Here is a 66957-nt window from a genome sequence, read left to right on the forward strand (position 1 = left end):
GAATATACAAAAGCGCCCATCCCAGGCCAACCAATGAAAAACATGTTACATCTTTTTTTCTTAAAGGTTACAACCTGCATCCTTCCTTTCTACTTTTGTTATTTAAGAGTTGCCAGAGTGAGAAAAACATGGACTTTTGTCTTAATAAAAAAGATTTATCTTACATTTTACCGAAGTAAGAGCATTTATTGGGTTTTAAACATGTTACTCTATATATATATATATATTGATTTCTATATATATTGATTTCTATGTATTTTTCTATATATATTGATTTCTACTTGATATATTGTATTTTTTCTCGCACTTGAAATATCAAACACCGAAAATCTTATTGTGCCTGTATAACCTTATTTTTTGAGTTTTTATTAAAAATAGTCAAAATTTACCCTTACTTCTATAAATGTCAATTTTTATAAAAACTTCCAAAAATAGCAAAAAACTCACCTAAAAATACTCAAAACTAAAACAGATAAAAACCTAAAAAAGCAAAACATGGAAACATACAATCTTTGTTTTCATTTGATTTCAAACATAAAAACTCCCCTATGTTAGTATCTGTTATCTCTGTCACTTGGCTCGAAGCTTTGGTAGTATCTGTTGTCGTCAGCCATGTTGATGCTATCACCATTGGAGGCCACACACAACTCTTTGTCAGCCATATATGGACTTCAAAGTTGCTAATTAGATTCCAATATGAACTTCTACATTCGGAGATGGATCAATAACTCTACGAGTGCCTTGTTAAATATATAATACAAATATAAGACTTATTAGAGATAATTAAGTAATTAGATAATGGAGATGAAGGAGATCATAGAACAAAAGCTTTGCTTCAACTAAATGTTGGGTGGATGCAGTACTCGTAGTACACTAGAACTCAATGCCACTTATAAATAATAATAGAGGCACTAGATAGGTATAACTCCTCCAATGATATAACATGGGATCGAACCTTTGTTTTTATGTTTAAAATCAAATTGAAAATAGAAATTGCATATTTTCTTTTTAGATTTTTGTGGGTTTTTACTTTTGAGGGCGTTTGAATATTTTAGGTGAATTTTTTGCTATTTTTGAAAGTTTTTATAAAAACTAACATTTATGAAAGTATGGAGCTAATTTTGATAAAAACTCCTATTTTTTCAAGTAAGGAGCTTATAACTCGTAACTAAAAGCAATTACATTTGCTACCGAGGGTTTTGGGCCAATTTGGCATTGTTGTGCTGTGAAAATAATCGTTGTCAGATTTGTTGTGAGAGAAAGTAGTTTGGTGTTTGATAAACTTTTTTTTAAAAGTACTGTTGGTACTGATTCTCGCATAATCAGAAAATGATTGTCGTATAATCATTAAATTCAGTGCCTTTTCAAAACTGATTCTTGCATAATCAAAAAATGAAAGCACCTCATTAGCTACTTTCCCTTATAGTTTTCTCTCAAAGTAATTTTTAACAATAATAAGTGATTTTTTTAAAAAAATTGGGAAGCCCAGCCCGTTTGGTAAACTATGAGAAAATCATTTATTGTTAAAAATTGATGTGAGAGAAAACTATAAGGGAAAGTAGCTAATGAGGTGTTTTTATTTTTTGATTATGCATGAATCAATTTCGAAGAGGCGCTAGATTTAATGATTATGCTGCAATCATTTTTTGATTATGCGGGAATTAGTACCAACAACACTTTTAACAAAAATTTTATCAAACGCCAAACTGTTTTCTCTCACAAAATCTGACAGCGATTATTTTCACAGCACAGCAATGCCAAACTGGCCCTAAGTGATTTTCTCATAGTTTACCAAACGGGTTGGGCTTCTCAAAATTTTTTTTAAAATTATTTATCACCCCAAATATGTGAGATCCCACATCGACCAAACGGAGAGGGGGTGATGTGCCTTATATGGCACACATCGCATCCTCATAGCATGAGGCCTTTTGGGAGCTCACTGGCTTCGGATTCGTAGGAACTCCGAAGTTAAGCGAGTTGGAGGCTGGAGCAATCCCAGGATGGGTGACCACCCTAGGAAGTTGCTTCGTGAGCTCCCAGAAACAAAACCGTGCGGGCTGGTGAGAATGTAGCCAAGCCCAAAGCGGACAATATCATGCTACGGCAGAGCCGGTCCGGGGTGTGACAGTTTGGTATCAGAGCCACTCTGCCGTGGGGTGCGAGTGTGCCGACGAGGACGTCGGATCCCTTAAGGGGGTGGATTGTGAGATCCCACATCGACCAAACGGAGAGGGGGTGATGTGCCTTATATGGCACACCTCGCATCCTCATAGCATGAGGCCTTTTGGGAGCTCACTGGCTTCGGAGTTGTAAGAACTCCAAAGTTAAGCGAGTTGGAGGCTAGAGCAATCCCAGGATGGGTGACCACCCTGGGAAGGTGCTCTGTGAGCTCCCAGGAACAAAACCGTGCGGGCTGGTGAGAATGTAGCCAGGCCCAAAGCGGACAATATCATGCTACGGCGGAGCCGATCCGGGGTGTGACAAAATAAGCAATACCAAACTGTCACTTTGTGTTTGAATTCTTACTCTCCCAATCTGAAAATGGAAAACATGCAAGGATGGATTGTTAAGGAAATACCAAAAAAGAAAAGAAAAAAGGAACGACCCATATTGTAAATTGGGGAAATGGAAATTGGCAGCATGGCCCGTCCTTCATATATGGGCCCTGTGAAGAGCGTGGCCAATCCTTCGTATTGAGCTCATCCACAAGGTCCTGACCGTCGAAATTGATAGGCCCACAAATCTACACAAATACCCCTACTATATATCTCTCGGTCAAACTCGGGATTTCATTTTATTTATTTTTCTTCCAAAAAAGAAAAAACAATACACGAGGTCAAACTCGTAATTACAGTATTAATAATTTGCCCCATACATAAAAAAAGGAAAATTGCCAGTACTGAATAGAAAGAAAAGAGAGTAAAAAAATCTCAGAAGAACAAAAACCCGTTGCCAAAATCCCAAGGCTTCCCAAATCGGTACGTTCCACTGTCCTTGGAAACCCTAGTTTATGTAGATGGTAAATGAAATGAAATCCAGTAGCTTTGGAAGCAAATAAAGATGGAAATTTGTATGTTGTTTGTTGTTGTAGACCAAGCGAAAGATGGATGGTGTGATATCAGCCAATGACCAGCAGGGCCTGGTCACTTCGTTTTTGGAGATCGCTGTGGGGCAGACTGCCGACACCGCCAGACAGTTTTTGCAGGTTACTATGAATCTCACAATTAGTATCCAAAACGCATCGCATTGATCTCCTTCTTTGTTTTTGTATTTTTTGCTCTTTGGGTAAAGAAAAGTAGTTGTATTAGTAGATTCAGGTGTTCATTGGATTGCAAGGTGCTTACTTGAGTCTAGTATAATGTATGGATATTGAAAATTCCAATTTTTTACATAAACAGGCCACGGGCTGGCAGCTCGAGGAGGCAATTCAGCTGTTTTATGTGGGTAATGAAGCAGGGTCAATAGCTGCGGCGCAGCCTCCGACTGAAAATATTGAAAATTTGGCGGATCAAACTTCTGGGTATTTCATATTGTTCAGTTCTGCTTTTCTTTGTCGGCATTTTTTTTTTCTTTTTTGACATTGGGTTTGTAACAGTGCAAATGAGAATGTGGTACATCATGGTATAAATGAGAATGTTGGACAACTTGGTGAAGATGAGGTGCGCCCTCCTATGCCTGTTATAAGGGACGTTCTTTATGATGATGCTGCGCTCTATGGGTATGTTTTATCACTTCATCTTTAGCTTTGTCCGTGGACTAGAAAGCTTTGTATTCTATTTCGGTATGTTGTAAAAAAAATTTCTTTCTTTTTTCCCCTGTTTCTTCTTAAGTATATGATGTACTTAACTTTATCATGGAAATGTTTTCTTCTTCCTTCGAGTTAAGATCTTCTGAATTGGGTTTTCCGTTTACATAACAATGGCATTAGTATTGTAGGATAGTGATAGGTCTGTAGAATTGCATTTTGAGAATTGGGAAATCACATGGTATTTCGTTGTTATTCCTTCATTCTTTCCTATAGCGATTGGCATGCCTCGTGTAAAATACTAATGGAGTTTGATAATTGGAATGTTGTAAAGTTTCAAAAAGTCTCCTTTCTATTTCTTTGATAAAAGTAATATAGGTGGTGTAATATATCTGTTTTCCTTTGTTATTAATATTCATGCTTCATGTCAGATGGTGGATTTTTATTGCACACAAGACTACATGGTGTGATTTTTATTAGTTAGTTGATTTCATTTTATATGCACAGTATTTACTTTGGTCTTGTGCAATCTTAATACTTAAACCCACCCTAACATGTAGTTGCAAGCCAATATGCATGTCATTTTTTTCTTTTCACAAGTCATTTTATATGGTGTATTTGGCCTCTTTACTCATCGTATTTTAATAAATGGAGGTTTCTTTTATGCCAATTTCATCTAGTTCACCAAGGGCAAGATTTTCACAACATGAATCGGGTTCTGTAATTGCATTCCGTAACTTTGAAGAGGAAATGAAGCATCCTGGGGTATGGGAATCAGGCCAAGGTGCTACATCCTCAGCAGAAACGGCCCGAGATAATCTTGCTTCCTTATATCGTCCTCCCTTTAAGCTACTGTTCCAGGGTTCCTTTGAAAAGGTATGGTCATTTGTTATCTTCCAGGCTTCATAGTTTGTGTAATGTAGAATTTGAAGGGTTATAATCAGTATTATTTGTGTTATGGGTTGCCAGGAAGGGCTTTGTGGAGGTACCCCTCATGTTTTGGGCCTTTATTCTTTGTCGGAGAAATTACATATATCAGATCTGATCATGAATCTTGCAGCTGTGACTATCATATAAAACCTTTCTGGTTTGTTATACTAGATCAATCATATAGATTCAAAATATATGAGATGCGGAAATCAAAGAATACTAGTTGATCAAGGGACATGTAGAGTGATACAGTCATTGTTTAGTTATTCATACTCATTGAGCAAATAAAATTGAATATTTTTTAATACTAATGCAGGCAAAAGGCGCTGCTTCTGTCCAGGACAAATGGCTCCTGGTGAACTTGCAATCCACTAAAGAGTTCAGCTCTCATATGGTAGGCATTTTCTCTGCGTCCTATTTCATTTTTGGTTTCTTTGTTTTTCTACATGTAGACTTATGTGTGTATAAATACATTTCTTTGTGAAGCTTAATCGAGACACCTGGGCCAATGAAGCTGTCTCTCAAACCATTATTACTAATTTTGTATTCTGGCAGGTCAGTACCATGTTTAAGTGACAATTTATTATGTATTTATGCTTGCTATTTCTTTCTATTAAATTAAATCAGCTGTGCTATTTTATTAGTTATACAAGTGCAGGCTGTTGATGGGGTTTATTTGTTGATAAATTCCTTTTACATGTTATTGGCTTATCCTCCCTTACGTACTTTATTGTTTGGTATTGTGTGATGCTTGTGATATGCATGTGCACATTTGTTCTCTAGATGTACATACTTCGAGATAAATGATACGTAATTGGGTTGGTGTTATTACATATGCATTATCATTTTCCCTTGGTAGGAGTGTAATAGCCTATAAATCTTATCCAAGGCCGCCATAGATGGGTTTTATTTGTTGATAAATTCCTTTTACATGTTATTGGCCTATCCTCCCTTACGTACTTTATTGTTTGGTATTGTGTGAAGCTTGATATGTATGTGCACATTTGCTCACTAGATATACATACTCCGAGATAAATAAGACGTAATTGGGTTGGTGTTATTACATATGCATTATCATTTTCCATTCGTAGAAGTGTAATAGCAAGTAAATCTTATCCAAGGCTGCCATAGATGGTTTGACGTTTTGTTAGGAGTATAGTATATGCTAATCTATGAACCAAACGTTTGTAAAAGGTTGAGATTTTTTTTATCCAAGGCTGCCAAGATTCTTAGAATCTCTTTTTGGTATTCAGAATTGTGAAGATTATGTTTGTTTGTGTTAATCTTTGTGTGGATTTTGCTTCCTAATTTTTATGACAGCATATGTGGACATGAATCTTTTGGATCACCTTTATGCTTCTGATTTAACCAACTGTTTTTGTTTGTGCTTCATCTGTTTGATGTTGGTCCGCAAATATAGACATATGATGATACAACTGAAGGCAGGAAGGTTTGCACATACTACAAGTTGGAATCTATGCCTGTAGTTCTCATTATTGACCCCATTACTGGGCAAAGAATGCGTTCATGGAATGGAATGGTTCAGCCAGAATGTTTGCTAGAGGTAAATGCCATGGCGTACATTGTATCTTCACAGTTGAGTATAAAGTTTTCACTAGTTAGAGAGCTTAAGAAACCTTTTCCTACAATGATCAAACTTTTACTTTGAAGTTCAATTTTGGCATGAAAACATCCTTGCCACTGTAGGATCTATTACCCTTCTTGGATAGTGGCCCCAGGGACCATCATGTAACTTTGTCCCATAAACGCCCAAGAGAAAGTTCTCTGCCTCAGCCACAGAAAACTAAAGGTATGCGTGGGCTTCCAAATATCTTCTGCTATATTACATTGCAGAGAACCATTTTGCTTCTTGAATCTGTTGAATTTTTATTATTTTTCAAATTATTGCTGGGGTAAACCTGAGATTGATCCTAATCCTTGTTCCAACTCAATAAAGTGGGGGTGGGGTAGTAGAAAAAAAGGAAAAAGAAATCCTTTGTTAAGTGTAATATGAAGTGAAATGACATTAATATGCTTAACTGAATGAATTATTGAAGTATGCTTTAGAAGAAAAATCTGCAGCTGAAATTATAGTTGTTTTCCCATTTTACATATTGTTTCATTATTTGATGCTCCTTTTGATTTCATAAATGGGGTTGCTGTTTATGTTGTAGTCTGAGTGATTGTTTCAGCTTGATTGTAGTGATATCAGAGAGAAGTTTTTGTCTGAATAGTTTTGCACTGACATTGACATATCTCTTGGTTAATGTGTCTGGTTTCTTGTGTTCTCATGAAAATATGCTTGGTTTCTTCTGTATAAAATACCTGTGTCAGTATCTGCGATGGTGCTTTGTGTATTCGTGTTGTATGTGGTTTACTAAGAGGCTCAGATGGGTGATTGCTTGTACATACCGCCAAATTCATAAAGCCGTGACATATCCAAATTTGTATCCATCTTTGCTAGCACCTGAATGATGCATTCTAGATCCGCTCTTGAAAACTTGTTTTGGATTTGTTCTTTCCTTTCCTTTTTCTTCTTCTGTTATTTTTTTTCGTATATGAGCTGCATGTATGACTTAAGGTGCTTCAGTTGCAGACGAAACTAATGAAGAGGACGAGGAAGTGCAGCGCGCATTGGCAGCTTCGATGGAAGGCATGCAGGAGACAGGTGGGATATCCAAAGATAAAGATGAAATCATTACTGACAAGGAGGAAGAAAAATGCTCAGCCAAGACGCCTGCATATCCACCTTTGCCTGAAGAACCCAAGGGTGATAAGAACCTCCTTTGCAGGGTTGGAGTCCGTCTTCCAGACGGGCGCAGGGTGCAGCGGAATTTCCTTCGCACTGATCCAATTCAGGTAAGAAGTGAAAGAAGTTTTTTTGTATTAGTATATAATGGAAAAGATTTGAATTGTGATTAGCGTTTAACACTTAATTGCATCTAAACTGAGAGAGTTTGACTCTGTAAATCATTTTTATCGAAGTTAAATGCTTGCAGAGAGTTCATGCATATGTTTGACAAAATTTTCACAGTAGACTTATATGGCATGCGCTACCATCGAAATGATGAGCACAGGCTGTTATTAGCAGGATCTATTCTACTCCCATCCTAGGGTTGTCACTAAATTTGAATTGTTTGTTTTGCAGATGTTGTGGTCATTCTGCTATTCCCAACTCAAGGAAGCTGAGACAAGGCGGTTTCGGTTGACTCAGGCAATCCCAGGAGCTTCAAAGAGTCTGGATTATGATTGTCAATCTACTTTTGAAGAGTCGGGGCTTGCCAACTCTATGGTCTCAGTTACTTGGGAATGAATGAATGAATGAAATCATGTTGGGGAATTTTTGGTTGTCACTTTGTTTATACATGTTTCCAGGACTTAGGAGGTGTCGTTTAATGGATGGGGAATTGGGGATGCAGATTTTGTAGTGTACTATTTATTATGTATATACTCATGCAAAGGGCGCATGAATCTACACTTGTTTATGCTAAATTTGGCGCGCTCTCTCTCTCTCTCTCTCTCTCTCTCATATTCTCATTCTCGTGGCACGAAATCTCACTTTAGATTTTGGGTTTTATCCACCTTTAACAATTTGATTCATTCTATGATCTGGATCGTATCTCAACATCTTTTGAAGAAAGGACGGAATAGTAGCCCAAGAACTTTATGCCTCACTACCCCCAGGCCCAATGGCTCAACAGTGTATAGCCCAAGCCGAGATGGAATTTGATGGGATGGATCCGGGAATCTTGACAAGACGGGCCTAACTTTCAGAACATTTTAACTTTTTACAGAATTCTCTTCGATTAAATGTGAACGAAAGGGAGGAAAACTAGAAAAGTTTCAATTGTCGGTAAAAGTTTCACTTGTCGGCACATACCGACAATTGAAAAACAAAGAGATCAAAAGCTACGACATTTTCGTATTCATGTCAAAGATATTTCCTTTTGGTTACTTTATATATTTGTATTAAGGCCACGATATCTTTCTTTTCAAAAGCTAGATTTGGTGGAAACATTCTTTTCATGATCTATGCATGTTCATCTAGATGTTCTGAGTTATCCATTGCTTGAAAATACTTAAATATAGAGTTTATTTTCAATATATATATATATGGATAAAACAGAAATTCTCTGATGTAGACATCCAAACGTTATTACTGTGTGAAAAGTGGAAACCATGTATTTTGTACTACTTTTCCATGTTTTTCTTCATATTTACAATGACATCCGCACAATATTCAGATGAGAAAATAACTTATATAGTAGTTAAACTCAAAACCTCATTTAAAATCTAAAATAAACCAAATATGTTTGATTAATGCTGTCAATAATGTAGGAGTGCTCTCCCTCCTTACATAAAGAAGAAAAATATCACATGCCAAAAAAGTAATCTGATATTCACTAATCTTGAATATTTTTTTTTGTAGGACGAGTCCTTTCCAAGCTGTTTTCCAATATTTGAAACTAATTTTGTTCAATTAATCTTGTAAAGTTATCTTTTCATCATAAGCCCTGATTACTTTTATTATATACATAGGACATTAAAACCAAATCTAAAATAACAAGTTGTACAGCGATAATTAATTTAAAAAAATTTCTTTAACTTATAAGCATATACTTGGGAAAAACAACGGTTTCGAAATCCAGAGGGAGGTAAGCTTAGGGATATCCATGATGAGTAAAGGTAAAAGAGAAAAATAAGACGTTTGACAGCTCAATGAAGCTTGGATTGTCGTCATATAATGTTGGCAGAAAGCACAGATCACGCAGTGACAAGTCACTGCTGCTGCACTAGTCCCAATAATGTATTATGTATCGACACAGTCACAGAAATGTACGTGTGGCTCCTCTTTTTCTTCTTTCTTTCTTTTGATTATTTAATTTTTTTTTTCATTTCTCGACTCTTCTCTATCTATCTATATAAGGGCTTGCAAGCTTAGTAATCTTTTACATCGATATACAATACAACCTTAGCTAGCCTAGCTACCTCATCAGATACATATACATTAGAAAGATATGGAGCGCTCCATGCGTTTATTTTCAACTGCCTTCGTCTTCTTTCTGCTTCTGGCAGCTGCTGGTAATATTGAGGCTTCTTCTCTTGTCTTTCCTCTGGTTAACTTGTAAACTATATATATATATATATATATATATATATTCAACTGTTGGGATTAATTAATGTATATGTTTGGAATGATTTGCAGGGATGATGGGGCCAATGGTTGCTGAGGCTAGGACCTGTGAGTCTCAGAGTAATCGGTTCAAGGGAACTTGCGTGAGTACAAGCAACTGTGCATCTGTTTGCCAAACTGAGGGCTTCCCTGGTGGCCATTGTCGTGGCTTTCGCCGCAGATGCTTTTGCACTAAACATTGTTAATTAGCGATGATCGTGATACTCCTGCATGCACATTTCTTTGTGGGCCTGGGAGGAGACGATTATGAATGATCACTTATATCAGTGGCCGTACTTACTACTAAAATAAATTATTATATAATGACCCAATTAACAGTTGGTTTATTATTATTATATCCTTGTTATTGTTCTTGTGCTTGTGCTTGTTTGTTAATTAAGTACCACCCTCGTGAGTTGCCTTGCCTTGTTTTCTCAACGATGTCTTTGTAATACCCCTACGTTTTGTAATAATGCAATATTATTGATTTCCTCAACCATACATGTAGTCATTTTGCAAGGGTTATCATCTTTTCTAATTGATCAAACATGCGGCGGGGGAGCAATTTAAATTCCAATCTTTCAAATTTAAGGTGGCCAGAGCCTATCTCACCACAAATATACGAAATCAAAAGTTTGCTAGCCAAAATAGGAGCTGGAATTTTTCAACTCCTTAATTTGGTAAAGGAGCTAGCTTCCTTTACGGAGATGGATCTTGTCTACGACCCTGTATAAAAAGCCCTTCCATGGCTGTAGTTCTTTGCAATAAGATTTGATCTCTACTGCATACACAAGCACACACATACACACAGATCAAGCGCGCACACACACACATACACACAGATCAAGATGGATCGCTCCATCCGCCTTGTCTCAGCTGCCTTCGTTCTTGTCCTGCTTTTGGTGGCTACCGGTATATCTTTTAATTCCCTTCTTAATTAATTTGATCACTACATTAATTATGTATGTAGATTAATTAATCAAATTACGGATGCATGCATGGATGTTGATTTGACAGAGATGGGACCGATGGCTGTGGAGGGAAGGGACGCTAAGAAGGTTGAGCCAGAGAAGAGGACATGTGATTCTCAGAGCCAAAAATTCAAGGGGATGTGCTTTTTGACAAGTAGCTGTGTGCAATCTTGCAAATCAGAGGGCTTCACCGGAGGCCAATGCCGCGGTTTCCGCCGCAGATGCTTCTGCTCCAAAAATTGTTGATGAATTAATTTATCATAAAAGTGTATATGTGTGGGAGAAAAACAATCTGTGGAACCGGTGCGCGCTTGTGTAATGGGATCTATTGATTGACTCAGCTGTGCTGGGTTAATTGCTTTTGCTGCCTAATAAACTAAATGACTGCATGGATCATTTCTTTTATTGTTTCTTGTCTTGTCCTCCTTTTTTTAATCTCCTATACTTTTTTTTTAATTTAAAAATATTCTTAATCTCCTCCCTCTGGAAGATTATGAGTCAATTAAGAGGATTCGAACCTCTGAATATTGATTAATTGAATAAAAGAAAAAACTCAAACGACGTTATGAATTTTGATTAATTGGAAAAATGACTTCCAATTTAATAATGTGGCGTCTGTTGAATAGTTAGATTATTTGAGTCGTTTAAATTTAACAAAAGTGGATAAATACATGGGAACTAAATACCGAGGCTCAGAATCTCGATTTGGATATGTGCACAACAAAAAATGAAAAAGAAAAATCTGACAATTAGTTAACACACTTGAATTTTTTTGGGGTAACATGGGCTAAGCCCAAAGCACAACAAAATGACTGTAAAAACAATATTTTGAAGGCCTAGTGATATACCTAGGAAAATGAAATTGTTTGGAAGCCCATTAAGAACACATCCTGCCCTGTTTAGCTCGGAGTCCAGAAGCATCACGTTTGATAACGGCTTTTTATCTAATTAAAATCTCATTGTAATATAATTTTGGAAATAATACTTATTTAGTCGGGGTATAATTCAAAATTCAAATCTGTTACATTGAATTTCATATTTTTTCCATTCTATATTTAAATATTTTCTTATAGAATATACCAAATAAGAAATCTCATTTATTAATCTGACCAAATAATTTCTTCGTTGATTATACCAAATAAAGAATCACATTTATTCATTTGACAAATTTACGAACTAAATCAAACTAAATCAAACCATACATGCATTACGAAGATATCCCAATTATTTGAAAATTAATTAAATTGACCAATTTCTCGTGTTAAATTGAACATGTAACCTTTATAAATATGGCCCAAAAGTACTCAATAGTATAGCGCAAAACAAACCTTGAAATTCAACTTTACCCCAAGTGTCACACAAATTTAATCATAAAAATATGGAGATGGTGACATCTAACAAAACCTATTTTGGTCATCCTCTTGGCTATTGCAACTTGTGAGTTTTTTAACTATTCGAATTCTCTCATAAAATTAACTTGTGAAATTAGCTAGTAATAACAATATTTGTAGCCGATTATTTACATAACGGTCACGAAGGAATTTTTTTTAATTAAAGAAATTTCTGTTAATTTCAAGTGTGGCCTTATTGTGAACAAGAGCAGAAGCGCAACAATGTTCTACTAGCGAGGATTGTGACAAAGCTTCATGTGTTTCAAAGACAGTTATTTGCATTAACCACAAATGCAATTGTGTGGATTCAATTGGCTTAGATCATCAAGATCAAAGTCAAAGCCAAACCGCTTTTTCTTTGAAAGAGTACCACACATGCTCTGCATATGTTGATTGCGAAGATGTAAGAGCATCATGTGTTTCAAGAACGGTCATTTGTCAAGATAAAAAATGCATGTGCCTTAATCGATGCCTATATTGCAACGCTACGACGAAATTAAATAAATTTCATCCAGAAGTGACTATGTAATCTTTCTTTAAGAAATAATTAACAAAATATTTCAATAATACACATAGTTTTGTTGATCAATCTCTTATAATAATAATAATGATTTTAAACACAAATGTTATGCTCCAATCAAGCAAGGCCTGTATTGTGTTGCTCCATTTTTTTTGTCTGATCTTTGTGATTATTGGAACTCAGCAACGTCTTAAACTAGATCAAAATTGAGGCAACACAAAGTCTTTTTCCTATATCTTGAAGACATACTTGTAAATCGAACATGGGAATGAGATAAAGCTAATATAACCTGGTCATTTCCTATTCCATAGAATCAACATCTCCCACAATTATGTTTCCTCTTCTTATTTTTAATGTGGCTTTTCACATTTCGAAGTGATATATATATGTTGAGTTATTATTACAACAAGGGCCAAAAGTTTGTCAGTTAAAATAGGAAGTTGCCTATGGTGCCTCTTGAAACTGGAATTTTTCAACTCCTTTTTTTGGCTACGGAGGTAACCTACCTTTACGGAGATGGATCCTCTTGAATCTGCTCTTCGACCCTATATAAACACCCGTGCATGCTTGTTGTTCTTCGCATTAGCATCTGAGATCTCTGCTTCATACACAAGCACACACACGCACAAGTACACACAGATCAAGCACACACAGAGATCCAAATGGAACGTTCAATGCGTCTTGTTTCCGCCGCCTTGGTTCTTGCCCTGCTTTTGGTGGCTACCGGTATATCTTTAGTTCTCTCTTCTTCACTTTGTTTGATGATGAGTACATTAATTAATTATATAGATGAATTATAATTAACTTACGGATGCATGCATGCATGCATGCATGGATGTTACTTTGACAGAGATAGGACCAATGGCTGTCGAGGGAAGGAGCGCTAAGAAGGTTGAGCCAAAGAAGAGGACCTGCGAGAGTCAGAGCCAAAAATTCAAGGGAATTTGCTTCTTGGCGAGCAACTGTGCCACGAGTTGCACAACAGAGGGCTTCAATGGAGGCCAATGCCGTGGCTTCCGCCGTAGATGCTTCTGCTCCAAAGCATGTTAATTGATTATAATGGATCTATCTGTGTGGGAGAGAGCTGTGAGCGTGCTTGTGTAATGGGATCGATTGATTGACCCAGCTGTGTATGCTGGGTTAATTGCTTTTGCTAGGGTCATTTATTTTCTTGTTCCTTGTGTTGCGTGTTCATCTCACTTTTAAAAAAATAAAAATAAAAATAAACATAAACAATAATCTAAAGTATTTTAAATTAATTTAATCTACGAGAATTGAAACTTGAACTTAAGTGCAAAAGAACAGACTCATTGCCCTACCTAATCTATGTATGAGAATTATGAGTCAAAAAGATAAAAAATGAAAATAAAAAGTTTTTTTTCTTTTCTTTTTCGGTTTACACGGGCTAAGCCCAATAACAACAAAACGAGCGTAGCAAAATTTTCGAGGCCTGGTGACACCATGGAAAATGAAATTCCCTTGAAGCCCATTAAGAATACAGCCCGCCAGACTACAGAAGGGGATATCAAAAACCGCAAGCGGGAATTCAAGCGGATTCTCTTCTCCCCTGCAGTCGGCGCCGTTGGTGTTGTTTACTTTTGGGGATGAATCAGAAATTCGGGGGAGGGAGGCTGCCCACCGGCACTCCTTCGTTGGCTTGGTCGTCCGTCGTTGTTGTCGTTTCGCTTCTCGTTGGGGCCTCCGTTGTCCACAATCTCTACAAGCCAGATCTCGTACGCGCGCTTTCTCTCTCTCTCTTTCTCTCTCTCTCGCGCGCGCGCGCACACACACACACACACTCTCGGAGTGTAATACCTTCTTGTTGATCAATTACGAAAAAAAGAATATATACTGTTTCGGTTCTGTATTTGACCCCGACGTATTGCACGCGAGGTGTTCGATAAAATGTTAGGCTTACCTGCTCTATTATTGTGTTTGTCATTGAATCAAAATAATATTAGGCGCTTATAAATCTTGTGCATTTTGTGCAGACGCTGCCTCCTGTGGATGGTGTAAACGGGAGCAAGGAGGGGAAGCAACCCGAGAAAGAATGAAATGGATCACTTCTTCCTCCTAGTTTTTCTGCTTTGCAAAAATTCAATTGCTTTTGCTTTTAATCTTAATGCACTTTAATATGTGAATTATGGTGTGAGTTAGCTAGCTAGAAGAGAAGGAGGAGCCGCCACTCCCATGGCTTTCTTTCGTTGTTGCGTGTGATTGAACTTTTCTTTTTAATAAATTGACTTTCTTCTGATTCAAACCAACCCAAAAAAAAAAAGTTCAATGATCTTCATTGTGCGTGTTTGTGACTTACAAATCGCATGTCAGCTGTTAGTTTTTGGTTTTACATTAGGAAAGAGAATTAATAACATATGCAGCCAGTTAGGTTCTCTTGTTTTGTTTTGGTGCGTTAAAAACAAGAAGCATGCACGACGAATATATCAAAAGTCATAAAAGCGACATATATATATAACGTTGACAAGCAGGCTGCGGTGGGTGGGTCACATCTCACATACACCCAGTCATGGTTAAGAATACATCCAGAAGCCCATCAGTTCAGGAGGAGGGCATGCAGATAAACTAAGTCCTTATAATTTATCATTAAAGTGAAGAAATTATGATAAGTTTTTAATTGAAGGCTCACAGTTAGCTAGACTTGGTTGGTTCCCAGTGAAAGTGATGATTATAAATTAATTACAAAAGTTATGGACACGTTTACAACTCTTCCAAACACTAAGCAAAAAATGTTTGTTCATTTTTTTCCCTTTAATTACATGCAGTTTAGGGTAATAAGACGCGTTAGCCACTCTTCTTTCCACTCTTAAACAGAAGATTACTCATATGTATCTTGCCCTTAATTAAAATTGTCTTTTCTTAATTAAGTTTTCCATGTTGGAATTTTTTTGGATTAGAACAACGAAACGTGGGCTGCTATGAAAGAGAACGAGCGAATCGCGAAAACTACGAAATGCAGCTACTTTTTACATATAAATATAATGCCCAATTGCATGCATCGCACAAACAAATAAAAGATGATAACAAGTTGTAAATAAACGACTACTTTTCATGCTTGACCAGCTATACGTATATTTTACCAATTGAGAAATTTCAAAGTACATTACTTTTTTTTATAGTTTAAAAACGAAGACTTTTTACGGCAACCAAATCAGAATGAGTCATGCAATTACTTGAGGGGCTTGCACATTAATTGAACAGCGACCTGGACAAACCAGCTTGGTTGGCTGGCGACTCACTATATATAGATGAGAGCTACAAGCTTACTTCATCAACATCTTCAATATTCATTCTCATTATTTCTTCAGTTTCCATTTCCACTCAATCTAAACCCTTAATTACCTTGCGAAGTTGAGAGAGAGAGAGAGTTTTGATTTGAGTTTTAATCATGACCAAGTCTTTCTCTTTCACGTCCCATGCAAATGTTGCATTCGCGATGTTGTTGCTTTTCTTCATCATGAGCACAGCAAGCCAAGCGCAACTGTCTTCAACATTCTATGACCGAACCTGCCCAAACGCTCTTGCTACTATCAAATCATCCATAAGCAGAGCAGTTTCGCAAGAACGCCGGATGGCGGCGTCCCTAATGCGCCTCCATTTCCATGATTGCTTTGTTCAGGTACGTACTAATTACCCCTTCATTAATTAAGCCAGCCACTGATTGATCATAAGCAGTCTTTGACTCTTGGTTTTTGTTTTTGATGATCGATTGCAGGGTTGTGACGCCTCACTCTTACTTAATGATTCTGCTTCTATCGTAAGCGAAAAGAACGCATTTCAAAACAGGGGTTCTGCTAGAGGCTTCGAAGTCATAGATGATGCAAAAGCTCAAGTGGAGAAGATTTGCCCTGGTGTTGTATCTTGCGCAGATATCCTTGCTGTGGCAGCTCGGGATGCATCAGTTGCTGTGAGTAGATAAATAAATAATATTTCAATTTGATTCTTTTATTATCTTTATTAATTGGAATTATGTTAATGTCAATCTCGTGGCTTTAATCTTATACTACTACTATAGTAATAATTGCAATTAACTAAATATATATATATACATATGATATAGGTGAGTGGTCCATCTTGGACTGTGAAGCTTGGAAGAAGAGATGCGACCAAAGCAAGCCAAGCTCAAGCTGAAAGTGACCTTCCACTTTTCACAGACTCCCTTGACCGCCTTATTTCCAGATTTGGTGACAGAGGCCTCAGTCCCAGAGATCTGGTTGCATTGTCAGGTAACTATTTAAATGAATCATATATGCCTGCCTTGCTTAGAAAATGCTATATTAATTAAAACTTTATGCTAATGAACTTATATATGTATGAATGCAGGTGCACATACAATAGGGCAGGCTCAGTGCTTCACATTTCGTGACAGGATTTACAACAATGGAAGTGACATTGATTCTAACTTTGCAACTACTCGCAGACGCCGCTGTCCAGCTGCTGCACCCAACGGTAACACCAATTTGGCACCACTTGATTTGGTGACACCAAATTCATTCGACTACAATTACTTCAAGAATTTAATCCAGAAGAAGGGTCTTCTTGAATCAGATCAAGTTCTCTTTAGTGGAGGATCCACAGACAGCATTGTCTCTGAGTATAGTTCGAAACCCGCAACTTTTAGGTCTGATTTTGGAATCGCCATGATTAAGATGGGAGACGTTTCTCCTCTCACCGGTTCAGCTGGAGAGATCAGAAGGATTTGCACTGCTGTCAACTAAACATTTCTTGAGCCCCAAGAATCAAGATGAAATGTACAACCCAATTTGAACAGCGAATGTCTTCCTTTTTTGTTTGTTTTTTATTTTTTTGCCGATGTCTTGTTGTATTTGATTCATTCATATGTAACCTCAATTATACAGTGTTGTTATTGTTGTAAGAATAAATTACACCTCAATGAATACTTTGAGGAAGATAATGGAAATTACTCGAATTGTTATATTTTGTCAACGATATTAGCTTTTTATATTTGTCAATAAAATCTTTTTTGGGAACGAATTATGAACCCCCTACCGCTACCTACGTTTGAAGACCAAGTCCTCCTGCACATATATCATCAAAATGATTCACAAGCAGGATAGTTGAAATAATATTGGAACAAAACAAAGCTACGCTAATTAAACACTAAAAAATAATGAAATGATGTCTAAATTTAAAGTGTAAATATAACTCATGATTTACAGTTATTTAATGTGTAAATTCCACATTGAAATGAAATAATTTTCTAGGATTTTACTCATTTTTAAATATACTTTTGGGAGATTGAAGCTTCTCTTTTCCCGGCGTTATTCCAAAGCCTCTTTCCGTCTACAAGTCCATAATCTTCTACACCAAAGAACAGAAGCCACCTCGGTAACAGAGCCAACAAGAGAAAGATCCCCTTCCAACAGACATCAAGACAAAAAAATCCCCTTCAACAACCCAACATCATTTACATAAAGACTTGTCCAAAATCTTTTGAACAATGAGCAACTCAAAACTGCTAATATTTTGATGTTTTGATTGCTGCTTGGTTTATTAATATATGGTCAATATTTTAACATGACAAGCAACATATAAAACATGTTATTAGTCTATTTTTTGTAACTTAAACTTGCTAAACAAAGCATGATGCAACTATTTAGATCTCCATGTCTATATAAATAGTACCATCTTCCCAACATATTTTCACGACGTTGTACACATTTCACACGGTTTTAAAACCCGTAGCATCGCGCTGGCACCATTGCTAGTTTAGTACTGGATTCATTGGATGACTCAACAATCTTATGGGTAAAATTTTAGGTTGCATGGGAAAGAGTAGCTAGAGAGCTGGAGCACTTTTCAACCCAAACAAACCACCCAACTTCGTGCTACTGCCTGCACAGAGAAAAAGCTAAAATCAGTAGAAAGTACGAACTGCTACTACCCGATATACACTTCCTAAAAACATGAAGACTAGATATTTGAAAGCACACTATAAACTCCTTATAAGGGGCATTTATGTTTAACACAACTATAAAAACGATAGATTATGAGGGAAAAACTCAGAAGCATTTATCATTTATAATTATAAGAAAAAAGCATCAACGTAAATTAATTGTAAGAAAGAGCTATTACCTTTCTTTCAACCGCATCATGCGATCATCACTTGAAAGGTTCCTCTCTCCCAATAAACTCTGGAGACAGCTCTTCATTTTCAGGGTTCACATCAATGACAATCGAATCATCAACATAAGGAGTCACCCTTGCTCCAGAGCCAGTCTTAACCAATGCTCTTAACCCAGATTGGAAATCAGAGATGTAGAAATCTACCACACGCCTCTGTCAAATGACATAAATAGAAAATTATGGTCAAAAGTGTGAAATCTAAAGCCCAAGAATTTTCAAGCCTGGTAGCCATAAAAGTCGTCCCTTGGCATCACCATGCAATGGCTGCTTGCAGCAACAGAACATTCAAAGCAGGAAGGCAAATAAACCAGAAACAAATATATTAACAAAATTCAAATAGCAACACTTAGTGGATTGGCAATTGCACTGTACATCAGCTCTACAAACACATTAAAAACTGTCCAGGCACTAGAATTAAAATTAGGCAATGGAAAAATCTAAATATTTTGAAAGTTAATGAGAAATAAAATTCAGTTCGTTAATTATGAAAACCTCAACCCCCGCCCAAATAAAAAAGGGAAAGAAAAGCAGAAAGAGAAATACTATCTGTTATCCATCAAACATTAAGCTGACTCAGTTACTCACTTCTATGGACCTGAGCCCCCAAGTGAAGCGATGATGTGTAGGGTTGGCAGCTTTTGAATCCCATCCTCGATACTCGTACAAACTTGTAGATGTATACATACATCTAGGAACCTTCTGAAAGGACAACTCAAGGGGCAGATTGCCACAAGTGACCACCTTCAAAAACAGAACCAGAAATAACTTGTGAAAACTATTGATTAACATTTGCAGAAGAATAGCTAAGCTCAACAAAAAGGAAAAACACTAAGTCCTTTAACCTGTTTGTAGAACCTGGAAAATAAATGTTATAGAGATATAGTATTTCCAGCAATTAAATTCCTCCATGTATCTTCATCCCACCCTTCTTCATAGATCTCAATAACAATTATAAGCCATACCATCAACAGATTAACTTACCCCTGAGACCTTCACAAATTACCCATTCTTTGCAGTCCTCAGCTCAGAATCTGAATAACTAGCAATATAACCTATAATAGCTCGTCTTCCCCAATAAGTATTTCATGTGAATAGTGTAGCAACTGCACCAAAAAGGATCACAACCACAATGAGGAGATATGCATTGTGGACTGCACCTAGAATAAAACCACCAGCTGTGAACCCCATCACAAAAAGTAGAAAGACCATAATATTAGCTTTGGGAAGCTCTTCCTAAACGAAAACTCGTCATCTTGGCTAAGAGTAGTAATGGCCTGATTGTGAACAATGGAGGAACCTTGTACTTTCATTGATCCCATTGACTCCAAAGGACCAGATACCTTAAGAGGGGCCCCAGAAGCATTTAGTGGGCCAGAAGAAATGGGTCCAGATGTAATGAGACCTGTTGCAGGGAGAACAGGAGGAAGAGGTCCAGAGTTTTGGCGGCCAGTTGGTGTTACCCCACCAGATTGAGGACCAGACGACTTCTTAAGAGGTTCCCCATGCTTATTTAGCGGTCCAGAATTTGACTTCTTTAAGGAAGCCGGACCAGGCATGCCTCCAGATGATACGGGACCTGATGTGGTCCTGACTTTGATAACAAAATTCTAGAGAAGTTACTCCATTTATTCCCTTCAGGTGTGATGGAGATCAAGTAATTCTATCAGCAAAATTTGAACATCAATAAGCTTACACCAGAACCCCAAGTTTAGCTCCATAAACATTCTAAGCAGGGAGTGTATATCATTGTCTTTATGTTATTGCCCTAAGACACCAAAGAGGATTATTCTTATTGCTACATATAAGAAAGAATCTGGAATTGATAGATCACAAACGGAAAGATGGACCTAGAAAATAATCAAGAAGAGACCACTCATACCAACAGATTGCCTACAACTTTCAACAACGGTTATTGGTAAAAAAACTTCAAAATTTATGATTTAATTTTACGTGATCACTTTCAAGGCCAATGAATGCAAAATTGTGCTCAATTTCATATGCGGGAATTCCACCAAGATCTCCCATGATGAAATGCTTAGTTACATAAACACAGCAAGAATAAGACAGTGGACAGACCTATGAGGTCCACCCCTGGCAATAGGAATTTCAGTCCTCCATTCCTTTTCTAATGCTTTTCCATCTTTAACAGCAAGACTCCAATGATCTACCTCTCCATTACATGAAGTCTATATATACATGAGCATACAAAAATACAAAAATACATCTATAATATATACATATATAAACAGATATCCTACAATGAAATCAGGTGGTATTAAATACGAGCAAAATGACAGAAAGACATGGTATAAATGACATTCTCATTCACAAACATGTGTATGCACGCAGCACAATACAGGAATACACAGTGATCGATTTCAGTATCACACAGCATTTAACAACAGAAACATACACTTCATTCTATGCAATCTTATTAAGGCAAAAACAAACCTAGGAACTGGTAAAGGGGGCATGTCCCGCCACTGCTTTGTCTCAGTATCAAGCACGAATGTATGGGCAGTGGGCCCTCTGCACTGTGGCCCATACTGTCCTGTGACAATGTAATGTACCTTCCGTCGGTTACCATTCCTAGATTTGAATGTGCCATTTCTTTTGGCATATCAAATCGTCCTCCCCATGTATTATCACTGAAATTGTAGATATCAACAATGTAGCTAAAGTAAACAATAAACAGAAAGGACAGCCCATTAACATAAGAAGGGAGGGTGAATCTTTTCGGTTTTGGTGAACGAGTGAATATAATAAAACATGTTTATCATAGTTCCGCATAAGCGGTAGGATCTGATCTATCCCCAGCAGTTGAGTTGAGGCCCAATTCATTGATGTCACCAGTCATGAAGCAGTTTGTGATTTTCCTCTTCTTCTTTTTTTGGTAGTAAGCATTATAATCTAATTCGAAAAAATAGAGTAAAAAATATGTGATCATGTGTCTCTCTATAATAAAAAAAGACGATGCAGAAAATTACAGAATAAATTTACAATTATTTCATAATACCCACAAAATAAAGATAAATTAAACTAAAGGCAATATCCTAAAACTCTTTGAATAGATTCCCATAAAGACACCACAGTTCTACTCGATACAATTAAGCCAAAGTAAGAACCCATAAAAACACACCCTCTTCAACCCATCTAATCTCACTTTTTAACTACCGGATTCCAAAAATTTAAAGAATAAGGATTACCCTGAGCAGTTTGTACTACAATCTTTGATTTGCCTTGCTACTCCTAGCAATTCCTAATCCACTTGCAACACAAACATCTTCTTTTAAATCTTGATATTCTTATCCAATTCTCTGCATGCTCCATAGAATAGAAACCCTTCTCTCTCATGTAGCAGTTTGTGATACAACCACCTCTTCAACAAATTCTTCCCCCAACAATAGTGCTAAACAAATCTAGAACCATTTCTAGTTTCTACACAATTTCATTGTTTCTTTTTATTTTATTTTATAATTTCTTCAGCAAATGTAGCTAATAACATAATACAGTGTGAATATTCATATTGAGTACATGTGTGTCAAACTAGTCAATCTTCACTTCCAAAAGTTCCATAACCCACAAAATAATGCGCAGAGCTATTCTTTATTTATCTTAAAAGTTATTTGCACAGAAGCATCAACAATTTATTTCGTTAAGGGACTACATTAAATCAGTTCATTTTCCAAATACAAAAGAAGATAGAATTCCCATAGCATCAGCTAAAACAAGATCTCAAGAAAATGTAAGACTAATCTATACAGTAGTCATTTCAAAGGGGTTAAGTTTAAAAGTAATGTGCTAAATCACGAAAATTTGGATGTTAAAAAATAAGCAACAGACCACTTTAATAAATAAAAAAGGACATAGCCTGAAAAATTCAGTAGAGACAGCTAGCATGAACAATATAAAAAACAATTTAGTTAAGGAGCAATACAAGGTTCTCACATAATCAATGGTACTGTATCCAGCAAACACGAATAGAAGATTCTTTATCTGTATAGCTGCCCCATCCAAGCGAGCTACAGGTGCATCAGCCATCTTTTCCCATTTTAATTCTGGTCCAGGCAAATCAGCCAAAGTTGCTAATAAAACTCAACCAGGAGCAGTATTGTTTTTATTATTTACCTAAAGGTAACAGAATAGTGGTCAAATTCAGAGCTGAAACAAGGATCAGTTAGAACTTTATTTGCCATTAATTTAACATAACAGGAAAAAGTTCTAGAAGATAAGTAAAAGGACAACGCATTGGTTTCATAAAAGTGGAAATTCACTTCTGCTTAACCCATTGATGGATGGAATTAAGCTCCAATAACAGGACCATTGTTTTTCTAATAGGTACAGAATTTACTCATATGCCCAATAACAGAAACCCAAATTCATGAAATCTTCACTTTGCTTTTCAAGTGGAACCAGAAAATCATCCTAAAAGCTAAAAATAAAGAATAGGAGTTCATGCAATTTCATAATTTTCAATATGCCGAATATACTAATATCCAAAATCTTATATCCGTTTTCTTCTATGGCATCTTCTCAGCACCCACAACAAAATCAAATTTGAAATTTGCAAAAACTAATCAAATAAGCAACAATGAACTTCAACAAAGAAACCTAACAAACTTTTTTTTTTTTTTTTCATTTTCCACAATGTTTCACAAACCGCCGGTAAGAATTCACATGAAGAAGAAAAAACCCACAACAATGGGGATGAAGTAGCTCGTCGAAATCCACAGAAACACTAATCACAATGTACAACTACCAACAATGAGCTTCAATGATCAACCAACTCTCACATCAAGAAATAAAAGCACCAATTCCTTTGCGGAACACTTTAACACACTAAACAAGACCGTGACTAAAATATTCATACAAACTCAGCAGCAAAAACCAGCTTCAATATAGCAACCAAACAAACTAAAAAGGCACATTTCCTCACAAATCAGACAATACTGAGATCAAATTCACATGAAAAATCCTGAACCAGCACGAATGAGCTTCAACAAAACAACCAAACAATAAAAAGTATAATTTTCTTCCCCGTTTTGACACAAGCCAACCAATACCCAGATGAGAATTCACATTAAAACGCAAGACTTCAACAAGATGATAACAAAGAGCCAAACAAACCTTTTACGGGTTCGTCGTCAGTGTTCTTGGGTGTGAGGATCAGACTGGGTTTTGAAATATCAAGGGGAGGAGCCAATTGGAGGCAATGGAGATATAGGAATTAGCAAAACGAGGTGAGGAAGCCCAGAGGAAATCAGCAATCAGTGCAAGCCCCAATAGGCCAACGCATATCAACACCGAGCAAGTCGATGTGTACTTCGCAGAGGTACAGCCGCGCGGCTATACTATTTAAACAATAATGAAAAATCCAGTATCGCCGAACGGCTATACGCTTTATTTTTTAAAAAATAGAATAGCGCCACGTGTCAAAATACGTACAGCCGCACGGCTATATTATTTAAATACATTATATTCAAGCGGTATAGCCGAGCGGCTATATTAAACACATATTATAGCCGAGCGGCTGTACGATATTTTAAAAAAAAATAAACCCCCTAGCGATTAGATGCCATGTGTTAAAAAAAAAAATCATAGTCTAGCCGCTCGGCTATACTATGTTAATACATTATATTTAAAAGGTGTAGCCAACCGGCTGTATTATTTTTAAAAAATAATTAAAAATAATAATGTATTTAAATAGTATAGCCGTGCGGCTATACATATTTAAAGGCATACTATTTATTAAAGGCTATTAAAATAATAATAAAAAACCCAATAAAGCCGGTCGGCTATACCATTTTTGTTATAAAAAAATTACAAAAAAGAGCATTACCACTCGGCTATACTCTTTATTTATAAAAAAAACAGAGTAGCTGCACAGCACCTAGGAGCCACGTGTCAAAATAAGTCGAGCCGAGCAGCTATACTATTTTTAAAAAATAATTAAAACATCAAGTATCACCACGTGGCTATACTATTTTTATTAAAAAGAGGGACCCTCTAGCAATTAGGTGCCACATATCAAAAAATATCATAGTATAGCCGACTGGCTATACTATTTAAATACATTATATTTAAGAGGTATAGTTGAACGACCATACTATTTAATAAATAAAAAAATTAAGAAAAATTAAGAGACTCGGATAATGGCCCAATAGTAATGGATAATGCTATAAACTACTCTTATCGATAAACGAAAATTGGGGAAAAAATTTAAAAGAAAAAAAGGATCCCAGCATATAAGAGAGAGAGAGAGAGAGAGAGAGAGAGAGAGAGTATAGATTAAAGGCAATTAAAATATAAAAACCCAGTGAAGCCGCGCTGCTATACGATTTTTATAATAAATAAAAACCGCGTATAGCCGCGCGGCTAGACTCCTTGTTTAAAAAAAAAAAAAAGAGTTGCCGCACCGACCCCAGGTGCCATGTGTCAAAATCGGTATAGCCGTTCGGCTATACTAATTAGCCGGTCGGCTGTACTAATTTTTATTTTAAAAAAGACCCCAAATTGCCGCGTGTCAAAATAAGTTTGTTTAAAAAATATCGTAGTATAGCCGCACGGAGATACTATTGAAATACGTTATATTTAAGAGGTATAGCCGCGCGGCTAAACTAGTTAATAATATAATATAATCCCTTTCTGTTGAGAGATCCCTCAAATAATTTTATTTGAGGGACACCCTTTAAGGTCCTCTACGAAATGTTTTTCAATGATCCAAACCATCTATTTTTTAAGTCTACATTCATAGATCATCCTTGCAAAAAAATAGACAAATCGAAAACTGTTTCGATATCCAATTGTGTCCTACAAAATCAATGAACACAATGCTTCAAGAAAGTACTAAAATTTCAATAATTCAATTGAGTGATCAAATGATATTGGATTCAAGTGATATATATATATATATATGTATATGTGTGTGTGTGGAGAGAAAGAGAGATTATAGCCGCACGGCTATACTATTTAAAGGCAATTAAAACAAAAAAAAACCTTAGTAAAGCCACTCGATTTTTCTTTGAATGAATGAATCGTAGTTGTAAAGTGAGAGAGAGATGTGTGGGTTTACTAATGCAGAGTTGGAGAGAGGCTTTACGTATTTATCTTTTTCTCCCAATTGGAAGATGAGAGTGACAGTGACACAGTGAGAAAACCAACACCAATTTAAATATTTAAATATATTTAAAGAGTATAGCTGACCGACGCCGATTTAAATATTCGAATATATTTAAAGAGTATAGCCAATTGGAAGATGAGAGTGACAATGACACAGAGAGAAAGACCGACATCGATTTAAATATTCAAATATATTTAAAGAGTATAGCCGAGGACACCGATTTAAATATATTTGAAAATTAAATTAGTATAGCCGTACGGCTACGGTTTTTAAATATTCAAATATATTCAAAGCGTATAGCGGCATGTCTATAATTTTTAAATATTCGTATATATTTAAAGCGTATAATAGCGCGGCTATAATTTTTAACATGCGGCTGTATGATTTAAAATTCAAAAATGTAATTTCTTTAGAGAATGCTAGCAACATTCTCTGTAATCTTTTTTTTGTTTTTATTTTTATTTCTAGTCAAGTGCCTCATATTCAAGTTTTACTTCATTTTGGTTTGTTTTGTATATTTTGCGAGGATAAGTCATCTTAGGATAACCATGGCGGCCATCGTTTGTTAGACGTTATGCAATTACAAAATAATTTTGCTAGCATTTCCCATAGCGGTAATAACGTAGGAAAAGTAAAAAATCAAAAGCAGGATAGTTGAAATAATATTGGAACAAAACAAAACAACGCTAAATACTAAACAAATAATGAAATGATGTCTAACTTTAATGTGTAAATATAACTTATGATTCAAAAAAATAAATAAATAAATCATGATTTATATTTATTTACTGTGTAAATTCCACATTGAAATATTAAGTACATAAAATGATGGTGCTTAGTGTAACAATTTCAGTATACATATGCAAATTAATTTTCAGGTTTCAATTGAAAGAAAAAGAAAGAAATCCTAATGAAGTTGTAGCATAACAGAGTATTTGAAACAGAGCATTTGCGCCCAAAACTGGAATTCGATCTGTACAGTTATGCAAACCCTTACCAAGACTAGGTCACCTTAAAGCTACCTTGCAACCATTTGACCTGCGTTTGCAGCCCAGAATCTGTCAAAGCATTCAAGGCTGACCGATAAAGCCTCCCATCTAAGCCTGTTCCTTCTGATTTCATATCTCGCAGAAGCTTCACCAACTCATCAACTCGACCGGTTTTCGAGAAAACCCCAACCATCATTCCAGCCATGGCCTTGTCTAAAACACCCCCATGGATCCTAAACTCATGGTAATATCTCATGCACATTTCAAAATCTCCTGCCTTGTTGTAAGCACCTATAACAGTTGTGTAGCTTACTTTATCTGGTGCAACCTTCCTTCGCTTCATTTCTGTCCATAGCTTTGAAACTTGCCTCAAATTATTATCCCTTCCATGCATATCCATCAAAGAATTGTAAATCCATACATTTGGCTTGCACCCTCTTTCTTTCATCTTCGCCACAAGTCTCATTGCATCTCTTGGCCTTCCTGTTTTCCCGTACATTACAACCATGCTAGAATAAGCCACTACACATTTATCAAACCCCTTTTCCTCCATCTCTCTAAAAATCATTTCAGCCTTGGAGTGAAGCCCCAGACGACAATATACGTTGATAATCGACGCGTATGTCACTTGTCCTGGCTCACATCCCATTAGCACCAAATCTTTGAAAACTTTTACCGCAGTCAGCAACCTGTTTTTCCTGGAGAAGCCACTAACAACTGCGCAGCATATATTGTCCGAAACTCTGATATTTGCACCCTTCATCGCCTTAACTACTCCAAGAGTCTTCTGTGTCAACCCTGTTTCCACATACATTGATATAAGTCTTAAAAATACAGACGGATCCCTCAACATTTTCTTGGTCTCCGCTTCCTCAAAAAGCTCTTCAGCCACCTCCACTTCTCGGATGCTCGCGAATGAGCTAATCAACACAGAGTAGATCTTTGAAGAGTCTAAAGAAATTCCTTCCTTTGTCCTACTTCGAAAAACTTCCAGAGCTTCAAAAGGCTGTCCCAATTTGGTCAGTGACTCACATAGAATTCCGTATATTTGAGTTGAAAATGGGGTAAAATCCAATTGCCTACTTCCTAGTTCATAAAACAATTCAACAACTTTTCTACTGTCGCCTTTCTTGAAATAAGCTTCCATGATCCGGCAATAACATCCAGAATTTGGAACAATTCCATTAGATTTCATTCGTTCAAACAGAGAAATTGTACTTTTGAACATATGAAGCTCATTATAGCCTCTCATAGCGGAATCAAAGGCCGGGACAGCAACATCATCATCAGCCTTAAATACTTCAAGCAAAGTCCTAACCATTTTGAATTTTCTAGCTCTAATGCAGCTAGCGATCAGCCTAGAGCAAGTATAACTATCAGGCAGTACATGGTAATTCTTAAAATCATCACAAACTGAAAGCACTGAACCCCATTTCTTGGAACGTATCAAATACCTTATTAGATGCTCAAATGTTGATTTGTTTGGTATGAATTCTGGCCTCTTCTTTTTCGCTTTCTCATACTGTTCATACGCAAATTCTTCAGTCTGACGATCTTGAAACAACCCACATAGAAAATCGTTCAAGTTATCAGCATCCGGGGTTGAAAATTCTTCTTGGGGATCTGGAAACTTCAGGTCCAATTCAATGACTGGCAAAGTGGTGGATGCTTCGTCTTCTAAGATCGGAGAGTGACAACCTGAAGAATTTACATTGAAAACTCGGAGATTATAGCAGGGGATGGAAAACGAGGAACTGGTTTTGCAGGATGTGAAGAAGTTGAATTTGTGGGTTTCTCTGCATGATATCACGCAAGCCAAAGACCAGTCTGCCGAACTTGCAGCAGAACTGGAGATGGCCATTGCAGATAAGGCTTCAATAAAATGAGTGGGACTGAGAGAATGTGGCTTTCTTCTCCTACACTACATATATACCTTATCCCCGACTGGATTTTGCCATGCTTTGTAAATATTACGAGCCACTAGTAATGTGACACTCGGAAATTATTTATTTATTTTTTGGTCGAAACTCGGAAAATTCAAGGACATAAAAATATCGGTCAAAACGAAGGCCACGTGACGTCCAATTCTTTGTGGAAAGATTGACTAATAAACATGTCACGAATTTATCAGATTTTTGTTCAAATTTTTGTGGAGATGAAAGGGCTTCTTCTTCTTCCCTATGTTTTTGGAGCAAGGAAAGGGCTTCTTCTTAGTCAGTTTTGTTCTTAATTTTAGTTATGAAAAAACTAATGTGCAGCACCAAAAATAATCAAAGGTAATGTTGTAATTTTGTTAATTGAACAATGTATGATGAGGAAAATCAAACTCGAATGCAAATAAACAGGAGCATATTGGGTTTGTCAAGGGCCTAAGCAACAATTCTTTTTTGCCCTTTGGTTTGATAAATTTAGAACTACCTAATTAATTAGAATTGATTTAAAGTAATAATTATTCTCTTTAAAAAAAAAGTATGTAGTATGTAGTACTGATATATAAATGCAAAGGGAGATTCTCCATTAAGTATTTATGTTAAGGATTGGTTATATATTTTTAATCTCGGCCGTTGAATTGCATCTAAGAGATTATCAACACAATTAATGAATGTAATCTAACAACTAAAATTAGAAATAAGTAACAAATCCTTACATAGAATTCAAAAATGACGGAATTTAGGTTTCTGTCATTTCAATTTCTGGCAATTGAAGATTTCAGTGTTTGGGTTTATGTATGTCGAATTTTGTAAATGACAGAAATTGAAAATTTCAATGTTTGGATAGCTCATGTAAATTGTAAATGACATAAATTAAATATTTCGAAAAAAAATAAAAAATTAATAACTGACACAAAAGGTATTCCTTGAAGTATAAAATAACATATCGTTTGATGAACTAAATAAATCAAGTTAAAAAAACAGAGCATATTAGCAAACCAAATCACTCTCTTCGTGCAATAAACATCAATAACATACTCTTTTTTTTCTCAATTGGGAGTGCCTTTAGCATCTAAAATTGTTTGTCATTTTCTATCAGCCAAGCATATGCTTTGAGTTGTTCATTTTCACCGAGACTTGGTACTGCTTGTACTTCAACATATACCTCTGCTAGATCAAGGTTCTTAGTATCAGCAAGGATAAACTCTTCAAATGATAAAGCCATTCTAGCAATCAAATCAGCAATAACATCTTTGACAACACCTCTTTTCTTTGTAGGAAGAATATAAGAAGAATTTGATGCATGATTTCTTCTCTTTTGACCATTTGTTGAGATTGGTGAAATATTATCAATAACATGAATATCTTCTAAATCTTGTGTATCACCATCCAAATCAACACGATCAACTTCATTAGTAGGAGTCATAACCTCAGTTGCATATGCACCTGTTTCAGCGCCCTCTCCAGTGGCTTTATCTTTGCCACACAAATCTACTATATCATCCCAATTTTCTATGACTTTAAATTGAAAACCTCTAGCATCATCATGAGACTACCAAACAAATAATCAAAGTCAAATAAGAAAGAGAGAAGACCAAAATCGATTTTCAACAGCATATAACCATCAATAAAGCTTTTCAGCAACATAGGCTTTTTCTTCAGAGTAAGGAAATGAAGGGTAAAACTTGAACAAGGCGATAACACAAAGCGATAAAGCTAGCAAACAACTACAGAGCTGTACCATAAACACAAATCACACACCAATATCCACGGGCATAGAGTATTTTGTTAAAACTTCCCAAAAATCCAGCCATAGTGCCGCAAAGATCACAAAAACCATTCAACACATATTCATAAATTTAATAAGAAACACCCAATTTTAATAGTCATTCAGAAACTGTAACCCTAAAATAGAAAAACATAAATTGAAGGAGAGAAAGGCCTGAATACTAACCTTCAAATTTGATCCAAAGAGACATGTACTTTTTTTTTTTTTTTTTAAATTTAAAAAAAATGAAAAGTTTGGCCTTTTTTTTTTTTTAATGTAAGTTTTGGCACACTGGAAAATATGAATTCCCGCACTACGAAAATTGTGAAATGACGCCTATTTTGGTGGAAATTAAACTCGGGAATTTGATGCCTCAATTTTCATGATTTTTTTCCTCGTGTCATTTAATAAATTCCCTTCTTAAGTTGCCAAACAAGGGAATTATCAATTTTTCCTTTTAAATTTCTGATTTTTAGATAAATTCTGAGTTATTTTCCCTCGTCCAAACGGAGGATAACGTAAAATACTTATTTGAGAATCACCAAAAGGAAAAACTACAACTTTCTTTTCGTCGTTAGAATTTAGAAAGGAAAAGTTTTTATTCATTTTTTTGGTCAACAGAAAGGAAAAGCTAAAACCCTTGTCACTACCAAAGCGCTCTCGCCGCTTTCTTTCTAAAACCCAAATACCTAGCGTCTATTTCTTCTCCAGTCGGAAGTTGAAACACAGCCAGCCACAATGAGAAAACCCATATCAAAGACCTCCCGCAAGCAAAAGGAACTTTCGGAGCTCCAAGAAATCGAGCTTCTGAAATCATGGATTGAATCCCAGCAACCCGAATGTGGCTCCAACCCCATGTCTCTTCCTCCTTTGCCCTCCGACGGCCCCGTCGGCCGCGTGGGCCCCACAATCTTTTCGCGCTACGCTGGCGCCACCAGGTTCGACCAGTTGCCCATCTCTAAGAAGACCAAGGACGCCTTACGCCAATCCAAGTACATCGATATGACCGATATTCAGAAGGCGTCTTTGCCCCACGCTCTATGTGGCAGAGATATTCTTGGTGCCGCCAAGACGGGCTCGGGAAAGACTCTGGCTTTTGTTATACCGGTAAGTTGTGATGTGTTCAAATTTTCCATTCTTTCTCTGTCAGTCTCTAGGCATTTTTCAATGGCTATAAAAGAACCATCTTTTGATGCCCTGTCATATTTTAATTTTGTTCTCTTTCAGCTTGTGGAAAAATTGTATAGAGAGAGATGGTGTCCTCAGGATGGGGTAGGCAGCATCATACTATCTCCAACAAGGGAAATAGCTAGTCAAACTTTTGATGTGTTAAAAGCGGTTGGGAAGCACCATAATTTTAGTGCTGGCCTCCTAATTGGTGGTCGCAGAGATGTTGAAGCAGAGAAGGAGCGCGTAAATGAGCTGAACATACTGGTTTGCACTCCTGGCCGGCTTCTTCAGCACATGGATGAAACTCCAAATTTTGATTGTTCACAGCTTCAGGTCTAATTTATCCTCCTCTTTTTCTTTTTGAAATTTGAGGGGAAAATGGTATATTCTCAGAAATCTGTTTCCAACCCATAGTGCTCTATCGTCTATCGGAAGTATGATTTTGAATATGCTGATGAGGGTTATCAGATTTACTTTCTAATTCTGCTATTTCTTGGTCTGATTAACTTTGTCACATACATTTGCCAATAATTCCAGATTTTCAGCTTCTTCCTTTTTTCATAGAAGGTGTTTTCTTGATTATTAATTCTTATTTTTCTGCATGCATACCAACAGTCTTTCCCCATTGTCAATATTATTGTTCGACCTAGAAGTTTGTTATGCCTGATTCTTCTTTATGCATTCAAGCCATTTCCTGCTGACCTAGAAGTCTTATCCAGTGTATATATATATCTATATCTAAACACACACATGTTCTGTCTATTTTCCTGCTGATTTGGGTGGACTTTCCCGGTCAGGGAACAGGTTTTGGTCCTTGATGAGGCAGACCGTTGTCTTGATTCGGGATTTGAGGCGACACTGAATGCAATCATTTCACAGCTACCCAACAGAAGACAAACCTTTCTGTTCTCAGCAACTCAAACAAAGTCGGTTCAACATCTTGCAAGACTCAGTTTGAAGGATCCAGAGTATCTCAGTGTGCATGAGAAGTCTGTGACAGCCACTCCTAAGAATTTGCAGCAAATGGCAATCATCGTTCCTCTTGACCAAAAGTTAGACCTGCTGTGGAGCTTCGTAAAGACACACCTAAATTCTAGGATTTTAGTGTTTCTATCAACCCGAAAACAGGTGTGGTTTTGTTTTTGAATTATGTGCTTGTAGCTCAGATGCCTATGTGTCATGCCTGATAATGTCTGCATAATATATGCAACATCTGAATTCATCTGTTTGTTTGAGGCCAGCTTAAGCCATTGTAATGGCAAATCAGTCAATGTGGCCAACTGAATCAATTATCTAGTTCAATGAATGAACGTTGAACTTGAATCAACAGATGCACACTTCAACAGGTCTTTAGAGTTTGAATTCATTGTTCTCCATGTAGATCATATATTGTTGTTAACTCCCCCACTCTTCCCTGTACAAGTCAGCATGGAAATTTTGATCTATCATTAAATTCTAGTTTATGATCTTTGTAGACATACATACATACATGTATAATGAATGTAGCTTTCTCCTGAGTTGCTTGAGTCATTTAGTACAAAGAAATTTCTTCTCTTACTCCAAATTGTGTTGGTTTCACTCACCCCAAATTTACTCAGGTTCATAATTGGGGTGCACGTTTCACCTCCAATTTTACTTATTGATGATGTTGAATTGCTTTTTTAATAGGTAAAATTTGTCTTTGAAGCATTTAAAAAGCTCCGTCCTGGAACACCCTTGAAGTGTCTTCATGGTAAGATGAAGCAAGAGGGACGAATGGGAACATACTCACAGTTTACTGAAAAGCATTCAGTTCTCTTCTCGACTGATGTGGCTTCAAGAGGCCTTGATTTCAACAAGGCAGTTGACTGGGTTGTTCAGGTGACTGGGTTATTATATTATAACATAAATAATCAAAATATCATTTGACTGGGGTCTCAGTTTTTTTTCCTTTGTAAAATACTTTCTCCCATGTGCAGGTGGATTGTCCAGAAGATGTTGCATCTTACATACATAGAGTTGGCCGAACTGCTCGCTATGATTCTTCTGGGCGATCAGTTTTATTCCTGACGCCTTCAGAAGAAAAAATGCTTGATAAATTACAAGCAGCAAAAATACCCATAAAGAAATTAAAGGTTTTCTTTCTTTATTTTTTTATTTTTTTGGGGGGAGTCTATTATCCACTTCATCTTTTCATTTTTCCCATTTTGATTTGTGTGCCGGGCTAATTTAGCTGTTTAAAAATTCTTTCTCAGCATAACGAGGGACGAATGCAACCGGTGTCTGGATTGTTAGCAGCTTTGCTAGTCAAGTACCCGGATACGCTTCAGGGTCTGGCTAAAAGGGCCTTTATCACGTATCTGAAGTCGGTTCACAATCAGAAGGACAAAGAGATTTTTGATGTTATGAAACTACCAATTGATGAATTTTCAGCATCAATAGGTCTACCAATGACCCCCAAAATCCGTTTTTTAAACACGAAAATCAAGTCAAAGAAAGTGTCCAATCTATCGCCCATTGTTGAACCAGAAATTTTGGACAAGGAGAATGAATTGGAGCTTCCTAAAGAGGAGCTTGATATTGGTGATTTTAAGGAAGAGGGGGAGAAAGATGCTCTTCTAACAAATGATAGAGAAAATGAGGCAGAGGAGGAAGGAAGAAAAATTGGAGATCTTATGTAAGTTGCTTGTCTATTACGTTTTATGCATGTTTCAACCCCAACAATTGGCTTACAAAATTCTGACTGACATATTATGTGTCATTTGCTTTCTATTTTGTTAGCGAAATTTGAGTTCATTATTCGTTTTTTCCCTTGTAGACCGGAAACTCAGTTTTCGAAGAAAAAGAAGTTAAAGATCAATATCAATAGGCCAGTGGGAACTAGAGTCGTCTTTGACGAGGAAGGCAACACGCTACCGCCACTAGCGAAGCTGGCTGACACAAAAAATGTCAGTGGCCTGCTTGATCAGATTGAAGGTATGTATTATAAATCTGTAATTTCCAACAAAAATAAAACCAGAATAATGTGCCAAGAAGTAATTGGTGGAAGACATTGCTATGATCTGAAGAATTGTTCTCTGGGGAATAAAAGCGGAAAATAACTAAACCTTGAGGTGTGTTGAAAAAAGATGGCGTTTTACCTTTATTTGCCTATTACTTGCCTTGCCTTGGAAATATTATAAACATGACGTATAATTGGGGTGGTGCCCTTCCATCGAAATGAACAATTGAGCTAAATAGAAATAGCTTTATGAATTTGACCAAAAAAGAAAAAGAAAAAAGAAATACATTTATGAATTTTTGTGTCCTATTCTGGAGAAAGTGTTGTCTTTAAATTTCTTATTTTTGGCGCAGACAAGAAAACCGAATATTATAAGAAGCTTAGAGAAGATTTGAAGAAGGTGGACAAGGAAGACAAGGATTTGGACCGCCAGCGTCGCCGTGAAAAGCGAATGAAGGATAAGATGAAGCAGAAGAGAGGAAACATAGAAGAAGAGGAGGATGATGATCTTTCTGATTCAGAAGGAGAGCCATCTGAGGATCGACCCCACAAGAGGTCAAAGATATACTTTGATAGTGATGATGAGGGTGAGAGAGAAGAAAGTAAGGATAAACTGGGGTTCAAGCCTGACTCAGTATCTTTAGCGGAACAAGAAGCTTTGGCTCTCAAATTGTTAAGTTCCATGCACTCATAATTAAGTCTTTCTCGTTTTTTTCTTTTCCCCTCATTGAATTTGTTTGTTATTTGAACAACTTTAGAGCACTTTACCCCTTACAAAGCTTTAGAAAAAGGTTCGAGTTACCTCAAACATTCTGGAGTATCACTTTAGGTTATTATTATTTTTTGTAATATATACTGTGGCAATATCTTAAAACTTCATTAGTCGCGGATCGGTATGGATATCGAATAATTCTTGAATACCAAAGAAAATTTACTATTTTAGGTTGATCACCATGGATTCTGGGCAGCAAGTACTGCTCATTAATTTGAATACATGCATTAATATTTAGAGAAAGGATAGCAACTTTCTCTCTAACATTCTCCTTTGGATCGTCTCTTTTTTTGGCTTGACATGTGTCATTTTCTTTACGCTTAAAACAATGTCATTAATATATTATACAAGTAAACTTTTGTTTTCCAACTTTACCCTTATTAAATATATTTTAAAAAATTCACAATTTTCTTACCTTTATTTTTTAACGTCAATTATTTTTTTCAAGAAAATGTCTAATTTTTTCAAAAAAGAGGAAATGTCCCTTTTTTTTAAAAACACAAAGGACTTTTTTTTTTTTTTCTATCTAAACCCTTTGTGTTAAAAAAAAATAAAAAAAAATAAAAACAGATATTTCCTCTTTAAAGTATATATTTTCTTTTAAAAAAAATTTATGTTAGAAAAAAAATTAATAAGATGGTAAGAAAGTTGTGAATTTTTTTTTGGATAAATTGAATACATTTAATAAGGGTAAACTTAGAAAGCAAATGTTAGCTTGTATAATATATTAATGACATTGTTTTAAGTGTAAGGAGAATGACACATGTCAAGCAAAAAAAAAAAAATATTCAAAAAAGAAGGTTGGAGAGAAAGTTACTAGCATTCTCTTAATATTTATGTTAGCATGCCTCGCATGCTATTGGCTAAACAGGGACCAATCCCCAACCATTGAGCTTCTCCATGCATTTGTTGGAAGTTGGAATGGAAGACTCTAGAGACCGCATTTTCCATTTCTCCACGTTAATAATGCTGCTGTCTTGTATTAAGAAAGATAAAATAAACAACTGGGAATAATAAGTAAAGGAATTAGGCAAAGATTTACTGCTAATCAAAACCAAGGAGAAAGACAGACAAGTTCATCAGCTTACCATCGTTGTTTCTTCACAGGTATATATCAACATTTGATTTATAATGCATGAAAACTGCATTTTTACGGATACTTTCTTACTAATTATCTACATCTCGCACTGTATTCAGTAGATCGAAATTATCCACTGTTGATTAATTACTTGTGAGTAACGAACTTCAGCAATTAATTGAGATGTAGTTTATAATTTGAAGGAGAAATACTTGCTATGATTAAAAGGAGGAGTTTTAGATTTGTTTTGATCATTTTCAAATCTAGTTAAAATGTTGTGTACTTTGGAAGACAAAGCACACGAGTGTTTATCTTAAGAAGGAATTAGTGTGTGCGTGTTTGTGCGCATTGAATTGAATAACGTTTTTTAAAAATGTTTCGAAAAAAGGGGATGTGTGGTCTGAAGAATCTTAAAAATTGTTTCTTTTTTATTAAATAATAATAATAATAATAAATGATGGATTCGTCATCCTATGACTGGTTAATACTTGACTGTCGGAATACTTTTTGCATTTTATAATATGGAAGTGTAAAGTGAGGACCTTTAAAGGACAAATGGTCAAGGTGTACGGACTAACCAATTGTTCCAAAGAACTTCCCCTCTAAGTTTAGAAACCCTGAATACCATTTCTCTTTTCACGTTTCTTTGATTGCTGAATGGAATTTGCCTTCTGTTTTGGGCGAAAGGGTTGCTAAATGCTATAATGTATATCTCTTTCTTGTAATGCATGGCAGTGCTCGTATTATTACCAGATTCCTAGACTTCTTTTTTTCTTGTTTCTTTTTCTCTTTTGATCGACACTGATCATATCTTCTTTCTCTCTGCCTAGCTTTGTGGCTAAGAAATCCAATATACTTTAATCTCTATTGAAGTGGGTTTTCTGAACCGGGTTCAAAGTCATATGCTTTACACTGAATGCATATAAGAAAAGCCTAGTGTGGGAGAGAAAGTGAGTGAGTCTGAGTGAGAGAAGATGGCGGAAGCTAAAACAGAACGTTTCACTGATATTGTGTTTTCTTGGTCGCTTGAAGACATTTCCAATGAAAATCTTTACAAGAACCAGGTATTTTCTTGCACTTTGTTAACGTTTCCTCAAGAATGTCATCTATAGTTTGTCATCTTATTCAGAAACTTTTTTACTGTTTCAGGTGGAAAAAATTCCTGAATTATTCCATTCGGTTTGGCAATATTTTGGGTCTTATTTATATCCTTTATTGGAAGAAACTCGAGCACAGGTGCATTCAAGTATGGAAACTATTGACAGAGTACCATTTGCTGAAGTGGTTGGTTTTGAAGAATGCAATCCTCATGGGTCATATGGGGAAAATGTATATGATATCAGGGTTGATTGCTGGAGAAACAGGTTCAGCGATCGTGGAAAGGAACCATACAAAACTTTGCCTGGGGATCTTTTTGTCTTAGCAGATGCCAAACCCGAAACAGTTTCTGATTTACAAAGGGTAGGGAGGTCCTGGGCTTTTGTTTCAGTCATTAATGTCTCAGAAAATGAGAACGAGGATGATAGTACTTCTCTTTATTTTAAAGTCAAGGCATCCAAAGAGTTTGAAGTCAACGATAGCACTCACACATCACTATTTTTGGTTTTCCTGGTGAATTTAATCCCTAATAGCAGAATATGGAAAGCGTTGAACATGTCTGGAAATCTGCAGATTATCAAGAAAGTTTTGTGCGCTGATTCTGTGGTAAGACCTTAAGATCAATACTGTAGGTTTTGTTCAGTTGAGTTAGCATTGCCTTAACTAAAATGGGACCTATTCAATTCATGATATGCGAACCATACATCATACATGATCCAAAGATGTAATGTAGTATCCACCACACATCATACTAAATTATCAGTGTATTACGTTTGTCATAACTAAATATAATACTCTAGTAATTGTGACACATTATCATCCTCCTTCAAGTGTAACAAGAACGATGGCATTTGTTGTTGTGATTGACTGAAAATCTTATGTTTGGTAACAGGCTCAGAGAAACAATTATCTCTATTCTGAAAGGAATGATGGCATCCGGGATAAGTGTTTAGTTGAGAGTTTATCATCTGGATTGAATGAATCCCAAACTGGGGCAGTTTTGGCCTGTCTTGAAATGCTGCATTGTGATTCCAAGTCTACTGTGCAACTTATATGGGGTCCACCTGGGACAGGAAAAACTAAAACCACTGCTACTCTGCTTTTAACTCTGTTACGGATGAATTGTAGGACTGTTATATGTGCCCCAACAAATGTTGCAATAACTGAAGTTGCTTCTCGTGTTCTAAAGATGGTAACTGAAGCAGAGTCCAATTCTTTGTTCTGTTCTTTGGGAGAAGTTCTTCTATTTGGGAATAACGAGCGACTCAAAGTTGGTCCACACATCGAAAATATATATTTGAATTACCGTGTCAGAAAGCTAGGCGAGTGCTTGGGGCCAGTGACTGGTTGGAGGAGTTGCTTTGTTTCAATGATAGATTTTCTTGAAGATTGTGTTTCTCATTACCATATTTTCTTGGAAAACGAGTTAACCAAAGAGAAAGAAGATAATGGTGTTGGTGAAGCGAAAGAGAAAGAATGCAGAATTGACACTGAAGTTTTGAAGGGGAAGTGCAAATCATTTCTTGAATTCTTCAGAGATAGATTTGTTTCTACTGCATTACCGCTAAGATATTGCATTTCTACCTTCTGTACCCATATAGCCAAAAATTACATTTCGGTACATAATTTCCAAAACATGATTTCACTCATAGGCATAGTGGATTCCATTGAATTACTATTGTTGCAAGGTAATGTTGTTTCTGAAGCATTGGAACACCTTTTCTCTCATTCAGAAGTTGAAGATGTGCCTGACTCATTTATAGATAACTTGTTTCTGCTGTGCAAGAAGAGAAGAGAATGCCTCTCAATATTACGTACTCTACAGGATTCTCTTAGAGGACTTCTCCTTCCAAATGTTCGAAATGAAGAATCTTTAATGGAATTCTGTTTTCAAAGAGCTTCCTTAATATTTTGCACTGCATCAAGTTCCCATAAGCTGCATAGAGTGGAAATGGAGCCACCGACCCTTGTTGTTATTGATGAAGCTGCACAATTGAAAGAATGTGAATCAACAATACCCCTGCAACTTCCAGGTGTGAAGCATGCTGTTCTTGTTGGTGATGAATGTCAGTTACCAGCTACGGTGAAAAGCAATGTACGTTGATGCTACTTGGTCATACATATATATATCCTTTCTTTCTCTTATTGCAACTTTTCATTCCACTTCTTTTTCATTTGTGTTTATATCTAACTTCTTATCTTCCAAAGGTTTCCAATGAGGCTGGTTTTTCAAGAAGCTTGTTTGAGAGGTTGAGCTCATTGGGTCACTCAAAACACCTTCTGAATATGCAATACAGAATGCATCCCTCAATAAGTTTCTTCCCAAATTCAAATTTCTATAATAACCAGATCCTAGATGCTCCAAAGGTTCAAAAACGAAGGCATGAGAAATACTATCTTCCAGGGTCAATGTTTGGTCCTTTTTCTTTTATAAATGTAATTAGTGGAAGAGAGGAGAAGGATGAGGATGGACATAGTAGAAAGAATTTGGTGGAGGTTGCTATTATTGTGAAAATACTGAGAAATTTGTACAAAGGTATGTCTAGCTGGGGAGTCATGTTCATGTTCTCAATTCAATGTTTTCAATGATTTTGATTTCCAAGATGTTTTATTTTATATGCTTGTAAGGTTTATTGAACAGTAAGTAATGTTGAAATCTGTTTAAGTTTTCTCTGCATCAATTTTTTTTGTGGGTCTGGAACATTTTAGGGTGTCAAAGGTATTTTTTTTTGTTTTTGTTTGGATTACACTGAAATTTTTTCTTGTTTGCTTTCTTTTTGAATACAGAATGGATTGTTTCAAAACAAAAACTCAGTATTGGGGTGGTATCACCCTACGCTGCTCAAGTAGTTGCAGTTCAGGACAGACTTCGACAGAAGTATGACAAGATTGATGGATTTACAGTTAAGGTGAAGACGGTTGATGGGTTCCAGGGTGGGGAAGAGGATGTAATTATAATGTCCACTGTACGATCTAATAGTCATCAATCCCTTGCTTTTATATCAAAACTGCAAAGAGTTAATGTCGCTCTTACAAGGGCTAGGTATGGTTTTATGTAAACTTGTATGTTTTTGCATCATTGTTAATAATTTTGGTGAAAATAACTACTCTTCTCTAATTACTTCAGGCATTGTCTTTGGATTCTGGGAAATGAAAGAACACTACTTGATAGTGAATCTGTTTGGAAGTCCTTGGTCCTTGATGCCAAAAGTCGTCAATGCTTCTTTAATGCTGATGAAGACAAGGATTTGGCCAAGGCCATATTAGAGGTGAAGAAAGAGTTTGAACAATTTGATGATTTGCTTAATGCTGACAGCATACTTTTTAGAAGTTCTAGATGGAAGGTAAGCTGTAGGTAGTTATTTATGATTGTTTTTCTTCTTCTTTTCTTCCCTTAATTTGCAAGAACTCCCTATTCTCGAACTTCTCGACGTTTCTTCTGAAATTGGACTTTCTTTTAGATATTCATTTCATTTGTATAATTTTTTTCTTCCCCCAATCCATTATCTTTAGGTACTTTTCAGTGATAACTTTCTGAAGTCATTCAAAAAGCTCAAGTCAATCCGTCTGAAGAAGTCTGTATTAAATCTTCTTCTGAGGCTTTCCAGTGGTTGGAGACCTAAGAAGCGAAATGTAGGGACAATTTGTGGAAGCTCTTCACCAATCTTGAGGCAATATAAAGTTGAAGGTCTATCAATTGTTTGCACAGCTGACATTGCAAAGGATGTGAAATACATTCAAATATTAAAGATCTGGGACATATTACCTCTAGAGGATATTCCAAAATTGGTAAATCGCCTAGAGAGTATTTTGAAAAGGTATACAGATGATTTTATCAATCGGTGCAAGGAGAAATGCCTTGATGGGTATGTTGTTTTGCATTCTCGCCTTTTCTTTTGATATATTTGAATGTATAATAGTGAGTGCTTCCTTTTTGAATTGAATCATTTAATGATACAAATCCTTCGTCATATTTTTCTTTGTCATTTCTGACCAGTGACTTGGAAGTTCCGAAGAGCTGGCCACCCTCTTTGGATGTTCCCCGGTTCAAGGATCTTAGCGTCACTGAAAACCAGAGTGATTTAGTTGGTGACGATGATTCTGATGGTAGAAGTTATGTTGAGAATTCACAGGTCAGCGAGAGTTTGTTGCTCATGAAATTTTATTCCTTGTCATCTGGTGTAGTAAACCACTTGCTGTCTGACCGTGAGGGTAGAGAGTTGGATCTTCCATTTGAAGTTACAGACCAGGAAATGGAGATTATTCTTTATCATAGAAGTACGTTTATAGTTGGACGGTCAGGAACGGGGAAGACCACAGTTTTAACCATGAAATTATTTCAGAATGAACAATGTCACCAATTGGCAGTGCATGGATGCCTTGGTAGTCCAAATAGCATGGTTGAGCAGAGTTCTTCAGCTACTAGAGGGAGGAACCTACACCAGATTTTTGTGACCGTGAGTCCTAAATTGTGTTTTGCCATTAAGCAACATGTTTTACACTTAAAAAGGTGCGTGTATTATTCAACAAAAAGATACTGCATTTTATTTTATTTTGTTTGATTGTAGTGTAGTATATTGTGAATCATGATACACTATTTCTTTTTTCAGAAGAAATTTTAATTTAGGAATATTGATTTCTGTTGCTGAAGCAAAATTCTTACTCGTTGCTGACTTAAATTGTTTTATAAATATCAACATTACATCAGTCACCAAAACAGCATAATTCTAAGTTGCTAACTTTTGTATGTCCACAGCTTTGCATGTGGTGGAAGTGATTCAACCGAAAAGAGTTTGATTGATATGGCTGATTTTGATGAGGAGGAAGCCCAATTCAAGGATATCAAGGATTCATTTCGTGATATTCCTCCCAACTCTTACCCTCTTGTCATAACATTCCATAAGTTCTTGATGATGCTAGATGGAACACTGAGTAACTCATACTTTGAAAGATTCCCTGATGCAACAAAACTTACTCTCGGTCAATTGCAAAGTTCAAGATCAGTTGCGTTGCAGACATTTATAAGGACAAAGGAGGTTAAGTATGACAGATTCAGTTCATCTTATTGGCCCCATTTTAATATCCAGTTAACAAAGAAGCTTGATGCTTCAAGAGTCTTTACAGAGATAATATCTCATATTAAAGGTGGTTTGGGATCCATAGAAGCAGGTGATGGTAAACTCAATAGGGAGGATTATGTTCAATTGTCAGAGGGCCGGGCTTCCAATTTAAGCAGGCAAAAGAGAGAAGCAATATACGATATATTTCAGGCTTATGAAAGAATGAAGATAGAAAATGGTGAATATGATCTGGCTGATTTTGTAATTGATCTTCACCGCCGTCTCAGGCATGAAAAATATGGGGGTGATCAAATGGACTTTGTTTATATTGATGAGGTTCAAGATCTTACAATGAGTCAAATTGCTCTGTTTAAACATATGTGCAGCAATGTTGAGGGGGGTTTCGTTTTTTCGGGCGATACTGCTCAAACAATTGCAAGGGGTATTGATTTTAGGTTCCAAGACATACGACATCTGTTCCACAAGAAGTTTGTATTGGAATCAAGAAGTAATATGCATGACGAAAGAAAAGTAAAGGGACAAATTTCAGATATATTTCATTTGACTCAAAATTTCCGTACCCATGCTGGTGTACTGAAGTTATCACAGAGCATTGTTGAACTAATCTATCGCTTTTTTCCCCACTCTATTGATGTTTTAAAACCTGAAACCAGTCTTATATACGGGGAAGCTCCAGTTTTGCTTGAATCTGGAGAAAATGAAAATGCAATCATAAAAATATTTGGAAATAGTGGAACTGACAGTGGAAATATAGTTGGCTTCGGTGCAGAGCAGGTTATTTTGGTGCGAGATGATGGTGCTAGGAAAGAAGTTTCCATGTTTGTTGGGAAACATGCTCTTGTCCTGACCATTGTGGAGTGCAAGGGCCTCGAGTTCCAGGTGATTACAATATTTATTTACTATTTAATTTTTTTTCAATTTTTGGAGAAGCTATTATCCCAGCATGATCTGGTCTTTTTTCTCCTTTTTCCGTTGCATAATTTTTTGTGGCTGGTTTTCCCAACGGAATCAAATTAGATTCTGGCTTCACATTAGAAAATTATGGTTTACTGCTGCACTATTTATTGAATTATGATACTTTCAGTCCTTTATATGTTTACTATGTTTAAACTTTTGTTAATTCATGACAATCATGTCCCATCTATAGGATGTACTCTTGTACAACTTTTTTGGTTCATCACCTTTGAAAAATCAATGGAGGGTAATATATGATTACATGAAGGAACAAGACTTACTTGACTCAACATTACCTAAGCGCTTTCCAAGTTTCAATGGAGCCAAGCACAACATCTTGTGCTCTGAACTGAAGCAACTATATGTAGCCGTTACTCGTACCAGACAGAGATTGTGGATTTGTGAGAATGCAGAAGATCTCTCCAAACCTATGTTTGACTATTGGAAGAAGAAATGTCTTGTACAGGTTAGGCAACTGGATGATTCACTTGCACAGGCAATGCAAGTTGCAAGCAATCCAGAGGAGTGGAAATCACGGGGCATTAAGGTTTGCAAATTTTTTGTCTTAAAGCAATTAAGATATATCATGAACAACTAAAGCATTTGTTGTAGTATTAGTTAATTTATAGTAGCGACAAACAGTTAAAGCATTTGTTGTAGTATTAGTTAATTTATATTATTCTTATTGTCATCATTACTGTACTCCTTGCATTACAAGCATGAAATTGTTCTTGCAGCTATATCATGAACATAACTACGAGATGGCCACAATGTGCTTTGAAAGAGCTGGTGATACATATTGGGAAAGAAGGTCAAAAGCTGCCGGCCTTAAAGCTATGGCTGACCGTATGCGAAATTCAAATCCTGAAGAGGCCAATTCCATTCTTAGGGAAGCTGCTGAAATATTTGATGCTATAGGCAAGGCAGATTCTGCTGCCAGGTGTTTCTCTGATTTGGGCGAATATGAAAGAGCAGGTATAACTATTTAACATCTCAATTACTAGATTTTATTTCACCATAATTTAATATCTTGCATAATGCTATGAAGCCTGTGGAATTTTGGTTGTAATAAATTTCTTCTCATTTTTTAACTTGTACTGGTGCAGCTTGGATTTATTTGGATAAATGTGGCGTGTCTGATCTGGAAAGAGCTGCGGAATGTTTTTCTCTAGCAGGATGCTACAAAGAGGCTGCAGATGTGTATGCCAAGGGAAACTTTTTCTCTGAGTGTCTCACTGTTTGTTTAAAAGGAAAACTGTTTGAAATGGGTTTGCAATACATCAATTATTGGAAACATCATGCAACAGAGGACTGTGTTGTGGCTAGACGAGGTGAAGGAATAGATAAAATTGAGCAAGAATTTCTGGAGAACTGTGCATTTCACTATTATGAGTTGAAAGATGACAGATCCATGATGAAATTTGTTAAAGCTTTTGATTCTATAATATCGATGCGGAACTTTTTGAAGAAGTTAGGTATCCTTGATGAGCTTCTTTTGTTGGAAGCAGAATTTGGAAACTATCTTGAAGCCGCGGACATCGCAAAGCTAAAAGGCGATATTCTACTCGAAGCTGATTTTCTTGAAAAGGCAGGCAAGTCCAGAGAAGCGTCATTACGTATTCTATTCTATGTGCTTGCCAACTCTCTTTGGTCATCTGGCAGAAAGGGCTGGCCCATACAACAGTTTTCACAGAAGGGGGAGATTTTATCAAAAGCCATGTCATTTGCTAAGAATGAAACAGAAAGCTTTTATGAGCTTGTTTGCACTGAGGTTGACATTCTGTTAGACGAGCAGAGTAACTTGGCTTTGATAAAGAATCATATGGATGTTTGTCAGAGGCATAAGAGTATTAGAGGTGAATTAATATCTGCTAGAAAAATATTGGATGCTCATATTTCTTCCAGCGCCAATAAGTATGTGTGGGATGATCTGATAAAGTGCTCGGAAGACAGAATATCTGAAAATCAGGTATCTATAGATTCACTGATTTACTTCTGGAATTTTTGGAAGGATAAAGTTGCTTTAATTTTTGAATATCTTGGATGCCTTGAAACCCAAGATGTTAATGAATACAAAAGCTACGGGGAGTTTTGTTTTGATTACTTAGGAGTGTGGAGGTTGTACCATAATCTTGGTCCAGTCTATGTTTTACTCATATCTGGTGCTGATTGGGTTCGAGGTGTGGACAAAAGATATTTTAGAAGTCATGGAAAGTTGGTCTCCGTTCATGTTCACCAGCTTGTCTCAGCTGCTCGTAATTTTTGGAGTTCAGAAATGCTTTCTGTTGGCATGAAAGTTTTGGACAAGCTTGAAATTCTTTACAAGTTTCCAATGAAGAATGCTGATCAAGTGTTCTGCCAAAGCAGGTGCCTTACCCATATTTGTGAGGTCTCGCTATATCTTTTGCAATCAGAATGTTTGAAGCTAAAGTATCAGGATACGTTGAGATTGCAGAGATGTGTAAGGCTTTCAACTGAGAGTGTTGTTACGCACATATTTCCTATGGATTGGAGGAGTTCATTGAGGGAGAATATGATTTCTCTTAGAAGAACTGATGCTCTAAAGAAGGCACTGGAACAAGTAATAGTTGAGTATACCAGCTCGAAGAGGGAGCTGTCTTTTGGGCAAATTGGAAGGCTTGTAACAGTTATTCTCGGGTCCGGTAAGCTGAATAGTGAACTATACGAAAAGCTTGTGGAAAAACTGGACTGCCAACCGCCATGGAAGGCGTTCATTGAGAACCTCTGTGGGAATGTTGGCCCTGGAAACACCGGTCAAGAACCGAGAGAGGTTTCTGTAATGTTGAAGTTCTGTGGAGCTTTGGTTGATACTTATAATGCGAACTGGAGGGTTGTTAATGATTACATATCACCTGGTTGCTTTTTGTACCTTGTGGAGCGCCTTCTGTTTTGGGCAACTCGCTTTAAGGGTTGTGCTATCACTACAAGTTCTTGCTTTATTGAGTGGCTTATGTACCAAGAGGAAGATACCAAAATAAGTTCCATAGTTGCTGAGGTGCCATCATCTTTGGATGGCATCCTTCGTTTTGTGATTTATATGGTTCAGGGGTGTGTTTTTAATAAGGGGGATATGGTTGAATGGATTAAAAAGACCAATGCAAATTGGAAGAACTATTATTCACAGCTCATGTTGAGATTTGTTACTGTTTTATGCTTGGTTTATGTGAATTTTGATATGGGTCAAGATGTACTCTACGATTTGCTGGGGAGGGAATATATCACTGAGCAGCTGCCATGGGAATTTTCTGACGCCCTTAAGAGGAGGAGGAGACACAAATCTCTTAGTATAAATGTGCGTGAGCTAGGTGCAGCTTTTCGGAAGATTGGTAATACTTTGGTAGTTGCAGATTTTGGGTCCAATTGTGCAAGGATCGTATGTCCAGATGCCATATTTTTTGACATGAAGGCCAACCATTCCAAGGATGACATTCTGAGGAAGTTGTTTCCTAAACCACCTGTACTACCAGCTTCCCAAGCTAGATCTGTTGAAGCAGGAGGCAATAATTCTGGCAGTCGTGTGCTTCATGCAACCAATTATGAGGGGAAGAGTTCTAAGATCCTGCCATCGAACTCTGGTGTGGTGGAACCATTACAGACTGATGCTGCATCTGATAAGCCGAGTGATGCTGGGGACGGGGCCAGTCACACTACAGTTGAGAAAGATTGCATAACCAATGGGTCAAATCCAAAGTCTCTGCACGCTGATGCTGCTTCTGAGCCGGGCGATGCTGGGGACAGTCACACTAAAGATGAGGAAAGCTGCATAACCAAAGAGTCAAATCCAAAGTCTAAGCAAGCTGATGTTGCGGCTTCTGGATCCCAATCTGGCAGTAAGGAAACTGGAAACAAGGGGAAGAAAAAGGGCAAGAACAAGAAGCCCAAGAAGAAAGGAGGCAAAAAGTAACCATCACATGTTAATATATATTATATATATGCTATGTGAATCTTGTTATGTTGGAACTTGATGGTTCTTTTGATATATATATGTCAGACAATTATCTTTGATGAGTATTACTTTTTACATTTCATTACATGTTAGTGATTTGCAGGATGCATCGGCTTAGAGATAAGCTTGGTACAATTTAAGAAGTTGGATTATTAAAACGAAAGATTTTGATTTGAAAAACTTGTATAACTAGGACCTTTGTTTCTGAGAGAGAATTGAACGACATCTCTCAACTGTTACTTTCAACTTTCAACCTAGTCTCAAAAATCAAAACAAGAAAATAACAAAAAAGAGTTTGACACAGGCAGAGAGAGCCTCAAAACTCAATTCTCATCGTTCCCAAATAGCTTGACTCGCGACAATGGCGTCCTCAAGTAGCCATCCACCTCGAACTTCTTCGGCGAAAGCTGGCGGTACTTCTCAAACTGCTCTCGCGCCTCTGCATTCCTGTCAAGCAAACTGTAAATCATGCCGCGGCAAAAGTAGGGCCTGAAGTCTTTGGGGTCCTCCTTTGCCAATTCGTTATAGCTATTCAAAGCGTCCTCCACATTCTTCTGAAGGAACTGAATTTGTGCCATTATCAATTTAACGTCACGAGCCTCCTTTGCTTTGTTCTCCTCCTCCGCAATCTGCAAGGCGTCCTCCAATCGCTTCATCACCGCCTCGCCCTCGCCGCTGCGGTCCATCAGCAGGGCGTTCTCGAACAACGCCTCAAAGGACAAAGGATCCGCCGCGAGTATTTCCTCGAACACTTGGCGGGCGTTTTCGTTTTCGCCCATTTCGGAGAGCACCCTAGCCATCATGAACTTCCACTCGATCGCCGAGGGCTGCGCCGAGGCCAAGCGCTGCAGGATCTTTAGCGCTTCACCGTCCTCGCCGTTTTCGAGCTTCTGCTGCAGAAGCGATTTCAAGGCTTCGATGGCTTCCGAATTGGAGCCTAGGAAGTCGGACAAGGGCGATGAGGATTGCTTCTCGTCATCCGAGACCTGGGTTGGGGCTTGTTCGGTCAATGTAGGCTGAGGTTCAGCCCTGGCGAGCAAAGTTGAGGACTTGGTGAACATGGTGGCAGCGACGCCAATGAGAATTGCAGCTTTGGCATAATGTTTGAGATTTTGGAGAATCGGGTTTGAGTTGTGGCCGCCGTTGCTTGGGAGGAGGGTGTTGTGGTTGGTTGAGGAAGCTGTGATTTTGAGGGCAGGGGCATGGTGCGAATTGTGGGAATGTGGAGGGGCAAAACGGAGAAGAAAAGGTTGAGTTGGTTTAGAGGGAGTGAGTTTGAAATGAAAGAGAGACGAGGACGATGAGGAGGAGGCTAGAGTGGAGGAGGAGTTCATGGTTAAGCGGCCGACGAGTTCTTGAGAGTTTGGAGTTTATGGGAAGGTAGGTAGCTGGGGAGGAGTAGGAGAGTGACTTTTGAGAGAGAGAGAGAGAGAGAGAGAGAGAGAGATTGAGTTTTACTCCGAGGGAACTCGAAGTAGAACCGTTGGTTTGGTTGTTGGTATGTTTGGACTTCAAACCGAATATGATTTACATTTTATTTTATTTTATTTTTGGGTTAATCGTTTTATTAATCCTTGAATTTTGACTCGATTTGCATTTGAGTACCTCAATTTTCAAAATGATTTCTGTGGTCTTTTAACTTTAGTTTTGTTTGGACAAATGGTCCTGCCGTCAATTTTGTTAACTTTTTCTGTTAAATGTAGGGATAAAATGATTTTTTTATATTAAAATAAAAAAATGAATTAAAAAATTATATCTTTAAAATAACAATAAAAAAATCAAATAAAAAACCAACAAAAATCAAAATCAAAATCAATTTTGGGGGGAGTAGAAATCAGGAGAGGGGGGAGAGAGAGTTTAATTTTAATTTTTTAGTTCTTTTAATTTTTTATTTATATTTTAATCAATTTTGATTGAAAAATACTATTTTGCCCCTGCACTTAATAGAAAAGTTAACAAAATTGATAGCAGGATCATTTGTCCAAACGAAAATAAAGTTAAAGGACCACGAGAACCATTTTGGAAATTAAGGTACTCAAATGCAAATCAGGTCAAAATTCAGGGACTAATAAAACGATTAACCCTTTATTTGTTATAGAAAAAGTGTGAATATGATTAATTATCTGATTTTTCTTTTAATTTTAATTTTTTTAATATGAAAAAGTGTGAATTTATTATATTATCATTATTTAATTAATAATTTTAATTTTTTATGTTTGTATTAATCAATAGCATTTTTTGGAATTCGGAATGTTTCACAATCCTTTGCCTTTTGCTTTATGTATATAGATAAAAATGAATGTGGGTGGGTGTGGGTTAAATGCTTGGGATGTTTTCCAATTGTTATTTGGCCTATTGAACTTTACTAATTTATCCTTGTCTTGTCGTATTGAATTGTAGTGTTTTGACCTTCTTTTCTTTGCTTTTTCTTGTTCGAAAGTGTTTTGACCTTCTGGATAATCAAGACTATTTCAAGGGTTTTTTGAAAATTAAATCAAACCGGGCTTTTTTCCTTTATATGTATGCAAAACAGTTATTGAAGGAGAATAAATTTTTTGGGTAATTACTGAGAGTGGTGAGGAATTCTGTAGATTTATTTAAAATAAATTATAACTACTTATCTACCCTTAATATGTTTGTTTCTCTTCTCATAGGGTAAAATTGATAAAATAGGGACATAAGAGGTATTTTCTAAAACAGTGGGTTGATGAAGCATCTTCTCTTAAATAATAACCCGCCTGTAATGTAGGCTGTAGGCTAGTCAATTACTAAAAGGAAAAAGAAATTTACCAAATCATATGGGCCCAGCCCCCAATTTGCATAATTACTTACTTTACCTCACGCTTCTCTTCTCTTGCATTTCTCACTCCCACTAAAACGAATCAAATGATTACCATTACTCTGGTCGTTGCTAATTTTTTTCCTTTTCCAGCAGCCAATTGTTGAATGAACAAATTGGCATGCAGATCTGCTCTTCTGTAGATTCCTCATGTTTTGCTAGTGTTTCAACATAAATAAAAAAAGAAAGATTATCTTTGAGTTACAATGCTACTTTTTTCTTAAAAATTCCGACTCTCAAGACTAATATACATATTTACAACAAATTATAGAACAAACATTACATGGCTGTGAACTGAATATACTTCATGGTGGGCAGTGAAGAATTGATAGAGGCCATATTATACTCCCAACCTCTTAACGCCACATTCTGAGCAGAACTTAGAGGTTTCTCTCAAGTATGGAACCCCACATTCGTCGCAAAACTTGGCAGGACTGGATGGCTGAAATAAAACTTGGTCAGTAAGGAATAAATAAAGACATTTTTTTATGTGGTCGGGAAAATATGCTTCAGACATTAAAATCATTCTACTTTGTTTCCCATTGCAGTTAACATAATCCAGCAAGAATAGCAAAAACATCCAAAGACGAACGTGAATTTGAGACATAGCATGCAAAATAGAACTCACCAATACATGCATGCGTCCCCCTACATGGCCTCCTGTGAGGGGTTGTAGGCAAACCATGTGTTGCGATATAGTTGGTGAATGGTGAGCATGAGCAATTTCAGGAAGGTGCGAGGCAGCACCACATTGATGGTTTTGAGAATAATGAACAGCATGTGGACTTTGGTTGATGGATTGGTGATGAGTCTGGTGAACAGGCTGAAACTGAGGTTGGTGCAACAAGGGTTGCATATGATGCTTACACGGAGTCGTCTGCTGATTTTGTGGCTGCCAAAAGGAAAAAGATAAATCTCCATTTTTACAGAGACAATGTTTTGTATATCCAGAAAAAACACAGGCACAGGGGCTCACAATAGCATACTAATCAAAATATAAGCCATATTGAGCACCATTAAGTTTTAAATAGATTTCTACAAAAGATAAGAGATTTATTCTCGAACATGTGGTAAAAGTGAGTGTGATACACCATTTGGTCCTAAACCAGATATGTCTTGTCATCAACCAATAAGGTGTCAACAGAGACTTATATGAGTTTATTAGTAGCTTCACAATCCCCACCATTGGAATCTCCATCCACTTAAGAGGCATGTTATTTTGCCTTTGATGCATCAAGTTTAGTGTTGTAAATGGCAAGTACAACATATACATTGATTATTTTACCAAACGGCAAAATAATTGAATTATAAAAGAACCATGGCAGTAATACAACTAATCCAAAAACTTGATTTTTTTTTGCTAGAAAAGTTTGAAGATCAATCTCACAGCAGCATGCAGCTACATGCCCTGCAAACATCTAAGGCTGATAACAATATAAAACATCTAGGGCCAACAACAATCTTGATATAGGCTGATGCTCATCTCAATATATTGACAATCCAATCAAACATAAAACGTTGTTGCAATAATCATTAAGCATGGAAATAACTCTTACTTCACTTACGGAGCGGAATCCCTGAGCAGCAGCCAAAATGGAAGAATTATCAGTGCCAGGAAATGTCTGAAAAGGATATATCAAGAGGATGAATTGATACCTCCGCATTCAATTTAGTTAGTAAAGTAAAATATTGTGACGTTATTATAAGTATCACCAAATATAAATTTCCTAATCATGCAATTTTAATTTTGGATTTAGTCAAACATGACCATGAGGAGAAAGAAAAACAAAAGGAGATTTCTGTAATCTAAGACCCATCTATGTCCCACAGTTTCAGAATGTTCTGTAATGGGCCCCATTCTTCATGGTTAACCTAAATTCTTTGTCAAAGTTAATGAGATGAAAATGAGCTCCAAGTATTACAAAATAAGTGACATCAAGCTTACAGGTAAACCAGCAATATTAGGTGAAGAGTTTGATGCAACACGTCTATACTTGTGTCTTGGAGAATAGAACTTAAAGTCTCGAGCATAAACTGCAACTTCATTCCGACCCGTCAATCGTTTGAACCTGCAGCAAAGAGAAAGAAAAAAAAAGGAAAAGGAAAGATTTAGGGACATTGCAAGCTTCAAACCAAATCTGAGGTGTATCAGTACTTCATGCAGACAGGTCTCGACTAAGACAAAAAATAAATAAAAGAATGATACTTCAGCACAAACTATCATATGGAAGTGAAAAATCCTACTATTCTTCCCAGTTTAAAATAAATATCTTGACTCACGACTTGCATTCTCAGAAATTTCTATATGTGTTATTGAATATTATATATATCCCATGGGTCCTACAAGGATAGTCTTTGCTTGGGGCTTTTCCAAATTCATCCTTGTAATCCTTGTAAAAGGTTGTTTTGAAAAGCATAAACAGCAGCTGTTTATCATCAACTTAGTTGCTTAGCTTTTCATAAGCACATATAGAGGTAGTAACAGGTGGTTCAGAATCTCAAGCTTAAGAGATGTTCGAAGTCATGAAACTATATAACAGTGGCTATCGTTCGTACTCCAGCTATAGCTCAGCACAGCCTTGTGCCAAGTTTCCATGTACTCATTTACTTTGCTCTCTAAACAAGGAGTGTGGCAAGCTAACATTGACCAAAGAGGATGTCTTGCCCAAGGGAAAACATTGATCAAGTCTTAAGAAATGGAAATTTGTGCAATAGATGAGCCAAAATTTGGAATATTTTAACAGATAATCACACCCCAAAAAAGAAGATTGCAAATTGATTGATAAACTTACCACTCTGCATCATCAGTAGGCATGTTATTAGGATTTTCAACAATATCCAAACCATTTACTACTACAAAACGAACTCGCTTCTCGTCTTGTATGACCAACTCTGGAAATCTTGTCCTTGTTTCGATAGATGTGGCCAACTCTCTTCTTTTAAATGTACAAGGTCCTTTCAGAAAGATATAGACAAATCAGATATTATCACAAAGAACGGCAAGATTTATTTAGGAATCACTTATTATTTAGATGCTATTACGAGTAAAATTGATTCACAAATCAGCATAGATCTTATATGCCGAGAAATTGAATACCTTTTTTGGGAAATTTCTTAGCCAGGCATCTGTACAACCCACCAGAAGCTTCAAGGGCAACCCCAATTGTCTTCTCACGAAATCCACTCAAGGAATCAAGCCTAATATTTGCTTCATTAACCAAAGTTTGGTACAAATTTGCGACATACATCAGGGGCAAAGCCAGTCGGGGGTCCCCTTCATACCGGACCTCCCCGGGCTTTCTCTTATTGAGTTTATCTTGGCCAGACTGAGCACTATCATAGTCAGCAGCAGCCTCAGAATTAGGCACTTCAACGACATGTTCACTAATAAAATGATCCACAATAAGTTGCAGAAATCGTGCCCTTGCTGATTCAATAGGTGACACATCTGACTCCAAAGCCAAAAGGGTTCGGTTCAAATTTCAAACTTTCCAACACAAATACACAAAATTCGAAGGAAGCAAGTTAAAGTTGGTACCTTGAAGTGATAAGAGATCGTAGGGAGCCCTGGAACTGGAAGAGCCGCCATGGTTTTCAAGGCGCGAGCGGTCTTCTTCAACTCCTACGCGGACGCCGTGGATGGGTAAAGAGTTGGTGTAGGATTCATGTATACAGTCACTAACAACGGCACTGGAACCGTCGTCGTTGTCGAGGCTATGCTCAGTGACAGCGTCGCGGTCGACGTCGCTGATGGAGTCGATTTCGGCGGCGGGGCGAGCATCGACGGTGTTGAGGTCGTGAAGAGGGTTTCCAATGTAGGAATTAGGTGATCTCATGTTGTAGTGCTGCACTGGAACCCTACTCCCCATTTCTTCCAAATTTATTTTAACCGAAAGCCCTTCGAATTCATCTCATTCGTCGTCTTCTTTCCCTTTTTAACTGCAAACTGCAAATCGCAAAGCAGAGAGATTGTGTGTTTAGAGGAATAAGACATTGTTGAATTTCTGAAGCTGTTGTTTTAGTCAGTCTAGTAAATCAGTAATTGGTGTGTTCTGGGTTTGAAGCATAATAGTGAACTTTAACGGCTATACAGACTGAGAAAGCGTGCGAGAGAGAGAGAGAGAAGGCGGTAGTGTAAGAGGCGCGTGAGAATCCAAGGCTGAACCGTACCTCAGCTCTCGGATGCCAAAAGCGCTTCCAAGCCTCCCACCGATCTGCCGCACCAGCTCCCAACCCAAGCCAGGTAGACGCCACTTTTCTTGTATGCTTAATACTTGCGGAGGTTTACGGATATAAATTGGGCGCGCCCTCACATTTTCTGCCATGAGCCTTTTTCTCTTTGGTACATTTTGTTTTTTTGTTTTTTTTTTTTAAGAGAAAAATATATATTTTTTATGACTTTTTATATTGTTGAACGGTGATAGTATACTAAACTCACACACTAAATACTTAAAAAATAATGTTACTCTTACTACATTTGCATCTCACATTCTCATACCATCTTATGTGACAGATGAGATGGACAGCCACATCAATTAAAATTATTTAATAATTTTCTTTCATGATTTATTAACACTTAAAAAAAATTGTTAATTAAACTTTCTTTATTAAAACACACCTCATTGATTTAATTGATGTGGTATATGATATGAACATGCTACATCATGTAGTATAAAAATACGGGATAAAAATGTGGTAAGTGTAGCATTATTCATACTTAAAAGAGAAGGAAATTGGTATTAGCTGTAAATCAATCAATTGTAAATTGAATCATTTTAGGATCGTGATTTGTTACAAGCTGAAAAACAAACAATAATAATAATAATTGTCTCCTCCCTCTGCGCGTTGGGCCATTCATTCGTATATCAGTTCATGCAATGCATGGATTGCAGAGCTCAATAACCATTCACAGAATCACAAACAATATTCAAAGAGGAGACATTAATCTGGAAGGTTAAAATGATAAAAGTAAAGGCCACATTAATCTGCCTGGGCCCTGATTTGATACATTTATGTCTAAGAAATTAGATGAGGATGTAGAAATCCACTAGGGAGGGGATACAATCATCGTAATACAATTCATCCTCAAGTAGCTAACACCACAGGTGTCATTGTTGTCTCCACCATCACACGTCTCATGCAACCATCATAGTTGACACAGCCGGCCACAACCACGACGTGAGAGCTGATCATCTTTGAGGCCATGCAGCACCGCCATTGTTGTTGCCACCACCATTGCTGTCATCACCGCTGCCTCTCGTCCCTACCATTTTTAATTAAGAGTAATCAAACAAATCATAGAATAAAATTCATCCTCAATCCAGTTCAATCATGTATAATTTGGGCCGGAAGATAGTTTATCCAAATCTTATATCCCATCCAAAGTAATGAAGCCCAATTTGATCGGCTTTATCTGACCCGCCAAAATGAAATTAAAGGCTTTGCTTTGGATACACAATTGATACAAATTTGGGTAAATTATTCAAATGGTCCTCAAACTTATACTCGATTTACATTTTGATCCCTCAATTAAATTATTCATTCAAATGGTTCATCAACTCTATATTATTCGCTCAATTGGTCATACCGTTACATTCTGTCAATATTTCCGTTAAATATGAGGGCAAATTGGTCATTATTTACCCTAAAATTAGGTTAAATTTAATAAAAAATTAGACAGAAGGACCACTAGAGTGAATAATATAAAGTTGATGGACCATTTGAATGAATAATTTAGTTGAGGGACCAAAATGTAAATCAGGTATAAGTTTGAGAACCATTTGAGTAATTTACCCATACAAATTTAGTTTTGCTTTTCAAAATGTATACTTAACTTTCCTTCCATCTTTCTTTTCCCTAAAGTGGAGAGCAAGTGCATTAATATGCTAAGCAAGTGCAGATAAGTAGCCTTATATATTTGGCATATATCTATTTTATGATGACCTGGCCTGATATAGCCAGTGAAAGCCATCTTCCAGAGTACAATATTAACAACAGACTAAAGTACTACAAAAAGTAGAGGAAATATAGTCACATCAGTTAGGCAATGAGAAGCAAATTGCAAAGAAAAATAGCTACTCGAGGACATTGCCACATCTAGGCATGAATACCACGATTGGAATATCAAAATAATAAGATGTAGAGTGAAATTCGCACCTTGCTAGCATAGCTCGCCAAAAGCATCATCCAGTTCAACTGAGTCTGGTCAATCCTTTCCTTGTTATGCATCTTTTTTTCTAGCGAAGCTGGCTAACCAGACAATACCTTCCAATCCAGGAATTTCAGCTGCCACATGTTTTACTACGGTCAGTTCAGGATACCACAGCTGGAAGAATTCGAGAAGGAAATTTAAAAAGAAATTATGAATTCCAGAAGTCGTTTTATCTCATCATTCAAAAGTAATGCAACTTCTTTTTTTAATGAAGGCTGCACCTGAAAGAACAAAAAAAACCCTTACCCATTAAAAGTGCTGTAAGTAGGAGATTTTCCCTCATTAGACCACAGAGAATCTTTAATATGCCTCAACAGGTAGTTGTCATATTTCATCAAGAGGAATCGAACACGCATTTTGCAACAAATCATCCCGTCCATCCAGAACTCAGTTCAAATGGTCACTGGGTTCATATGCTTCCAATTAGTAGAAGTAAAGCCATTCTATGTTTCCAACTGAGATATTCAAGACATGCCAACCAACCTAGGATGGATAAGCAATTACCCCCCTCTCAAGTTCTTGCATTAGGAACCGCATAATCACAAGTTCCAGTTATTAAACCCCTGTTTACCATTTCAGTCTGCAACTCAAAGGCTTCATCCAAATACCCTAGCTCATAGTACTTTCTTAGCAGACGAATACAAAGAATCTCATCTGGAAGGATACCCTTCCCAATCATCTCATCAAGCAATATTTTTGCTTGCTGTACCTGACCAAAGTGAGAAAGCCCCCAAATCAAGGAAGTATACGCATACAGATCAAGTTCCATACCCATTTCTCTCATTCTCTTTTCCACGCTCAAAGCTTCTTGAAGATTTCCATGCTTCAAATTTCCATCAATTAGAGTGGTGTAAGCAGCTTTATCTGGAATCATACCCTTGTCTAGCATTTCATTAAACAGCTCCTTAGCTGCTTCAATGCAATTATTTTTACAGTGACCATCAATTAAGGCTGTAAAGACTGCAACATTGGGTTCCAAACCAATGTCAGGCATCCTCCTAAAGTAATTAATTGCCTCTTGGAGCAATCCCTTTTTGCACAAACCATCAATTAATGCACAATATGTTACAACAGTGAACTCAATACCATTTTCCAGCATTTCTTGCAATAGATTAAGTGCCTCCTTGGTTTTTCCAGCCTTGAAATAAGCATCCATAAGTGTTGTGTAAATGAAATGATTTGGAGTTGATCCACAACCCTTCATTTCACTGAATACAAGCTCAGACTCTTCAAGCTTATTTTGGGAGCAAAGGCCCCAAATGATGGTTCCATAAAGTAACAAATCGGGTTTAAAGCCTTTCCCCTTAATTTCTTTCCATATTTCCATAGCATTCTCCATCCTCTTAGCCTTAATATACCCATGAACAAGGGCAGTAAATATTTGCTGGTTAGGACTTATTCCAGTTTCCAGTACTTCCCTGAAGACTTCTTCTGCATCCTCCATCCTCCCATCTTGACATAGCCCATCCAGTAGAGCTGTATACGTTACAATGTTCGAGCTAATCCCTTCCTGAAACATCTCCTTTTTCAGCTTCAGTGCTTCGCTCAAATTGCCAGCCTTGCAATTTGCATCAATCAAAGAAGTATAGGTGAACTCATTAGGTGAAAGGCCAACTCGTTTCATGTCCATAAAAATCTTAACAGCCTCTTGCATCATCCCTTCTTTACAGAAGGCATCAATTAATGTGCTATAAGTTATGACATTTGGCTTCAACCCTTTATTATTCATCTCACGGAGAAAATTCAAGGCCTCGGGCATTTTATCAAATTTACAACAACAATTAATCAAAGAATTGAAGGTTATTACGTCAGGCTCACAACCTGCATCCTTCATTTCTTCAAATATGCAAAACGAATTATCTAATGTTCCAACCTTTCCATATCCATCAATAAGAGAATTATATGTCACAATATCAGGTGTAAGGCCCATTCTTTTCATTTGTGCAAACAAGCAACTAGCAGTATCCAAATCGCCTTCTTTGCACATATAACCAATCATTATATTGTAAGTGAAAACCGAAGGAGTAATCCCAGCCCCAAGCATATCCTTAAAAAACTTCCTTGAAAAATTCCCCTTCCCTGGCTTTGAAAGCCTTTGCAAAAGGGCATTACAAGACCGCACTTTTGGCAAAACTCTAAACTTCTTCATCCTCAAAAAACACTCACTTGCTTTCTCAAGCATTCCAAACTCAACCAAAACACTAAACAACGCATCAAACACTCCAAATCCCAGACGACAAACATTCCTTGTTGACCACAACACATCAAATACATCACAACCCGGCAACACCCGCCTCAACAACACCAGCTCTTTAAGAATCTCATGGGCATCAAAATACATTCTAGCATAAAAGAGTATGTGAACCAAAATACAATAAGATTCAGTAGTGTGGCAAAACCCAATTCGGGTTTTCGACCATCTGAACAATTTCAAAGCCAACTTGGGGTCTCCCCTGAGTTCCACCAAAAACTTGGACACCCAAATAGGCGCCAAAGCCGAACCAAACAAGTTCACAATTCTGGGATCGTCCCAATAGTCGTGTTGAATAATTATTCTCAGGGATTCTGTATTTAAATTATCGGGAAACGAATTGGGATTTGATTTGGTGACAAACGGGAATCGAGTAATAAAGAGAAAACTGGTGAACCAAACCAAAGGGCAAGCTATAAGAGAACTATGTGATGATGATAATGATAATGATGATACATTGATAAAAAGGCAATTAGATGAGTATTGAGGTATCGAAGAGAGAGGGCTTACTCGATGAGAGGAGGCTCGGCAACCCATTTGGAAGAGATTGCGAAGAAATATCAGCATCTTTGAGGAGATGAAAAATAAAAATAAGAAGAAACCAAGAGCGCCTTTAGTTAGCTCCATTTTCAGAGAGTAGGGGCTTCCATGGATATAAAGATGAATACGACGAATAATGGGCATTCATAGCTCGTGTGGCGTATCGCTGATGAAGAAAACCAAGAAGAAATAAGTGTTTAGGGTTTTTGAGCAAAGCAAGAGTGGTTTAAAGGTTGGAAGCTTGGGGATGGACAGAAACTGATGAAATGAGCCTGGAGAGTGAATAGATTGAATAGAGAGCCCGGCCCGACCCGACCCGCTTCTCCATCAATTTCAATAATAGAACCGATTTTTGATAGATTTCACTTATATTTATCCATACGTACTCATAATATTATGCACTAGACAGAGATAACCCACGTGATTAATAAAGAGTGCTGCTAAATGAACTCTAAAATTAACTGAGTACACCTATGATCTAAGTACATTCTAATATTTTAATTAAAATGTAAAATTAACTAAGTACACCCTATAAAACTACCAAAAATACCCCTAATACACCCTAATATTTGTAGCATTATTTTATAGTTGATTTTCAGCTTGATTTTTTTTTAAGTGTTTATAAATCTTTGACTTTTCATATGGATTTGTGCTTCTACTAAAACTGTTGACACTTTTTTTGTAATTCCAAGTTCTTGCAATCACCACCTCTTTCGTTAAAAACACAATGGGACAAGCAATCTCTTGATTAGGGTTGAATATGGTTAATAGGGTGTACTTACTAAAATTATATTTGTTTCACAATTCCATATATCCTTTTGGTCATTTTATATTAGGATAAATCAGTAATTCAATATATACTTTTATAATAAGATGCACTCAGTTAATTTTAGGGTTCGTTTAGCAGCACTCTTAATAAAAATATTCTTACTGAATTTGCCGGCATTAATTAAGTGCTGATTAACACCTGGTGGTTTTATCAGGGGAAAAAGAAAATTATCAGAACCTACAACAAATAAGGAAAAAGAAGAAAATGTGAGAATAACAAGTAGAGATCTTATTAAATCTACTGTTACATTACAGGCTACAGCCATGCACTCAAACAAGCACAGCAAAATGCCTCAAGCATAAAGAAGAATTCCCATTAAATCAGATTTAAATACAATGAAAAGGTTTCGATTAACATAAGGAGACAAAAAGGCCTGCTATCCCTAATTCTATAAAGAAACCAGAGCAGCCATGTTACTTAATCAGAACCAACCACCAAAATGAGTTTGGAAGGTCCCTCGACACAATAACATTCATGAAAAAAGAGCAGAGTCAGTCCTCTCTCCCTCTTTCACCCAATCACGAGAACATGACACCGATCTTCTTAGCAAAGTCATCCCCATCTTCATCTTCCATGTATTCCTCTTCACCATCTGCATTTTCACCTTCTTCATAGTTATAGTCACCATCTTCCCCTTGTTCATAATCATAGTCTCCTTCCCTCTGATCTTCAGCTTCAGGTTCCTGGTCCTCCAATGGTTCATCATCAATCATCCCCTCTTCGAGCTCTCCAGCATTATGTCCTTGTGAAGACTGACCATGAGCAATATCAGTTTTTTCATCTTCGGCTCCAACTGCATCTTCGGTTGCATACTTGGGCTCTTCCTTGGCCACAGTAGGCAGACTACTTTTCACCTCTGCGACTGCAAACTCAGAGTCACCTGGATTGCTCACCCTGCTTTCTCTCTGATTATTGCCTTGTTTATTGACAAAAGATTTCCCGCTCCCAGAAGCTGCTGCTTCAGCTTCTCTCTTCCTCTTCAGAATCTCACTAAGAGGCTTTGGCCCTTCAAATGAAATATCGCCTTCCGATTGTTGATAATTATCCATCACATTTTTCCGTTTTCCAAGGTGAGATTGCTCTTTATTTTCTCCATCTTTCCCACCTTTCAGATCTGAAAGACGCTTAGGACGAGAAAAGTCATCACTTCGGTCATCCATTATTTCTCTCCTACTACGATGAGCCCCAAAATTTCTCTCCTCGTTATTATAGTCCTCTACCCTTCCTTTTATTCTGTCTCGAAGCCTTCCTTGTTGGGAGGATATTGGAGCCCTTCTAGGTGACAATCTGCCTCGACTCCTTCCTCTGTCAACTTCCCTTTCTTGGTGCAAATCACCACCATTAACTGGTGGAGACCCGCCCGGAAGCTTTATTCTACCATGAAGACGACTACTAAGAGAGCCCTCATGTGAGGGCAATTGCTGTGAATCCCTACGAGGACGGTTTTTTCGCTCCTCAACATGACCATCTAGTGCATAATCATGGCTGACGATGGATCTCAGACCATTTACCCTCCTGTGCTTGGATAAACGATGTCGCAGATCTAACCCATCAATGTTCTCCGGACTATCAGATTTACGATAACCCCTCCTCTCAAGACGGGCAGGACCCACTAACTGTCTCTCAGATGAAGCCCTGTGCTGGTCCCAAGCATATTGCCCTTGCATGTGATCATAAGGGTCGTAGCCCCGTGGGTCACAAAACCTTTCTCGATCAACATCAGCCATTGAATTGTAATCAGCCGGACGATCCAGATCATATTCATTCACAGAATTCAAGTTCCTCCCCTCATGACCTCTTGTTCTTCCGAATTGATCTTCACCATGGTAGTAATCAGAATCTCCGAGCTCATCATCTACAAGAACATCAAATCCAGGAGAGGACTCCCTCAAGTGCTCATCAGCATCCTTACCGTTTTGGTAACCATGATGGTCTGATACATGAGCCTGAAGTAAATGATTGGCCTGACTTGTAGAGTCTCCATTGCTAACAGGAGGAACACTTGTTGTCTTGTATCTACGAGCCTCGTCATCCAATGCTTTAGTTGATGGCACATTCCTCTCAGTGCTAACTCCATTCCTGACTGGAACAGTTTGAAATTTTGGAGCAGGTTTAGCTTGAGGAGGCACTCCAACTGACTTTGAGGCACTTGCCTGGGGAACCTTCAATTCTTGAGTGCACTTTTGAAGGCCACCAAAAACCTTCTTAAGACTTGAAGGCTCAGTGCCATGGGTAGTTGCTGGTGCCTGTGGAACTTTACTACCAGTCAAAGGATTTGATCCATGCGAGAAGGCACATCTGTCACCCTTTAAACACTGCCCTTTTTGGAAGAAAATACAGGGGACCGCTTGTTTACTTGAGTTATAAGTCACATGCGTCGCAGGCGTCGTAGGTGTTGCCACAGTAAGTGATAGAGGCAAAGAAGGTCCAGCTGAAGTTGCTGCTGGGCTTCCTAACAATCCATCAAGAGGCTGGAGAGGAACAACATGCGGTCAGAAACAATGTCAAATAAATTGATTGGAGGCCTATAGGCAAAAGTAACCTTTTTTTTTTTTTTTTTTGCATAACTTTAAATATGAAACAAGTAAATTTGGACAAAGATAAGAAAACAATACTTACTGGGTGCCGAAACGCGCATTTTAAATTCAGGCAATTACCATTCAACCAGTACCAGCAATCCCTGGGGTTGACCCGAGCATATTCACTGTGGCGATATTCACATTCACTTCCCTGTCAACAGAGTATCAATAAGGTTAACATTGAGATAATCCAACCATTATTTATGGTGTATTAGTAGAGATAAAATATGTGTTTTCCCTTTACATTGAGACACTACTATGTAATAGAGGAAAAGAAAATGCCAAAGGTAACAAGTCAAATACATTGCTAAGTATATCAAGTCATGGTGACAGAGGAAAAAAAAAGGGCCGTGGACATGCTTTATATATACCATTCACACAATTTCAGTACCTACTAAGGCATACATGGTCAAGAACACAAACCCATATCTAGAAATAGCCTAAAGTAGAACCCAAATTCTGTAACAAATTAACTTTTCCCAGCTCAGCAGCAAAAGTAACAGAGACTATCCCGAAGGCTACCAAAAAACCTTAGCATACATCAATTGTGAAAAAAGATTTAATTTTCAGCTGCAGGCACTATATTCTAACATAAATTTGCTTGGGATAAGGTTTCTCATAGATCAACTGAATAAGCCCCTAAAAGAAAGCTCATCAAGATTCCAAGGACTGGAACCCATTAGTGATTTTGACAGAGAAACCTTATCGCATAATTATTCAAGAAACCATAGCCCTCATACTTCTAGCAGCAATTCAATAAAATTAGTCCTCGTTATATACAGATATATTTAAACCTAGGGTTAATTTTTTTTTTTTTTAGGAGAATAGGAAAATCAGAATTACCCAAAGGAACAAATAGTAACCTAGAAAGATCCATCATAAACCCAATTCCAATCCCATCAATTGACATCCAAATATCACGGAGAAAATAATCAATTATAACAATCGTGAAACATTCAAATCTGAAAGCTTATGGCCAGAAATTCCACCACAACTTCCAACCAGCCCAAGATCCCACCAGAAACGAAACAAAAACGAAACTCTAAAACCCTAAAACTGAAAGTAAGGATACCCAGAACAATTTGAATTCAAACAAAGGCCGAACCTTTTTACAGGTGAGAGGCGAGGCCAGAAAGTAGACGCAATCGGTGTTCCTCTTCAAGGCCTCCTCTTCAGCAGTCGTCTCAGGTTGCTGTGGTGGCTTCTGTTGTTGCTGCTGCTGCTGTTGTTGTGGTTGCGGCTGTGGTTGTGCGCCAACTACCATGGCGATTCTTTAATTAAAACTTCCACGGATCGTCTCGGTAGCAGATCGATTCCAAGCAAGGAAGAGAGCGAGAGGGAGAGGGAGAGAGAGAGGCCGATCCAATCTTGAAGAGGAGCCGCCACAAGATGGGCAAGTCTTATAGCGAGAGAGAGAGAGAGAGAGAGAGAGAGAGAACAAGGAAGTGGGTGTATAATATGATGATGAGGATTTAAGCTAAGCCATAGTTTTTCATTTTAAACAAATAAATAAATATATATATAAATATAATTATAAATTAGCAATAAGCTTTTTTTTTTTTTTTTTCTTTTCTCGGAGCAATAGGGTGTTTCTATTGCACGTATTTCTCATCACACGCACACACCCCCCCTCTCTCCCGAAAACAACTTTTTTTTTTTGTCGAGACCTACAAAAAAACACCCCAAAAAGATCTTTGACTTTCCAGTTTTACCCATATATGTTTTCACCTTTTTTTTTTTTTTTTGGGAGTGAAAAGCAATAGGCACTTTCCATTTTTTTAAACTTAGAAAATATATATAAAAACTTAAGCAATTAACTTCTTTTTTCATGTCTTTTATTTTATAGGCTTTTTATTACAAAACGTCTCTGTTTACGAAACTATCAAATTGCATCCTTAAAGTTTTTTTGTATCACTCATAGTCCTTAATGTTAATATGAGTGCTCTTAAATAGTCCATTTGTCAAAAAAACTGTTAAATCCAGGGATATAATCATTAAATCAATCCATTTAGATTCCACCTCTGTTGGAGCCTAGTTTGGAGGTAGTAATATGTGTGAGATCTGCCCAAGAGTTTAATGGTCAGTGCATTTGTCCAAGGGTTGCAAAGTCGGTTCATCGCATTTGTCCAAGGTCTGTATCAACAAAAATTACATTTTAGAGAAAAAGAAACTAGACAAATTGAGATATCATGATCGTAGATGTCTCTGATCATGATGACATTTGGTCTGAAGTTGATCTAGAAATTTAACTTTCAGTGACGAAAAATCTAAAGAACACAGTCGCAGAAAATGTTTAGCCACAAAAAATCTGATGAACATCCGTCGCTAAAAACCTTTGGTGACGAAAAATCTTTAAATTTCTGGGCAAAATAGCAGCTGGGTTTTTTGGAAAAGAAAAGAACTTAGTACATGCTTGCCCTAGTTTTTGCGCCGCCCAAGAGCAACGGAGACACTAGCTAATGGAGGAAGGATCCCCTGGCCCTCCTCCCTTGAATTCTCGACTGGCAAAACGAAGTCGGGGGTCTGAAGCTTGTGAAGTGGACTATGCCAAGACTGCCAACCAGCCTCTGCTACCTGAGCCAATGAAGGACTCTGTACCTGCCCTGTTGGTTAACCCAGCCCCAGGTGGAACGAGCTTCCGAGATAAATTAATGAATCAGGTGAATTTGAGTAAGAATGTGGGTATTTACATAAATTGCTTAGATGATGACTGTGCTGATCTAAATGACGATGAAGATGTGGTCACATCTCATGGGAAGAAGGGGCCAACTATTCACTTCTCTAACCGGGCGATGAACCGAATTTGCAAACCTTGGACAAATGCACCGACCATTAATCTTTTGGGCAGATCTCACACATATCACTACCTCCAAACTAGGCTCCAATAGAGGTGGAATCTAAAGGAATTGATTTGACGATTATATCCCTGAATTTAACAGTTTTTTTTGACAAAGTGACTAATTAAGAGCACCCATATTAACATTAGGGACCATGAGTGATACAAAAAAACTTTAAAGATACAATCTGATAGTTTCGTAAACGTTATGGACGTTTTGTGATAAAAAGCCTATTTTATAAGTACATGATCTTATATTTTATCAATATGAATTAAATATGAATTAAATTTAAGTAAATTTAGGTTTTAGCTACAAAAAAACTTTTACTTTTGAAAAAAGCCAAAGTTTTTTCAAAAAAGACATAAAAACCTCTCAACTTTCTAATTAAAGACATGCAAATGTAAAGGATTCCTTAGGAAATTCAAAAATAAATAAGGGCAATTTTGTCCATTTTGGCTTCTTTTAAAAAATTTCTCTCTCCTTTGGATTTTTCCAAAGACTCCCTTAAATTTATCAGTATAAATTATAAATACTTGCACTCCATATTTATTTAAACCATATTTTATATCAATAGATTTAAAAGTACTTTTATTTGTGCGACCTTTATTTTGGTAAGTGCTTTATGCGACATTGTGACTTCCGTGTGTTGTGTTATTTTATGAGTTGTTGGGCAAGTCTCTCAAGACTCTCACCATGGAAGTCCGGAAGGACATTGTTGTCTGCTGGCATTTGGGAAGCAGTAAATCTTAAACTGTCCTCCCTCCAACCCTGGTGAAAATCGTTCTTTTTCCTTTGATCAGATTCCAAATTCGTCAAACAAGGATGTGAAAGGCCAACATTACCCTTCTCTCCTGGAAAGGACAAATATAAAAATTAAAACATATCCCCTACTTGTAATGCCACAATTCAATGAGGCTTCTACTTTTCATTTTGAATATTGCTGGATGGATCACAAATCAAAGGCCAATGGTCTGCACAACAAAAAGTGCGTTGATACTTACATTGAGTTCTTGCTAACTTTTTTTAAAAGGCTTGGCCAAATCAGGTCTTTAGGTTTTTACATTAGAACTG

At 37.1% G+C, this 66957-nt stretch overlaps 13 protein-coding genes and 1 pseudogene across 20 annotated transcripts in view; 7 read left to right on the top strand and 7 right to left on the bottom strand.

Annotated features, from left to right (window-relative positions):
• The first annotated feature begins 2909 nt into the window (after positions 1–2909).
• On the top strand, positions 2910–8250 carry LOC117615499 (plant UBX domain-containing protein 7). Of its 3 annotated transcripts, none has more exons than XM_034344592.1 (11): positions 2910–2978; positions 3092–3205; positions 3399–3520; positions 3596–3718; positions 4426–4621; positions 4992–5069; positions 5162–5230; positions 6096–6239; positions 6383–6485; positions 7266–7534; positions 7824–8250. In XM_034344592.1, exons 2-11 carry the CDS (start codon positions 3104–3106, stop codon positions 7986–7988), a joined length of 1371 nt encoding a protein of 456 aa, XP_034200483.1. In that variant the 5' UTR covers positions 2910–2978; positions 3092–3103; the 3' UTR covers positions 7989–8250. The 3 variants fall into 3 exon arrangements, with proteins under 3 accessions (XP_034200483.1, XP_034200484.1, XP_034200485.1); XM_034344593.1 differs by having other exon boundaries at positions 7272–7534; XM_034344594.1 differs by lacking the exon at positions 6383–6485.
• A 1377-nt stretch (positions 8251–9627) lies between these two features.
• LOC117636466 (defensin Ec-AMP-D2-like) lies at positions 9628–10344 on the top strand. The gene is made up of 2 exons (XM_034370976.1): positions 9628–9757; positions 9882–10344. The coding sequence occupies exons 1-2, from the start codon at positions 9694–9696 to the stop codon at positions 10052–10054; spliced, it is 237 nt and encodes a 78-aa protein (XP_034226867.1). The 5' UTR covers positions 9628–9693; the 3' UTR covers positions 10055–10344.
• A 113-nt stretch (positions 10345–10457) lies between these two features.
• Positions 10458–11224, top strand: LOC117636457 (defensin-like protein 1). Its single transcript, XM_034370965.1, has 2 exons — positions 10458–10760; positions 10866–11224. The coding sequence occupies exons 1-2, from the start codon at positions 10697–10699 to the stop codon at positions 11063–11065; spliced, it is 264 nt and encodes an 87-aa protein (XP_034226856.1). The 5' UTR covers positions 10458–10696; the 3' UTR covers positions 11066–11224.
• A 2091-nt stretch (positions 11225–13315) lies between these two features.
• On the top strand, positions 13316–13911 carry LOC117638318 (defensin-like protein 2). The gene is made up of 2 exons (XM_034373452.1): positions 13316–13456; positions 13581–13911. The coding sequence occupies exons 1-2, from the start codon at positions 13393–13395 to the stop codon at positions 13778–13780; spliced, it is 264 nt and encodes an 87-aa protein (XP_034229343.1). The 5' UTR covers positions 13316–13392; the 3' UTR covers positions 13781–13911.
• A 2142-nt stretch (positions 13912–16053) lies between these two features.
• Positions 16054–17657, top strand: LOC117614776 (lignin-forming anionic peroxidase-like). Its single transcript, XM_034343679.1, has 4 exons — positions 16054–16364; positions 16461–16652; positions 16806–16971; positions 17069–17657. Exons 1-4 carry the CDS (start codon positions 16134–16136, stop codon positions 17461–17463), a joined length of 984 nt encoding a protein of 327 aa, XP_034199570.1. The 5' UTR covers positions 16054–16133; the 3' UTR covers positions 17464–17657.
• A 937-nt stretch (positions 17658–18594) lies between these two features.
• On the bottom strand, positions 18595–22824 carry LOC117617788 (annotated as a pseudogene).
• A 3985-nt stretch (positions 22825–26809) lies between these two features.
• On the bottom strand, positions 26810–28892 carry LOC117616808 (pentatricopeptide repeat-containing protein At5g13770, chloroplastic). The gene has a single exon (XM_034346234.1). The coding sequence runs from the start codon at positions 28860–28862 to the stop codon at positions 27015–27017; it is 1848 nt and encodes a 615-aa protein (XP_034202125.1). The 5' UTR covers positions 28863–28892; the 3' UTR covers positions 26810–27014.
• Positions 28893–31285: 2393 nt separating this feature from the next.
• On the top strand, positions 31286–35796 carry LOC117616433 (DEAD-box ATP-dependent RNA helicase 32). Its single transcript, XM_034345756.1, has 8 exons — positions 31286–31807; positions 31928–32203; positions 32675–32998; positions 33539–33730; positions 33829–33984; positions 34105–34526; positions 34668–34825; positions 35204–35796. The coding sequence occupies exons 1-8, from the start codon at positions 31439–31441 to the stop codon at positions 35542–35544; spliced, it is 2238 nt and encodes a 745-aa protein (XP_034201647.1). The 5' UTR covers positions 31286–31438; the 3' UTR covers positions 35545–35796.
• Positions 35797–37339: 1543 nt separating this feature from the next.
• LOC117633288 lies at positions 37340–47865 on the top strand. 2 transcript variants are annotated; one of them, XM_034367019.1, is made up of 12 exons: positions 37340–37764; positions 37850–38404; positions 38691–39893; positions 40007–40334; positions 40586–40841; positions 40926–41142; positions 41312–41664; positions 41796–42308; positions 42555–43758; positions 44027–44380; positions 44571–44808; positions 44940–47865. In XM_034367019.1, exons 1-12 carry the CDS (start codon positions 37675–37677, stop codon positions 47756–47758), a joined length of 8130 nt encoding a protein of 2709 aa, XP_034222910.1. In that variant the 5' UTR covers positions 37340–37674; the 3' UTR covers positions 47759–47865. The 2 variants fall into 2 exon arrangements, with proteins under 2 accessions (XP_034222910.1, XP_034222911.1); XM_034367020.1 differs by having other exon boundaries at positions 41312–41616.
• An 84-nt stretch (positions 47866–47949) lies between these two features.
• Positions 47950–49305, bottom strand: LOC117633314 (protein SLOW GREEN 1, chloroplastic). The gene has a single exon (XM_034367021.1). The coding sequence runs from the start codon at positions 49132–49134 to the stop codon at positions 48124–48126; it is 1011 nt and encodes a 336-aa protein (XP_034222912.1). The 5' UTR covers positions 49135–49305; the 3' UTR covers positions 47950–48123.
• Positions 49306–50708: 1403 nt separating this feature from the next.
• LOC117633074 (uncharacterized protein At2g02148) lies at positions 50709–54942 on the bottom strand. 3 transcript variants are annotated; one of them, XM_034366752.1, is made up of 8 exons: positions 54810–54942; positions 54178–54585; positions 53737–54087; positions 53432–53594; positions 52585–52708; positions 52196–52261; positions 51268–51531; positions 50709–51081 (listed from the first exon to the last, which is right to left on the bottom strand). In XM_034366752.1, exons 2-8 carry the CDS (start codon positions 54506–54508, stop codon positions 50980–50982), a joined length of 1401 nt encoding a protein of 466 aa, XP_034222643.1. In that variant the 5' UTR covers positions 54509–54585; positions 54810–54942; the 3' UTR covers positions 50709–50979. The 3 variants fall into 3 exon arrangements, with proteins under 3 accessions (XP_034222643.1, XP_034222659.1, XP_034222651.1); XM_034366768.1 differs by lacking the exon at positions 52196–52261; XM_034366760.1 differs by having other exon boundaries at positions 54178–54912.
• A 621-nt stretch (positions 54943–55563) lies between these two features.
• Positions 55564–59704, bottom strand: LOC117633094 (putative pentatricopeptide repeat-containing protein At2g02150). 3 transcript variants are annotated; one of them, XM_034366794.1, is made up of 4 exons: positions 59612–59704; positions 57097–59415; positions 56796–56924; positions 55564–55902 (listed from the first exon to the last, which is right to left on the bottom strand). In XM_034366794.1, exon 2 carries the CDS (start codon positions 59189–59191, stop codon positions 57362–57364), a length of 1830 nt encoding a protein of 609 aa, XP_034222685.1. In that variant the 5' UTR covers positions 59192–59415; positions 59612–59704; the 3' UTR covers positions 55564–55902; positions 56796–56924; positions 57097–57361. The 3 variants fall into 3 exon arrangements, with proteins under 3 accessions (XP_034222685.1, XP_034222677.1, XP_034222670.1); XM_034366786.1 differs by lacking the exon at positions 59612–59704 and having other exon boundaries at positions 57097–59600; XM_034366779.1 differs by lacking the exon at positions 59612–59704 and having other exon boundaries at positions 56796–56964; positions 57097–59309.
• A 973-nt stretch (positions 59705–60677) lies between these two features.
• LOC117635519 (zinc finger CCCH domain-containing protein 17) lies at positions 60678–64505 on the bottom strand. The gene is made up of 3 exons (XM_034369826.1): positions 64155–64505; positions 63090–63200; positions 60678–62941 (listed from the first exon to the last, which is right to left on the bottom strand). Exons 1-3 carry the CDS (start codon positions 64311–64313, stop codon positions 60989–60991), a joined length of 2223 nt encoding a protein of 740 aa, XP_034225717.1. The 5' UTR covers positions 64314–64505; the 3' UTR covers positions 60678–60988.
• A 2269-nt stretch (positions 64506–66774) lies between these two features.
• Positions 66775–66957, bottom strand: part of LOC117635530 — a 4342-nt gene continuing 4159 nt past the window's right edge. The window contains exon 6 of the mRNA XM_034369836.1: positions 66775–66957. This exon is cut by the window's right edge and continues 320 nt beyond it. The gene's annotated coding sequence lies outside the window, so the exon portion shown is untranslated.

Source organism: Prunus dulcis, chromosome 1 (assembly GCF_902201215.1).
Source record: "Prunus dulcis chromosome 1, ALMONDv2, whole genome shotgun sequence".
Lineage (NCBI taxonomy): Eukaryota > Viridiplantae > Streptophyta > Magnoliopsida > Rosales > Rosaceae > Prunus > Prunus dulcis.

Coding starts and splice junctions, on each gene's coding strand:
- LOC117614776 (XM_034343679.1), top strand. CDS start 16,134: ATGACCAAGTCTTTCTCTTTCACGTCCCATGCAAATGTTGCATTCGCG. Junction 16,653..16,805: donor CTCGGGATGCATCAGTTGCT/GTGAGTAGATAA, acceptor CATATGATATAG/GTGAGTGGTCCATCTTGGAC. Junction 16,972..17,068: donor AGATCTGGTTGCATTGTCAG/GTAACTATTTAA, acceptor GTATGAATGCAG/GTGCACATACAATAGGGCAG.
- LOC117636457 (XM_034370965.1), top strand. CDS start 10,697: ATGGATCGCTCCATCCGCCTTGTCTCAGCTGCCTTCGTTCTTGTCCTG. Junction 10,761..10,865: donor CCTGCTTTTGGTGGCTACCG/GTATATCTTTTA, acceptor TTGATTTGACAG/AGATGGGACCGATGGCTGTG.
- LOC117615499 (XM_034344592.1), top strand. CDS start 3,104: ATGGATGGTGTGATATCAGCCAATGACCAGCAGGGCCTGGTCACTTCG. Junction 3,206..3,398: donor CCGCCAGACAGTTTTTGCAG/GTTACTATGAAT, acceptor TTACATAAACAG/GCCACGGGCTGGCAGCTCGA. Junction 3,521..3,595: donor TTGGCGGATCAAACTTCTGG/GTATTTCATATT, acceptor GGTTTGTAACAG/TGCAAATGAGAATGTGGTAC.
- LOC117633074 (XM_034366752.1), bottom strand. CDS start 54,508: ATGGGGAGTAGGGTTCCAGTGCAGCACTACAACATGAGATCACCTAAT. Junction 53,595..53,736: donor TAAGAAATTTCCCAAAAAAG/GTATTCAATTTC, acceptor TCTTTCTGAAAG/GACCTTGTACATTTAAAAGA. Junction 51,532..52,195: donor GATTCCGCTCCGTAAGTGAA/GTAAGAGTTATT, acceptor TCCTTTTGGCAG/CCACAAAATCAGCAGACGAC.
- LOC117616808 (XM_034346234.1), bottom strand. CDS start 28,862: ATGGCCATCTCCAGTTCTGCTGCAAGTTCGGCAGACTGGTCTTTGGCT.
- LOC117633288 (XM_034367019.1), top strand. CDS start 37,675: ATGGCGGAAGCTAAAACAGAACGTTTCACTGATATTGTGTTTTCTTGG. Junction 37,765..37,849: donor AAAATCTTTACAAGAACCAG/GTATTTTCTTGC, acceptor TTACTGTTTCAG/GTGGAAAAAATTCCTGAATT. Junction 44,381..44,570: donor GGAAATCACGGGGCATTAAG/GTTTGCAAATTT, acceptor TTGTTCTTGCAG/CTATATCATGAACATAACTA.
- LOC117633314 (XM_034367021.1), bottom strand. CDS start 49,134: ATGAACTCCTCCTCCACTCTAGCCTCCTCCTCATCGTCCTCGTCTCTC.
- LOC117635519 (XM_034369826.1), bottom strand. CDS start 64,313: ATGGTAGTTGGCGCACAACCACAGCCGCAACCACAACAACAGCAGCAG. Junction 63,201..64,154: donor CGCCTCTCACCTGTAAAAAG/GTTCGGCCTTTG, acceptor CTCTGTTGACAG/GGAAGTGAATGTGAATATCG. Junction 62,942..63,089: donor AATGCGCGTTTCGGCACCCA/GTAAGTATTGTT, acceptor GTTCCTCTCCAG/CCTCTTGATGGATTGTTAGG.
- LOC117636466 (XM_034370976.1), top strand. CDS start 9,694: ATGGAGCGCTCCATGCGTTTATTTTCAACTGCCTTCGTCTTCTTTCTG. Junction 9,758..9,881: donor TCTGCTTCTGGCAGCTGCTG/GTAATATTGAGG, acceptor AATGATTTGCAG/GGATGATGGGGCCAATGGTT.
- LOC117616433 (XM_034345756.1), top strand. CDS start 31,439: ATGAGAAAACCCATATCAAAGACCTCCCGCAAGCAAAAGGAACTTTCG. Junction 31,808..31,927: donor CTCTGGCTTTTGTTATACCG/GTAAGTTGTGAT, acceptor GTTCTCTTTCAG/CTTGTGGAAAAATTGTATAG. Junction 32,999..33,538: donor TTCTATCAACCCGAAAACAG/GTGTGGTTTTGT, acceptor CTTTTTTAATAG/GTAAAATTTGTCTTTGAAGC.
- LOC117638318 (XM_034373452.1), top strand. CDS start 13,393: ATGGAACGTTCAATGCGTCTTGTTTCCGCCGCCTTGGTTCTTGCCCTG. Junction 13,457..13,580: donor CCTGCTTTTGGTGGCTACCG/GTATATCTTTAG, acceptor TTACTTTGACAG/AGATAGGACCAATGGCTGTC.
- LOC117633094 (XM_034366794.1), bottom strand. CDS start 59,191: ATGTATTTTGATGCCCATGAGATTCTTAAAGAGCTGGTGTTGTTGAGG.